The sequence below is a fragment of the Helobdella robusta genome (genome assembly GCF_000326865.2).
Source record: "Helobdella robusta unplaced genomic scaffold HELROscaffold_31, whole genome shotgun sequence".
Classification (NCBI taxonomy): domain Eukaryota; kingdom Metazoa; phylum Annelida; class Clitellata; order Rhynchobdellida; family Glossiphoniidae; genus Helobdella; species Helobdella robusta.
This window is the reverse complement of record NW_008704544.1, coordinates 1,280,623-1,344,820: the sequence shown is the minus strand read 5'-3', so window position 1 is coordinate 1,344,820 and position 64,198 is coordinate 1,280,623. Positions and strand designations below refer to the sequence as shown.

Sequence of the window (64,198 nt, the reverse complement as noted above, 5' to 3'; positions counted from 1 at the left end):
ACTTCGCTAATTAATAAAAACTTGTCTATAGAATGATGAGAGGTGGGCTGTGGTGGGCGTCAGCACGTTTCAGATGGTGGTCTCATGATGATCGTTCCGATGACAAATCGAAGATAATGTTAAAGGTAAATTTGTTTTTGTCTCATTGTACCTTTGAAAGTACTCGAATTTGAACAAAGATTGAGTGTTATCTCAAAAAGATAAGTTGCCTATTTTTTCCAATTGCTTGTTTTTTATTTTAGTGAATTTTTTTTCAATTTTTCAGTATCCGGTCAAATTCATTCCATCGATGCGTGTCAGATGATGGTCGGTGCAATGGAGGTTCGTCGGTATGAAGTTTCTGGAGAGTGCGTGCCCGCACATTTACATACACACACATCAATACAACACATACATACACAACATCCATTCACTCGGTGTCGTTGTTGCTATGTTTCTCTTCAACTTTATATTTTCTTTACCGTGAACCGGACTTTAATTTAATTCATAGGTAAGTTAGGGACTGAGATGAGTTAAACAATTGTAGGTAGGCTGGGGCTTAACATTAGTTAAAAAGCTTCAAGTAAAATAAAAACGCTAAAATATGTTAAATAAAATACTTGAAACATCTAAAACGAGAAATACAAATTTGTAGGTAAGTGAGTTGAGTCAATGTTTATAAGTAAGCTAGGGCCCTGAGAGTAATTTTATTATAGGTAGGTGACTGGCTATTATTCTTGCGACTTCTTACTAGTTTTGTGTGATGTGTTTGTTTTCGCTTCACAACACCACACCAACAAAACAAACTACATTTCATTCTCGTCGTCGCCTTAAATTGTACCTTTTTGAACAATCTTTTTAATAATGTCTATTTATTTATTCATTAAATGTTGACTGGTTTCTAGTTTTTTTTTTTAAATTGGTTATATAATTTTTGGATATTTCTTGATTTACTTTGTATATATGCATGTATAAATTCTTTCTGTTTAGTATGTTGATTTAGTCATTATGATATGTTGTGAACTGATATTACTAAATGTTCATGTTACGTGGTTTATTATCCTTCGAGAACTTCTAAGGAGTGTGTATGATAATAATAATAATGGATAATAATTATTTTTATTGTTCGATATTTTGTTATATTTGTTTATTTAAAATACGAATTTTTAAAAAAAATTGACATTTTAAAATTTTAATTAACCGTCACTTTTCATTTTTGAATGAATTCAAATAAAAGCAACTACTGTGTTTTTCTTTCTTTACTAAAATCTCGAAATTGTTTGTAGATCTATACGGTTAACTGTTTGTTCGAGTTTGAACAGGCCTTGCAAATTTTTTTTATTAATTTTTGTTTTTATTTTTGTTTATTTAGTTCATTCAATTTAGTTGATTGATTGATCGGTTGATTGATCGGTTGGTTGATTGATTGACTGACAGACTGACTGACTGACTGACTGACTGGCTGGCTGGCTGGCTGGCTGACTGACTGACTGACTGACCGACCGACTGACTGATTGTTTGATTGATTTATCTCATAGTATTGTATGCATGAGAAAAAATCCGATTAAGCCAACCTACGGCTTCAGTAAGCCACTGTTTTTCACCTGACAAAAGCAATTTCTATATTTATACTGACAAAAATAATTGTGATATGAATATATTGATTTATTTAAAGCATTATATGTACAAAAAAGTGCTATCGTAAGAGTTCTATGAAACCCTGTAAGCCACTGCTGTAAGCCAACGTATGATTTCAGCAGCCAGTTTCTTATGAGCACCAGCAGAGTGTAAAATATTCATTAAATATAATGAAGATAGTTGTTCAAATAACAATTTTGATTTATTTAGGCCGTTTATTTCATAAGCAAACCAGTTTTTTACATGATCGAATAGTGTGAAAAAAAAGGGTGACTATAGTTCAATCCTACTAAGCCAACCTTCGGCTTCAGTAAGCTACCGGATTTCACCGGACCAAAAGCAATTTTTATATTCAAATTAACAAAAATAATTTAATAATACATAATTCTATTAATCATTATTAAAATTAAATAGAATTACTACAATGTTTTAAGCATATTAAATCAAGTAAATATTTCATTTAGCTTGCTCGTTAAAATCCATGCAATTTCGTAAGCCAACGATCCAAGCACGACGAATTGATCGATTAGTCTTGTTATTCTAGTTATGTGGTTTGGAGCAAGTGGAGACATTACTGAAAATAATTAAAAGTTGAAAAAATTGAGGTTCTTTGCATATCCCTGCTTCAACCCATAAGAAGGTGTTGTATGCTGGTAAATAGGCCTCCCTTGCTTAGAATAGATATAAATAAAGATATTTCATACAAAATTTGTATGAAATACAATACAAAATCAATCCCAATACAAAAATATTACAATATCTTCATGTATTGTATAACTCTGTAATTAATCTACCTATCGATAAATACAACGCATAAATCACTGAAATCCTTGCTACCCATCAGAGTATTCGACCCAAATTTCAATAAAAACTTGTGATAAAATAAAACTATCTAGAAGAAACTTTCACAAAATGTAATCAATAATAACTCAGTCTTAAACATTCATTTTATTTTGCTCATGATGCTTCGATGGGCTTTTGAAAACATCTCGGATGACACCTGTAACATCTTTCAAATCAGTCGGTAACAAGTTCCAAACAGACCTTGGCAGACAAAACCAAAAACCTCTAGAACCCAAAATGAGGTCACCGCGCTTTGTTGACCTCAACCGAACTCGATCGGGCACATCAGGCACTGACTCTATCCTATCTTTTAAATATGCAAGTGTGTTTTTAAGTGTACGTGTTTGTGTGTTGTGTGAGTGTGTTGTGTATGTGCGTGTTAATTATTTTAAATAGTTTCTTAACGAAATGACGATTTACCTAACACCGTTACATTTTACGATGGCATCATTACTCTAAACTTAGCTCATATGATATAATATAATACAACACAAATACGCGCGTACATATTACATTCATAATGACTAATTTATATGTTTTGCTGGTGAAACATCATATTCATAGCTAGTGTAACATGTTAGAATAGGTGTTCTCTACATTATATGTATATATATATATATATATATATGTATATATATATATATAATTGTTATTTATAAGTGGTATAGTTCTAACCTTTCTGTAAAAAAGGAAGTTAATTTTAAAGAAACACACACACACACACACACACACATATAGACAATCAAAGTAGTTACCACAAACACACACACACACTCACACACACGCATGCTATATGAAGTCTTTTGAAGAAAAATTATTTCCTCTGATGTTGTACCAGATTATTATTAATTAACTTGTGACTAGCTGGTAGGAGAATTTATGTGAGATAATTCATTAATTCATTAACTAATCAGTTAGTTGATTAATTTGACAATTAATTGAATTGTTTGTTAATTAATTAACAATTCGTGGTAAGTAAGCGGTTCTAGCAATTTCATTTAAATTTTTTTTAATATATGTGCTTTCAGATAATGAAAATGGATGCAGGCGATTTGAGACAAAACCTTATTCGGAAAAAGAAAAATCGGACCAACGACAAAGGTAACAACGACCTACAAATAAATAGTGTGGACGATAATAACGGAGAATACATAAACAAAGATATTTTAACAAAAAGTAGAAGGCATGGAAACAAAAATGACATCACCAACAACAGCAACATCAACAAAAATATCAACTCAGCTTCCAATGTATTTTCCCTAAAAGCACCAAAGGCAGCCCCACGTTTTAAACTTCCATTAAGAAAAATCATAAGTGATTCTGAACATGAGATAGATTACAACAACTACAACAACGACAACAACAACAACGACGACAACAACGACGACGACATCACCAACAACGACGTAATCAACAGCAGCATCAGCGTCGAGTATTTTAACAACAACAATTACTACAGCTGTAATGATGATAGCAAGCATCATGATGATGATCATGATGATGACGACGACGACGACGATGATGATGATGGCGGTAAATTTTGTGCTGGTAACAACGATAATGATGGTAAGGTTTTGGTTGGTAGTGATAATGATAATGATGATGTTGATGATGACGTCAAATGCGTTTGCGACTGTTTCAAAGGCGGTCAAATAAACTGGAAAAATGCTGGTGATGATGATGATGATGACCCAACAGCAAATAATAATAATAATCAGCAACCAAGTGATCACGACACGAATGGCAACAACAACAACAACAACAACAATGAAATCAAACAACCTTCTGATAACGATGACGACATGGATGGTGACGACGACGACGACGATGATAATGGTGATGATCCTTATCGAAATTCCACTAAAACGTCAGTTAACATTAGCTCAGATGATAATGAACCTGGCAAGCAGGTAAGCACGACTGCATGTGATTCAACTGCTGCTAATGAAATTAACGCTGTAGTTAAAGGTAATAATGAAGTCTATTCTATTATAAGTTATTTATTTGAGCAAGCATCCATCACAACTGCAGCTACCACTTCTACTACTACTACCACTGCTACTACTACTGCTGCTGCTGATGCTGCTGCTACTACTCCTACTACCACTACTACTACAGCGACAACAGAAGCAACAACAGTGACGTCATCAACGGATAAAAACGAAAAGGCGACAACAAATAAACTCGTGACAGCAGCAAAACCAGCCGCAACAACGAAACCTACTCCACCAACGAAAATAAAAACACCACCAACACCATCGGCGAAACCACGATTACCATCTACTAAACTGTCAGCTGCAACAAAAAAGTTGCCGAAAATATCAGCAAAACCGTCAACAGCGACAAAAACAACAACAATAGCAACAACAAAAACGGCAACAACAAAAACGGCAACAACAACAACCGCAACAACAACAACAACGGCAACAACAACCGCAACAACAAAGAAAATGTTTCATTTAGAATCAACGACACTGACCACAATAGAAGCGGCGTCACACGCGACAAAGTCTCTACCAGTAGCTCCACCACTACCAAAGAAACCAACAACACCGCAAACAACGACAAAGTTACTAGCAGAACTAACATTAAGAATGCAGTCATCATCAACATCAACAACAACAACAACAACGGTACAAACGCAAAAGACATTACCAAAGATCATAAAACAACTTCCCGCTACTATTCCATTACTGTCTTCTTTCCAACAAACAATAACAATTGCATCAGCAGCAGCAGCTGCTGCAACAACAACTACTACATCAGCAATGACGTCATCATCTACAACAACAACAGCATTAATTCTTCCGGCATTACCGCCATCATATTTAAAACCATCAACAACAACAACAACAATAACATCTGCGACTTTAACCAGAAAAGATTTGAAACAACCACAAAAAATTGCACTAATTACAACAAATACAAATGATATGGTAACAACAACAACAACTACTACTACGTCAACAACAACAATTACATCAACAACAACATCATCAACAACCACAATGACGTCAACAACAAAAAAAATTCTACCACCTGTTCCGCCACCACATTTGAAACCATCTCTAAAAACAACAACAACAATGACTCTCACAGCAACTGCAACAACACTGTCAACTACAACAACAACATTAACAACAACAATTTATCAAACCGAAAATAAAATATGGGATGGAAATATACTGCCATCAACGACAACAGAAGAAACTAATTTTATGACAACATCACCATCAACAACAACAGTAACAATATTAAAGATCCTAAAACAACCTCCCGCTGCTCCATCATCGTCTTCTTTCCAACCAACAACAACAACATTAGCAACAATATCATCATCAACAACAACAACAACATCAACAACAACAACAAAATGTATACCACCAACTCCACCACCATCATATTTAAAACATTTTATAACAAGAACATTAACAACATCTGAATCAGCCACAACAGCAACGACGACGACAGAGAAGCTACCATTACAGCCACCACTACCACCACCACCAAAAACAGCAACAGCACCACCACCACCACCAACAACAACAACAACAACCACAAGTCCTGAGATCAAAGAGCGCAACTTCTTGAAACATCAATTGAAATACATAGCGATGCAGATAATAAACTCTAACGGAACTTTAACAAAAAAAACATTAACAACGGCAACAACAACGACATCATCAACAACATCAACAACAACAACATCATCATCAACAACAACAACAACATCAACAACATCAACAACAACATCAACAACAACATCAACAACAACAACAAAACAAATTCCACCAAACCCTCCACCGATACATTTAAAACCATCTCTGATGGCATCAACAACAACAACAACATCCACAACAACAACTACAGTTTACGATAGAGAAAAAGCAAATTTAAACCCTCATCATAAGCTGCTATTACTACCTACAACAGCCGCATCGTCATCATTATCATCAGCAGCAGCTGCAACATCATTATCAGCAGAGGCTACGTCATCATTACCGTGGACGTCATCAAATATTTATGATCTTTCGATGAATTATAACAACTCATATGACGACATAACGGAAGAAGAGTTAGAGTTATATGAAAATATGGAGGGAGCCATTTATGAAGATTTAATAATAACAACACCAACATCACCACCACCAACAACAACAAAACCAAAGAACAATAATATTATGGAAGGATATCTGGACTGTTCTCGAATCGATGTTTCTGACAAAGTAGTTGGGTTCGTGTGTTAAGTTGTTGTTGTTGTTGTTTTTCTTCTTCTTCTTATTATTATTATTATTTCAATCTTCTTATTATTTTTTTTTGCTGTACGTATGTGTATATATACGTACGTGCGTACGTGTGTGTATGTATACGTACGTACGTGAGTGTGTGTTTGCGTGCTTATGTGTATGTATATAAGTGTGTGTGTGTCTATGTATTGTACGAACGTGTGTACACAAGTGAACAACGTATAAATTATACACTGCCAACATCATTTACGTATGAGACGTCGGATTCACCTAATTGAAAGAGGTCAATTAATGGATAGATTAACATTAACATTAACCAGCAGTTGACAGCAAATAATATTAAGAATAATAATAAAATAATAATATTAATAGAGTAATAAGAAGAAGGAGGCTGAATAATAGTAATAATAATAATAATAATTAATTAAATGTAAAACTTTTGGAAATTACCTCATCAAATCAAAGCTATTTATAACCGTGTAATCTGTGTGTGTAAATATGACGTGCTGTATGTTATCATTATTTGATGCACACACACACACACACAAACACATACAAACAAACACACACACACACATACAAACAAACACAAACAAACACACACACCCACACATGTAAATGTTACAAATAAAAAATTAAACCATTGAATTTCCTTAACGTTTAAATCATACAATACAAAAAAAATACAATAAAATACCATACAATACAATACAATACATTCTCTATATTTAAACAATGCATGTATAAGCCCATGAAAAATTATACTAATTATAACTGATATTATATCTAACTAATATACCCCATACACAATATATACAATACAATACCATACTATATGATGTAATACAGTACAAACAATATCTGGGAATATATTATTTTATATAGATATGCCTTTACATTCACACAACAACCATCACATAGAAAAAATGATATTTTATAGAAAAAAAATACAAACATACACAAATACATACAAACGCACACAAACATATATACAAACAAATACAAATAAATACAATCACACACAAACATATATACAAACAAATACAAACATACAGTGACAATGCCAATAAACGTTTGTACCTGTTCGCCAGCCAAGGTATTCTTAGCTTCTTCAACGAGAGAGTTAATTTTGACGTAAGTGAAGCTACTTTTAGTAGTATAAGTAGTTGTAGTAGTAGTAGTAGTAGTAGTAGTAGTAGTAGTAGTAGTGGTAGTAGTGGTGGTAGCAATGGTAATGGTAATCATTATTAATATTTCGTATCGATGTTACGTAATTTTTATTAATAATAATTCTAATAATATAATAATAATAATAATGATAATGATAATAATCACGACAATACTGTTGATAACAACAATTTTGATGACGACGATGATGACGACGACGACGATGGTGGTAACTTCATCAACAGAGTGGTTGCAAGCCCTGCCTGCCAATTGAGACAGTCTTCCTGAAAGATGCGCTGATCAAAAGAAGCAACACAAGCAACACTGGTTTTAAGGTTGTTGTTGTTGTTATTATTATTATTATTATTATTATTATTACCATCATCATTATTATTGTAATTATTAGTAGTAGTAGTAGTAGTAGTGGTAGTTGTAGCAGTAGTAGTGACAGTTATCTTGCTAGAAAAGATAGAAAAAATGTACAATAATAATTAAAGTAGTAGTAGTAATATTAGTAGTAGTAGTGGTAGTGTAGAAGTAGCAGTAGTAGTAGTAGTAGTAATAGCAGCAGCAGCAGCAGTAGTAGTAGTAGTGGTGGTGGTGGTGGTGTTGGTGGTGGTGGTGGTGGTAGTAGTAGTAGTAGTAGCAGTGGTAGTAGTAGTAGTAGTAGTAGTACTTGAAGTGAACAAAATGTAAAGTAAACATAGGGCGTTGAATGGGGCGTTTTATAAATAAACTAATCGTCAGTTATCTGTCTTGTTAAGATAGAGATAATGTTTGCTGTTGTTACTACAACAACTACTACTACTGCTACTGCTGCTTCTGCTGCTGCTACTACTACTACTGCTACTGCTACTACACTTACTACTACTACTAATACTATGATAATAATAACGACAGAACAAAAATAATAATAATAATAAATAATAATATAATAATAACCCCTTCCAGATATTATGTCGGAATGGAGTCTGTTACACGTTTAGTGGTAGATGCGGTGAGGATGTATCAGCTTGGATCAAGTTTTTAACTAAGACCATACAAAATTTGGTTGGTCGGTTTGGTTACATACAAACGTGTTTTTGTATGTGTTTTTGTATGTGTCTGTATGTTGTTGTACCCTGCTATGCTGTTGTACACTGCTTTCTTGTTGTACAACACTGCTATCGATGGAAAAGATGAGTGAAGAAGCTAATGATAATGATGACGATTGTGATAATAGTAATGACGTTGAAAATGACGAAGATGATGTTGATTTCAACGATAATGACTAAAAGAATGAAAAAAATGAACATGACATAACTAATCCATTTATACCGACTCAACACACGCACGCACACACACACACATGTACACACATACACGTACACATACACACGCGTACACACGTACACACGCACACACATACACACGTACGTATACACAGGACTCGAAGAAGCTCGTTACTACACCTACCTTAAATGCTAAATCTGAGAAATTGAAACAGTTTATAGGTTCGTTGGACGAATTTTTTTAGCATTTGCGCCATCTTTGCCATCCTCACTCTTGTTATCGTCTTTCGGTTCCTCGTCATCATCTTCAACATCCTCACCACCATCATCTTCATCACCACCATCATCGTCTTCCTCACCACCACCATCATCTTCATCAGATTCACCGGTGGCAATGACATTACAATTGAAGAAAACAAAATTAATGGCGATTCTTAACAAACGCTCAACAAAGAATGAACTGAGTCAGAAGGGAATTTACAAAGGTAGCTACACACACACACACACACACACACACACACCCCACCACACACACCCCACCACACACACACACCACACACACCACAAACACACACCACAATGCCACACCAAACACACATCACACATACACACACATGATGTATGTGGCATCTCAGACATTGCACGTGATCAACAAGGATATCTTTGCGTTCGAAACTAGTCCCTGCAGCAGCCGGTTCAGGCGTTTTAACCATTACACCATCTTGTCATCTGTTATGCAATATATACAAATCTATAGGATATCATAAACAACCATAGATGCAGCGTTTGGAGCCAGTTTAGAAACGTATTGCATGCAGAAGAACTGTATTGGGCCACCGTTGTTCCTCAGACTTTGCATCCAAGAAATCGAAAAACGAGGTTTGAATGAATATTTGTGGATTTATGGATTTAGATTTGTATGTGTGTGTTTATGTTTATGTGTATGTGTGCGATTGTGTATGTGTGTTTTTGACAAAAAGGTATTAGTGCGAAAGAGAGAGAGAGAGAAAGAGAAAGAGAGAGAGAGAGAGAGAGAGAGAGAGAGAGAGAGAGAGAGAGAGAGTGATTCATTCATATGAATTTGTGATACGAATAAAACACTTCTTGAATTTCAAATCGCTTTATAATTTAGAAATTTTATTTTAAAACCTTAAAGATTTTTTTTTTATTTTTGAAATTTTTGTCAAAGGCCTGAAGGAAGACGGCTTATACAGGAAGGGCGGAAGTATATCTGAAATTCAAGCCGTCAGAGTCCAAATCAATCAAGGTAGATGGCTTGTTTTTATGTATATTTTTCATTAACTTCATCTAATTTCAAAAAAAAACATTTAGAAAATAATTCAACGTGAATTTATGGCCAGGAACTTTAACCACTACACCACCTTATTAAGACACACACACGCACACACTCACACTCACACACACACACACATACACTCGCACATACACTCACACACACGCACACTTTCCAAATGAACAGACGTCTTCAATTTCTCCAAAGTTCAAGACATCCACACGCTGACTAGCCTGGTAAAATTGTACTTCAGAGAATTATCATCCCCTTTAATACACCCACACCTCTTCATCCAGTTCTTCCAATCTGTCGGTATGTCCACGTGTTGATATGTCGGTATGTCCATGTGCATGTGTTGATATATTTGATTTTATTTATTTTATTATGTTTTTATTCATTTTATTTATTCATTTATAAATTTTATTTTTCATTATCGGTTTTTATGTATTATGATTAAACTCAAGAGTTTTTTATTCAATACTTTCCATAAATTTTCTATCGTATTATTAGTAATTTTATTATTTAATATTATTATTATTCAATATTGTTATAAATTGTTACTGACAAATTTATTTATTCATTATAGAATTAAATCATAATCATTTTTCAAATATTTCATTGTAGAATTAAATCATGATTATTTTTCAAATAATTCATTATAGAATTAAATCATAATCATTCTTCAAATAATTCATTATAGAATTAAATCATAATCATTTTTCAAATCTACGCAGGTCTCGGTGGCGAGCAAACCTGCTTGAATGCATTGCTGGCGTTGGTGAACGGACTGAATACTGTACACTATCACACATTACATTACCTAGTCGATCATCTCAAAAAGTTAGAGACTGATGACGATGACGATGTGGCGATGATGCTGACGAGTTGATGATAAATCTGATGATGATGAGTTGGGGTAACGATGATGATGGTGTGATGATTATGATGGTGATGAAGATGAATATGATAATTACGATGATGACGATGATAGTTCCTTTAATTGTAAATAATCATATCTCTTGTAATTAATAGATACGCTTAATTGCTTATGCTAATTACAACACCATTTAATATAATTAAATGTAACGGTAGAGCACAGGGCCTCCTTCTATGTTTTTATCTCGATCATTATTTCAAAATTTACGTCACCACTGTATCTATCGCCTTCATCATCTTCAACAGTTTCATCATCATCATCATCATCATTATAGTCATCATTTTCTTTATCATCGTTTTTATTATCATCTTATTCTTCTTCTTCATCATCTTCATTACCCCCACCATCATCACCATCGCTATTGTCAGAGTAGCCAAAGAGAGTGAATCGAATCGGATGACCAACTCGAATCTATCAATAGTATTCGGACCGACATTGGCCTGGATGGAAGCCGTTAAAGATGACGGTACCATCCTTGTGGTCAAACAAGCGAAATTGGTACAACTAATAATTGAGAAATCGGATTATTTATTTAAGAATTAGGTGAGGGTGATGGTGAATTTTTTGAGATATAAATATATAACATACACAGTATTGTATTCTATAGTATAGTATTGTATAGTGTAGTATAGAGTTTGATTTTGTGAAATGCTCTGTAATTTTGAGGAAATTCGGTTAAAGTTTGTCAAAAAGAAATGTGAAACTAGAATGCATTGTTGGTTTTCTTTATGTGCAAGTGTGTGTGTGTGTGTGTCTGTATGTGTGTGTGTGTGTGTGTGTGTGTGTGTGTGTGTGTGTGACTGTGTGTGTTTGTATAATATTAATTGAAAAATTCTTTAAAAAAATTTATCACAAGCGCACACGCACGTCTCATTATTAGAAAGTTATAATAAATAATATTTGACGCCTACAAACTTAATACAATAATAAAGATATATTTAACTTATTATTAATAATATTAACATGGTAAAATGGGTTAAATGTTATAGTCAAATTTTTTTAAAATGGTCCCAATAAGTTACGATTGTAACGTTAAAAAAAAATTTAAAATAAAAAAGACAAAAAAAATGGAAGCTTTAGTAAAAATTTCAAACTCTCCAAACAAATATGCTTGTTATTATGAAATGAATTGCAAGTTTTTATAAAAAAAAAGTCTTATGCTGTTTAGGAGAAAAACCAAAGTGAATGGTATTGCAACAACATTATGTTAGCAAGCGTGTGTTGTTAGAACAAATGAAAGCATCGTTACATATAATTTGATGTTCATATAGATTAAATAGTTATAATAAATTATGTTAATGAGTTTACCCGATATTGTAATTATCATTTTAATCTCCATGGTGTAAAAAATTCATGACCTCACGCAGACAGACACAGATTCACACACACACACAGACGGAGAGATAGAGAGAGACAGACAGACACACACACACGCAAACGTGTTCATTCAATATTGTCATGAAAGTTATTAAACACGCCAATTTATTTGAACAGTCCGATTTAAAATAATTGTGATTAAGGCATTAAATAAATAAATAAATAACTTGATCATACTCAATTAATAATGCACCTAACGTTCAGGCATCCTAATAAAATATCACCCAGTTAAATCCAATTAAATATTTTACCGCGATAACTCACCAATTTATGTTAATCTTATTGTATTCTTTTCCTCTCTCTCAATCTCTTCCCCTAAGTTTCGCGTCTATAATTTCTTCTTCATCATTTCACGTCACGCCAGCTTACTTACTGGAGCCTAATTTCTTGAAAGCGCCAAGAGCGGCCAGCGGCTGTAGCAGTCTCTTCTTGATGATTTTGGTGCGATCCACCAAAATTTGGTTGGTCGGATCGATGTTAAGATCCATGGCTTCTGATTCAGTGACCTGCTTGGCCTTCAAAAAACCTTTCACGAGGGCATCTCCAACGTAAATTTTCTCGTTGGTGACGTTGTCGTAGAAGTAGCCGTTGTCCTTGTCGATGAGGCCCTGACGGACCGCCTCGTCGAATGGCACTGTCTTCTTGTTCTTCCGGTCAACAACCGCACGAACGGCGTATCTGTTTGAAAGATTAAAATTTTAATGTTTAAAGATCATGCGTATTTTTGCTGACTATTTTAACCTTTTGATAATTTGCTCGGGTTCTTTCGCTTCTTCCAGATATTGAACAGCCAATAATTTTTTATTGATGGCTTCATTTAAACTTATCGTCTTCTTGCAAGCCGTATCGAAAAAAGTACTGCGTTCCAAGTCGATGATTTTCTTTTCCAAGGCCTCTGCCAGGTTCAAATCTTTCCCGGCTGATGTGTCACGTGCGAGCTGGATGGAGTAAGGTCTGGTGGTCTCCTTTAAAGATTTGATGGTGAGGATTCCGACCGATGATTTCTGCTCTTTCTCAATCTTCCTCGATGAAAATGTCACTTTGATGAGTCCCTGCGACATTGCCACCTTAGATTTCGAACAGGTTAGACGACGTTTACGGTAGGACCACATCGGGTCAAATGAGATTGAAATCAAATAAGAATAAATAAAGAAAAATAAACTGTTTTATTATTCTTTAAATTTAAAAATCTAAATTTAAAAAATGAAATTGAAATCAAATAATAATAAATAAAGAAAAATAAATAAACTATTTTACAATTCTTTAAATTTAAAAATCTTGCCAAAAAAATTCAAACAACCTGTATAGGAATGTCTTCTCCTTTTTTGGTATCTCTGTATACGCCGCTTGCTGGCACGATGATGCCTGTTCAAAATTTATGACATCAATCAACAAACTCAACGTACACATACACACACATTTATGCATACACTCACTCACACACACACATTCAGACACACAAACGTCAATAAAATTTAAACCCCGTTCATTGCCCTTCACCAGCCCACCTTTATAAATAGCATCATCCAATGATATCTCCTGCCCGTTCGCCGGATTGACCACAGATCTGATGGTGAACGTTTGTCGTTCTTCGACGTGTGCAGAGGTCACTTGTTCAGTGTCCGCCGAGTATTTCGTCGTCTCCGCGCCGAAATCTGCCGTCCGCTGATTGTCTCCCAATCCAGATGTCGGCAGTTTTGGTCTTTTGATCTGATTTGGTTTAAAATTAAATCAGACCACGTTGTCATCAAGAGTTTCAATTTGTTTTTGTAAAACGATAACAAATACTGAAAATCAGGATGTGATATAAGATAAAATTTGTAAAAATGGACAGAAAATAAAATGAACAGAGAGACAACAAATACATCTAACAACCAGTTGAGCGGCATCAGCAGCCAATGAGGTCGTCTGTTGTTTGGTGCAAGCGATTACCTCGGGTTCCAGCAGCTCAACTTGTTTGACGGTTTGTTCCAGTGCTCCAGCCTCTGTAGCGAACATGAGAAGAAGGTTGTCCAATTCGTCTTCGTGTCTGCTGCTGGCTGTCGACTTCACGACGTCCAGTTTTACCGAGTCGTCAATCTTCTCTCCGTCGATCGAATAATCCGAATCGCTGAACTTCACGTCGTCAACTTTCAAGGTGGTCAGCCACAAGCTGAATGATGGAGATGTTTGTTTGTTTGGTTGACTGGTTGTTTGGTTGGTTGTTTGGCTGGTTGTTGGGCTGGTTGTTTGGTTGGTTGGTTGTTTGGTTGGCTCTACTGTTGGTTGCGTTTATTTGTTTTTTTTTTATAAAATTGAAAGCGATGTTTTCTGAACATTTGTTGGCATTATTTAATTTCGATGGATAAGTAACTCTCATGATGGCACGTAATTGCTGTATTATAAATGTCCGCGCTATTAACTCAGTTCTGGCTGTGCTCACTCATTCAAAATTGTTGATAACGGATGGATCATTTTTTAAATCTTTTAACTAGTCAAAACTACAACAACCACACGGACAACAACTGCAATCACCACAACCACATCTACAACAACCACAACTGCAAACCAACCGACCGTGTAACTTGATCCAGTGGAATGTATTGCAGCTGTTGCCAATTTTCCAACAGCAGCATCAGCTCCGGGTAATTGTACACATCAAGACCAGTTTTATACAACTCCCAATCTTTTGATAATTCCTGTATACAATATGCATACGCGTCGGCATTTGATACGTCTTAAATACCGGTTCGTTTAATTATTTAATAAGGTGTTTTGTTGAATCTTCTATAACATTTTACATGGGTATGTCGTATTATTGAACTGATTTAGTTTAGTTTTTGTGTACCTTATTAAAAAAATTTATTAAGTACATCAGAGGTTTGTATGATGTTGGGATGGTTTCGAGTTTGTATATTATGTTTGTATATTATGTTTGTATACAATCTTTGTATGTTTGTTTGTATTGTATTTATCGCATGAGTGGATCGCGGATGTATTGAATTGATATTGACGCGAGGGCAAACACGGTGAGAAGGTTGTACCTTGTATATGTTGGCAACATCGCCGAACACTGGAGTACCGTTGATTAACGTGTCGATCTTTCTATTGGTGGCTGTTGTATTGAACAAAAGAACAAATGAATCAATGAATAAATAGAGGAATAGAGGAACAAACGAACGAATGAATGAACGAGCGAATGAATGAACGAACGAACGAACGAACGAACGAATTAATGAATGAGAGAATGGATGGATAAATAAACGAATAAATATATGTCTGATTGATAGGGCATCTCGCATGCACACATTGATACACCATTGTTATCCATATTGTACATGCATGCGCACGTACGCACCTATGCTTCCTCCAGTGCAATCACTATTCACCACCACATAAATATAATGTTATAGTAACATGGTATCTAATTTTTTTATTTCCAAATTATTTTCCAAAAATATTTCGAAACGTATGAATAATTTTGATTTTGACTAAATTTTTTTACACCGCACCACCTTTTCACCCAAAAACCCACCCACCTCCTGCGGTCTGCCCCAAGTCAGAATCCCCCTCCAACAACAGCCTCATAACTCCAAATCTTTCCTCCATGGTAGCGAATCCGTCGTGTTGGGACCAGAATTTCTTCAGAGTGTCCTGGACGAGCGTCAACATGAACAGGATGTTTTCCTTATCCCAACCCTCCAAGTTTTGCAGGATTGACGCCTGGAGTCGGTAGTTCGATTAGAATGAAGGTGCACATACACACACGTACATACACGCACACACACGCACACACACACGCACACACCTCGTCGTTGTTGTATTGCGCCTTGAAGATTTTCAATAGCAACTTGATAAACTTGGCACCATAATTTTTCAAGATGCTCGTCCAGTAAGCCAGCAGGATGAATCTCAACCTGTGTTGTTAATTGTGGGTTTTAAAGAGATTTTATTAAATGATTTTTTGTGGGATATATTTTTTTTAAATCCTCATCTAAATTTTTGTAAATGACTATGTTTTACTGAATTTCTTTCAAATTTCATCACACAAATCTCTCAAACAAGTACCAAATTAATTAAACGTCACACATAACGCAATTAAATTTGATAACTATAATTCAATCTTTGAACATTTCATTAAAAAGATAATAATAATGACAGTTTTAATAAACAAAACTAACTTATCAAGGGCCTGGACTGCGTTCTTATCGGGGCCCGGAACCAAGACGAAGAGGGCTGGTACGTAACCTTCGTCACCCCTTCCGTTGCTAATCTGTCAGGAGGGGGCAAGGTCAGGGTCATCAAAGTTAACGTTAGGTGAAAGTTTAAATTAAGATGTTTAATGAACGATTAAATTGATTTGACCAAATATTTCATGAAAAAAATGACCTTCCACTGATCATTAGCACCGCCTTCCAGCACCAATATATCTTCCTTTTCTCTCATTTTCACCTATTTATAGACATTTTTAAAAAACAATTAGCAATTAGCATTTAAACAAACTAAAAGAACATTTAATGAAAATAAAAATAACAAAAAAATGTTTTAAAATAAAATTTCGGAAAAAATGTACGAACGTTATCGTGATAGAATGTAGCCAAGGCAATTGCAGGGATAGCAGTGGCGTTCTGCTTGGTTCTCAAATCAACCGGTACCAAAGAAGAGCTCATCTTCAAGAGGCGGTCCAACTTACATTTCCACTGAGATAGGGTCCTGTGTACTGCCTGTTTGTTGTTTGAAAAAAAATTTGATTGAATTTGATTGGCTAGTTGGTTGGTCGGTTGGGTGGTTGGTCGGTCGGTCGGTTTGATTTGTTGTGATGAAATCCGTAACAATCCGTAACGAAGAAAATTGTTTTTTTTTTACTTGGAATTCGTTGAGAAAGTAGCCCAACGTCTCATCAGTTGGATCGCTGATGCACAAATTTTCAAAATTTGAAACTGTATCCTCGAGGTCGCTGTTCATCCATTTTTCACTTTCTTCAATTTCGTGGTAGAACTGGAGGAGCGAACAGACAAATGAATGATTGAATGAATGACTGAATGAACGAAGGAATAAATGAATGAATGAAAAAAGGCTAGACAGATAAAAAAATTGACGACCAACCATCGAGTTTTAAAAACTATCCAATATTAATTTTATATAATTTCAAAAAGAACAACAAAATTAGATAGATATTGACATACACAAATTATCACTTTGAAAAACTGAAAGGAACCTGATGGTACTCAGAGGCATTGGTGAGGTGCACTTGTAAACATCTAGCCATAGTGGATATCGTGTTCCATTCGTCTGTCAGTCCAAAAATACAGTTCTGAGAGAGATAATTTTTGTTTTAGTTTTGCCGACTCTGAAAACTAATTCATTCAATTTTTCATTCATTCTTTTTTCATTCATTCATTCCTCACTCGTTCATTCATTCGATTTATTCATCGATCCATCCAACCAACCTGGGATAACTGGCCGATGAATCCGGGCAGTTGGGAACCGGACGTAGCGCAAACATTTTCCTTCTTATCCTTAACCAACTTCACCGCAGTAGTGTCAATCAAACTCGAAAGATTCTAATAATTTATTTATAATTATTAATTATTATAAAATATTAATTATTTAAATTATTTAAAATTCGTCATCATCGTTGTCGTCATCATCATCATTTTCATCATCATCGTCGTCGTCTTCATCATCATAATTATCATAATTATATTATAATAAAAACAGCCATCCCCACCCAGCACGGCTGTTCAAGGGTGCCGACTGATAACAGCACATTCAGACAGTGGAGTTTTTTTGCACTGGCGGACTGTTAATTATTAAAATAAAATAAAATAATTATTTATAATTAGTATTTATAATAATTAATTCGATAATTTAATTATAAAATAATAAAAATAACAACAACAACAGTAATAATAATAATAATAAGAAGAAGAAGAAAAATTATTGTGAATGGTTGGATAAGATAGAACGGGATAAAATGGGATGAGATTGGATGATGTGGAATATAATGCGATGAGATGATGAATAAAATGTTGTGTTGTAATGAAGTAATGAGACCTTTAACGATTCAAGAGATTCTTTGTACTTTTTCTTGTCACCTTCAGACAACTAAAATTTAATAAATTAATTTATTTTTTGACATGAAATAACCAAAAAATGTCTTAAAATGACATTGAAGCACTAATGGCATTAATTAACTTCCAAAAATCGACAACAGGTCGACAACAGAAAAATAGGTCGACAACAGAAAAATAAGGAATACGCTTCATTGAAAATACGAAAATATCGGGATACGATACATTTTATCCGATCCCATAACAGTAGCTAAAACACGATGAAAAATCCCTCTAACCGCTTTTGAGTCTTCGTCACACTTAGCAAGCAAATCATCCACCTCTTTCTTCAAATTATTTTGCAGTTCAATGGATTTCTCGATGCCCTTGCTACATTGACCAGATGACCCAAACTGAATTTTGTCTCTCAACTCTTGGGCCCTGGAGAATAGGGCCGATGACGAACTCTTGTCGCTTGGTGGGGACATAATTTGGAAGTTTTGTTGGGGATTATTAATATCTGTTGGGTGAACAATAACAATAATAATATGAATAACAATAACTATAATAATAATAATAAATGTGTTAACCACACAATCAACTGACATTCAAACAAGATTCGTGAAAGAATTGAATGAATGATCAGAAGTTATTGCAAATCTATCTAAATCACACACACACACACACAAACACACACACACACACACACATAGTAGCTACGTGTTTAACGTTTTTTTATAATATATCTAATGTTGTTATAATTAATATAATATTATACATACAATATATTAATATCAATCTTTATATATAAACATATATATACACACGAATTTAAATTTCAAAGCTATCCATATACTAATAGCTATTGAATTGTGATAAGAATATAAGTGTTAAACTATTTATAGCCGGCATATATTTTAAATCCAGAATATAAAATTTGTATAAATTCTATAGCTAAGTACAGCACAACAATAGAGCTAGTAAATTATGTATTTGTATACACTAATGCATAAGACATATGTGTATGTATGTATGTGTGTGTGTTTTTGTTTGTATACGTGTGTGTGTTTGTATGTGTGTATATGAATGTATTTTTGTTTGTTTGTATTTATGTGTTGTATATATTAAATAATGAAAAACGCTTACTACGATTGTCTGCCTACAAAAGCCAAGAGATCTAACAGATGAATGAATAGGTATATATATATAGTTTAGATGTATATATATATATATATATATGTATGTATATTATTTTGTATGTGTGAGTGTTTGTATGTGTGAGTGTGTTATATACATGTGTAAAGCTAGTTATCTTGTTATCAATATATGCCATCACGAAATTCTATTTTGTGTTTTGTAGTGTATGTAAGTTTATGTTCGAATGATCAAATGTGAAGAATATGTATGTGTGTGCATGTATGTTGTATGTGTGTGTGTGTATGCATGTGTATGTATGTATATATATATATATAGGAATATATATTTGTATGTATGCGTGTATGTTTGCATATGTGTGTCTTGTTAAAGGTGAACAAGATGTAGTAAAACTGGATGATGAGTGTATAACGCTATGCTAAGCTGTTTTGTATGGTTGTATGATGACTGTTTGCATGGTATATGCATCAATGATCATCACGATGTATTTCGTATAAATGTATGGTATTTGTATATATGTGTGTATGTATTTTTGTATATGTATGTAAATATGTATGTGTATGTATGAATGAGCAGATATGTGTGTATGGGTGCATATTTATATTATGTGTAGATGTATAGTTATAATATGTGTATGGATATGTACTTAGGATGGTTTACATTTCACACGCGCACACACGCATGCACACACGTACACATTGAACTGTTTTACATACAATTATACGTAATTTTTTTACTGTTATTTTTAAATCAACTAAGCAGCGACGGTTGATCAGATTAGAGGTGATTTATAAATTTTTACATTCGAATTTTCGCTAACCAGATCATAATTTTTTGTGAGTTTTGAGATATTTATTAGACCATAATAAACTAATAATAGATATTATATCTATGAATATTAATTTTTAAAACTTAGCAAAGTCAAATCTATCGATCCGAAGTAAAGGAGGACACCTGTGATTTCTTGACAAAATTCAGAAGATGAGGATGGTCTCTACAATGAAAAATAACTTGAAACAACGTCCTTATCTCAATTTACAATTTTCATTATTATATTTGAATTTATTTGTATCTATTTGATAGTTATTTAATATTTGTTTGATATTTTCACTCTCTCTCTCTCACTAACACACACACTCACATTCTCTCTCTCACACTCACACGCGCGCGCACGCACACACATAGTAAAAAAATTTATGACGAAAAGACGAATCCTAAGTAATAGCATCAAAATGTTTTTTGAGTTATCTATAGGAAATACTGTGTAACAATTAACACGGTGAAAATAGCATTGTTGTTATTATCGTTAATTAAGCTGAAGGAATTTCATATCTGCGTTAATTTATTTGAGAAATTCATTTCGAATGGTAGGGTTAGAGTACTTTCCCTAGAGTTTGAAATCATGAAGAAGAGATGTGATCGAATGCGAGGTTCTGGTTTCAATGTTTGCCTCAAAGTTAAAACATTAAGACGTGCGGATATTATTACAAATTAATTTATTTAGGAATGTTTGACACAATTGATTGTTGAAAGAACCAAATGAAATACATCGAAAAAGAGGAGAAGATAAATTTGAATTAAATAAGCTATCACGATTATATTGAAACTGAAACACCGAAAAATAATAAAAGTGTACAAAATCAAGCGTTGAAATTTTAAAAATTAGAAAAAATAATTGAACACTATTAAACTGAATAAAATTATCAATCTGACGAGATTAAAATCAAAACTGCAGGCTGCACTCTTTTGAGAATGATATATCAAACTGAAAAAATTGAACGCTGTCTCCGGAAAATCCGTGAAGTATCCGTCGATTCCAAGCAGGAAAAAGTCCATCATCTCATTGCAAGGATCCTGGTGGTAGTCCCAAGGTAGAAACATAAACTCGTTCCGGAAGGTGTATGTGTGGATGCGTAGGTTCGAATCCCGGCAGCGCTTGATCAAATCGGAGGAACGGCCGGTGATCGTCTTATTGGCATCATCCACTTGGACGAAATGTCTTTTATCGGGTCCAATGCCGTATGCGTACTTTGATATGCTGGAGAATGTATGTTATCTCGATTCTAACTGCCACTCAATCAGTCAAACAGAAACTTAGCATCGAAAACTTCAACGACAACGAACGATGAATCCACCGACCGACAAAGTTTTCAGACATGTCATAAACACAAATTTAGATATTTTACCAGCCATCAACACTTGAAATCGGAAAACTGGGAACGACACCCACCTTTTCAAACGTTCCTGGCTGGTGTCAGCTGGATAGTCCATCAAGTAGACGAGAGGAAGTGGGGATATGCTGCTGACGTACATCAAACTATCCTCGTAAAACGATTGCACGAAACAAGGACTCCTTTTGCTGCTGTATCCTTCCTTGTGTAAAATTTCAATGACGATGTCTTCGAATTTTTTCTTAGCTTTCTCTAGCATCGGAACGTTAGTGTTGAAGAAGGTGGCATCCTTCAATTCAACATGCAATCCAATCGGTCGTTTGGAACTCTTGGCAACCTGGAAAGTTTAACATAGGTGGATTCAGCAGCGAGAAAAACACAACGTGACAAAAAGCGGAAAGAAACAATCCTGAACCAACACCAATCATCTCCTCCAACGTTGATATTTTGAACTTCCCATTGTAATCCTGGTTTCTAAACGTTCGTTTTTCAACTTTCCCCAGCGTTTTCAATTCTTCCAACGTGAAATCAATTGAGAAATAATCTCTGATGGTGATGTTGCTGCCAGGAATGAAGTATTGAGAAGATCTGTCAGGCGCAAATTTGGAAGCCACGTCGGTTGATTCGTTCATCCAACATTCGTGCAGACACACAACCACCAAATCTTTCGTCAGCGCGGCGTCGCACTCGATGACGTCAGCGCCGTACTCCACCGCCATCTCGTAAGCTTCGACCGTGTGTTCCGGAACGGCCCCACTGAACCCTCTGTGGGCGATAATGAGTGGTTTGTTGGTAGTCACGTGATCCAGTTCGTGGTCGTACGTCCATTTCACGCCGGCGTCTGTTAAGCGACTGTTAAACAGTTAAATGGACACAAATCAGGCCTACTCGGTGAAAAATTTTCAAAGTTGATTTTTAAAATATCTGTTGACATTTTAAATCTATTGAAATCAGACAAAACTGAACTTACTTGAAGTTGAAGGGACTGAAATCGACACTAGTGACCGGAGGAACATAATTGGACAATTGGTGTGACGCGATCAAACACATGAACAACACAAATGGAAGCGTAAGAACCGCCATCACACTAGTTCTGCTAATCCTGAATGTGAAGAAACGAAAATATTTTCTACCGCCACTCCTCCTATTTGTAGATGTGTGCAACTGGGGGCTTGTTGTATCACTCACTGGTTTCTGCACTTTGATACTGCGTGTTAGTTCGTCGGCGCTTGTAGCGACATCTTGTCGGTTGTTGTAGTTTGATCTCATTTTAATGGCCATCTTAAGTACCATTAAACAATTCGAAAGCCAACAGTTTGATTTCGCTTGCTTGCTGCCAACTTTAAAAAATAATTCAACTGAATTTAAGACGAGTTAAATAAAAAATAATGCTAGGCACTTCTTATGGTTGTATTTGTTTGCTGACGTTCATGAATACATTACATTTTTAATTTATTCATTTTTCATTTAAGGAAATGTACTGTCTTTATTTATAAATTAGTAATATAACATTCGAAGTAAATCAGCTGATCTGATCATAGAACATAAACAACATAGACAAACATCTCTTAGTTTATTTATTTTGCACTAGTGCTTTGTTTATTTCAAAATCTTAACGTCGTCCAACAACTTGAGTTGTGAAAAAACAACAGGATACTTAAACAAGATAAAAAAAATTTTTGGACTAATCACAAGTAAGATCCTAACAATTTATAATACGTTAGCCTCAGCATATTGTTTCGTTGAGAGACAAAAGTAAGTGCTCTAACGAAAAGCGGATTTAAAATCGAGTGCGTTCATTAACAAAGAGCATTAGACAGAGACACACACGTATACGGTCTATATAGAAGTGTCTATAAACACATTCAGTGTATATAGACACTACATTCAACGGTGAATACCTGACATACAAACTATACCCCTTTCATTTGGCATACCATGCCAGTTGATGAAAATGCATCAAGGTGTCTATGTGTCGCAAAAATTCGAGAATATTTTACAAGTTTAATATCATAATCGTGCCATCACACGTATGAAAAATCTAAATAAATTAGAAATTGAATCCTTCATCAATTGACCATCTTCTGATCCCAGCAACCCATGTTTCCAGGACAACAGCATCCAAACATTGATCCGGATTCGAAATGACGTCCCTATCGAGAACGACAAAATCCGCGTAAAATCCCGCTTTCAACTGCCCAAGCTTGTCCTCCATCATAGCGGTGAACGCACCTCCCTGCGTGTATATATCAACCGCCTGCTCAATGCTCAAACATTCCTCTGGCCTGCAAAAATAAAGAATAAAATATAAAATGAAATGAAATAAAATAAAATTTGTAATAATGAAGCCCCAACGAGAATCACAATTTACTCCAAACGATGTGTAGCATCCTTCGTTAAAAATGACAAATTAACCAAAACGTGACTTTTTGATATATGTACGCTGGTATAAAATGAACGTTTGAAATACGTAAAAAGATCAGTATAAATTATTAAACAAAATTTTTTCTGCAACAGATAACAAACATCCGACTTGAAAACAGAAGAATTTTTGAGATCCCTGTTCTCGCTGGTCCTGAAGACGGCGTCAAACATTCCCATCAGTGAACGTGGCTCTTCAATGGGAGCGTCCGAGCCGCCTGCTACACATATGCCTGCATGTTTCATTGATTGATTGATTGGTTGGTTAGTTGGTTGATTGATTGATTGATTGATCGATCGATAAATGAATGAATGAATGAGTGAGTAAATGAATGAACAAAATTTCAATCCAGCATTAACTTCTACTAAGACTACTCAACACGTAAAATAGCAATTAAATACTAACAATTTTATCGTAATACATTGCAGACATGACACAATTTCAGACCATCAAAACATTATTTTCATAAAAAATTCAATACAGGAAGTGAAAAAACCGTGATCCAGAATAGATTTCCAGGTGTAAGCGTATTGAAAAAGTTTCTCAGGAAGATACGAATCAATAGCATAGGTGTCAGTTACGACGAACTGCGGCTGAATACTCGCTATTACACCTTTTACTTTCATCCGCTCTATCAAGTCTTTTCTTAAAATCTATGAAAATTGTGATGAATGAATGACTGACTGGCAAGTAAAATAAGTTAATTCAAATTCAACCAACAGCTAATACCCACCCACGGAGCACGTAATTTGAAAATTAGTCAATAGTTTGAAAAATAAAAAATGAGCATCTATCACCTCACAATGAACAAAGATAGGCCTAGAAGTAGGATCTAGATCAATTCTATCAAAAATATTGAGGACCACATCAGCCGCCCTATCTCCAATGACGTGCACCTCCAATCTGTGACCTTCACCGACAACCTCCTTCATCATCTTCTCCTGTTCTTCCTGAATTGCCCGAGTGGAAAATTATTTACACATCCTCTACTTATTAACATCATCATCAACTTCACGTATATAAATCATTTTGTCAATTATTTTCAGTCAATTTAAAAAGTAATAGCCAATGCAATAAAATGATCATCGTTAGCAGAAAAATAAAAACCCACCAATCACAGCACCAAAAAAAGCCTGAAGTGTAAAACAAACAAGCCACCTCGGAAAAGAGTAGAACTCCCAGCCCATCCCCACTCCCAGCGCCATCTTCTGGATTGAAATCAGTGTACGGTAGACTCAGGGCAGCAGTCCTGGCACTCAAGCTCCCATCGACAAAAAACTTCACCTTGTTAAAATGCAACATAGAGCCTCTTTTTTCATTTGGGAAGTTTGGAAAATTAGTTGGATGATTCTTGGAAGTGATGAAGGCAGAGTAGAATATCCTCATTGGAAGTTTGTTTTCGTCGGCAAGCTGACAGAATTCAGTCCAGGTATTTTCCTCACACGTGTGTGCACTTGTTGTTCCATTCTTCAGCAGTTCACACATAGCAGCCATGATGGCGCTTGTTTTTGACCGGCTGGTAGTTGGAGGCAAGTTTTTTTGAAAGCGAATAAGAAGGGGAACTTCCAGGAGTAATCCGGTTGGCTTGTTGGGCTTACTGGGATGGCCGGATGGATACTTATCAATTCCTGGTTCTGAAGAATTCTCATCAATTCCTTTGTCGTTTCAAATTTTTAAACATTCTTGAAAATTTGATTTTATTGGGTAATTAGAGATAACTTGCACATCAGTAAACTAAGAATTATTTAAATACAAAAACATAGTAAATCATATGACAGACGAATAAAAAAATTTAGAAGAACAAAAATTTTTTACCAGCAATGTTGAGGGCCAGCTGGTTGACAACTGCAGCATGCCTGCAACTACTCAACATAATGACAGGCACATCGGGGCAGACCTCATCAATGTCCTCAGCTGTCGGAAACCTGCCCAAGTAATTTTTGTTCCACCCTGAACCTTCAATCCATTTCAGGTCGGGGCTTTTTGATCTATAGTCAGCTATCAACTTCTTGAATTCATCAAAACTTTTGCAGTTCTTAAGGTTGAGTTTGAGCAACGATTCACCATAAGATTCCAGATGGAGGTGGGAATCATGGAAGCCAGGAAGAATTAACTTATTCTAGGAAGTGCAGTGAGATGGAAAACAATTTTAGAAAACACTTTTGTAAAAAAAATAACCGAATAATTGAAACTTAAAATTTAGATAGCTTAATTTTTCATTAAAATAGCTAGTTTATGTGATGTTAATGTAAAATATGAACAATTACTTGATAATCAGTCTTCTGATCATCCTTGAATTCATCAACTGGAGCATCAACAGAGCCAACAGATTCAATGAAACCTGTCACTTTACTGAAGACCATCCAAGTGTTGTACTGTCGTTGTGGAGGTGTTGAATATATCTGGGCATTGTAGGCCAGATGGAAATCGACTTTGGCATCATTTCTTGAGGTCATTTTGCTTCAATATTATATTTTAGAGCCAAAAAATATAAATCATTAAAAATTTTCCAATCAAATTCAATAAAATTATTAAAAATATTACTGTATAAAACCAAGAAACGACTATAAGCTAAATGTTCACTTGAGAACCAGACAGCTGAGCAAAGGTCTGTGTGCTGTTTACTGATACTTTTATAAATTTATAATACATTGCTTTCTAGGTTAATTAGAGTACCTCTATCATTTATAAAAAAATTATTTATTCTTATCACAAACAAGTGATCTTTGCGACCTCGCTGTTGCATAATGAATGTGATTAGATTCATGAAGAGGATAAAGGCTATCTATGTACTCAGCTCTGCAATAGGCTTTTGATGAAGTTTGTGAATCATTTCACTTCAGAATTTATCAAATCGAACAGTCAATCGACCATGACTTGTTAATTTTCTTATTACTCGTTCAATCATATCCCATTAAAATGACAATTCCTAAGCTGTCAATTTTTGTATCTAACATTTACACGATTAAGTTTAACGACCTCTTCGTACATTCACGCTTATAATTGAAAGTCAAAGTTTACTTTTAAAAATAAATTTAAAAGTATAATCTCAAAGTTGTTTTCGTTAAATTAAAACCAATAAAACCGATGCACGTTCGCAGCCGTAAAAATTTAATAAACATTTTTACCATAATTTTATTTAAATAATTACATTTCACTCGATAAAAGTCTGAATAAACGACACCAGTTTATGAACAATCTTTGGCTAACGAAATGCACGTTATTTTATTTTTATAATTTTATATGTTTGTACTAGGCTATTATTAATTCTTCACGTTAGTATGGCATAGTTAGGGCTTATAATATATATATATATATATATATATATATATATATATATAGCATACACGCACTATATATAATAATATATTTAATATATCATATATAATATTACATAAAATATATTACAGTGTATACATGTGTATATGTACTTATATATAAACATATTTAAATTTTAAAGGGATGTGTGTATATGTGATATGTTATTTAAATGTAGTATTGAGGGGTGCCTGTTTAGTGTCAGTCTTTAATATGCATATGTCAATAATATATTTCCACTATGAATGGTATTTTTATTTTATTTTATTTATTTTCATTATAAAACAGTTCATTTTTAATTTTTATGTATATTTAATTTTATTTTAATTGAATCTATTTGGTTGTTGAGTTAAATGTTAATTATATTAATTAAATCCTGCTTATCTTATGTGTCAGTCTTAATTACATATTAATAACCAATAATGTATTATATGTAATAATTAAGAATATATATATATATTTATATTTTCTATCATATATATATATATATATATATATATATATATATATATTATTTTATTATTTTTATATGTGATATGTATATGATTCTCTATCTATCTATCCTAAAAAAACAAAAGCCTGGAGTATGTTTACTGTTTACTATTTGGTTACATACATACATACATACATACATACACATGCATACATATACATACATACATACATACATACATACATACATACATACATACATACATACATACATACATACATACATATGTACATACCTACATACATGTTATATGTATGTACATACGTACTTGTCATATACATAGATACAAAGATTTTTTTGTGTTTTTTTTTGAACGTTTTAAATTTTGCTCCTGCTATCAAAAGTCATTTCGTTTTTTCATGTCCTGATAGTAAACTGAACAGCTGATAAAATAACTTTATAAAATAATTCAATAATAATAATGTTGATGACAATTAACCATATATAATATAAGGCTTAATTAATGAACTACAAATAATTTTGTAGTAGTAAAGTAAAAATTTGCCTGATAAGTTTTTATGGTAAGTCACTGCTAGAGTTTATAGTTAGTTATTATTATTTAATATATTTTATTTTATTCATGTTTAAACGTTGAAATTTTCACTGATAATTTCATATTCTCCATGGAATTGAAGTTTTTAACATTTAAAGTTTAAACTGTCAAAAAGGTTTTCATTCATACTAAAATTCGTCATATAAGCCCATATATTATATAGATATACAATACACTCAATTTTCTTACCTACATACGTCATCCTATATATTTTTTTTCTATCAAATATATCTAGATATGGTATCTATATTACTATTATTATGCCTATTATATCCCCTTCGTTTAAATTTAAAAAGGTACTTTAATTATTACATTTAAAAATGTTTCTTTGATTAATTATGTAATAATTAACAATATAATAATTAACAATATAATAATTAATAATGCAATTATTAATAATTTGTTGAAGAATTTTATTTCAGATACATATCAATCAAGAGTTTAGTTTTTTTTAGTGAGATTTTAATTTAAAATGTCAGTACGTCAGCATCTTCTTCATCATCGGCCAAGAGAGATTCTTATAAGTTTTCCCAATAAACTGACTACTGCTATTGCCAGTACCAATACTACTGCTGCTACTTTTAATGTAAATCTCTTGAGAATCAAGTCACTACTGGAGACATTCTGTGATTAACTCACGTTAATTTACTGCTAGATTTGTTTTAGGAGAAATAATATTTAAGAACAATTGAAATAAAAAAAGGTGTTTTTTTTCTGGATTTTCAATTCATGCCTAAGTATGAAACCTGATGGTGGTTAGTTGTTCATTTATTTTTTTCCTCCACTTATTCATTCATTCATTTATTCGTTCACCCATTCATTCATTCATTCATTCATCAATCCATTTACTCATACATTCATCAATCACTCATTCATTTTTTCCTCTCCAAGAATTAATTTAGTTGGTTTCTTATAATTTATTTTAATTAATGCTTGTCAGATAAGATTTTTGTATATGTCAGCTATATATATATATCAGTTATCAATTTTTTTTATTTTTGTATAGATTTTTATTTAAAATTTAGTTAAATTTAATGGCTTCATTTATTTACTAATCACAATCACTGTAATGTAAACAGTTTCCATTGTCAACAAATTTATCTGACATTATAAATTGAACTAAGGAACTTGAGGAATTATTCAACTTCAGGTTGAACATTATGATGTCACTCATCTTTTACACCACCACATGCCTATTTCCTCTCTCTCTTTCTCTCTCTCTCTCTCTCTCTCTCTTTCCTTCTCTCTCTTTTTCTCACACACACACGCGCGCACACATGTGCATATACATACTCATATATTTTTATATATTTATTTAAATGTAAGTTCATTTACATGTCATTATTAACACCAAGGTGGGTACTTAGACTTTAGATGACAAATAAAACAATAAAGCACCACACACACACGCACACGTATCTTTACAGGGGCCACAAATGATTACAATGTTGAAAAAGGACAATTATTATTAATTCAAAATGCAAATTATATATTATATATAATAAGGAGTTCTGCTGCTTTCATTAGCGTTAATTTACTGACACACAACACATACACACAACACATACACACAACACATGCATTCACACACATACACACACACACAAACACGTACACAAACACACTGACATAAAATTTGCATAGTTGTTTTTTTAAAAATAGAATTAGCCACACCTGTAGCTAAGCTAGGTGGATGAATGTAACGAATAACAGTAATAAAGTTTTCAATTTTGGTAACAACAAAAATAATAATACTAAATTATTTTTACCACTACTACTACTACTACTACTACTACTACTACTACTACTACTACTACTACTACTACTACTATTACTACTACTACTACTACTGTTGATGATAGGGATGATGATAATAATGTTGGTTGATAATGATTATGTGTTGTATGATAATCAATGTTGTATGTCTGTTTAACTTGGTTGGTTTATGTTTATTAAGGTGTAAAAGTGTTTATTTTTGTTGATATTTGATCAGTAGCATTTTGTCTGCCTGCCGAGGTAGTTGTACTTCTACGCAAGTACAACGCGTTCTCTTTGTTCACACGCACGCACATTCACACGTACACACACACACGTTCACACCACACACACGTTCATACCACACACACGCACACACACACACACAATTTTTAATAATCTACTTTACTTGGATCAGATCATTATGTTAATTAAAATGTCCTTGCTGTTTGTTTAAAAAATTGATGCCAGTGAACAGCTGGACGAATGGATGTTGTATTTATGAGGCGCAAGCATATTGGATTTATCATTGTTGGATTGGATGGTTGACTGGTTGGTTTGATGGTTGGTTGGATAGATGGTTGGTTGGATAGATGGTTGGTTGGATAGATGGTTGGTTAGTTGGTCGATCAGTTGATAATCGAGTTTGCTTTTTTTTTATTTTGTTTCTGTGATCTGCAAATAAGCACAAACTGTCAGTTCAACCATTTTCATAGGCAGGAAAAAACAACAGCAACTGCACAGTGCACTGTAAGTCGCAAAACAACAACAATTTCATCAACACGCAAATGTTTTTATGATTGTGGTGACGTAATTATTATTGATATAACGCCGTTTTATTTATTTACGTCTTTTCATTATTACTGATGCTATTACCTATTTATTCCATCATTTGACCATTCGTTCGTTCATTCATTCATTCATTCATTCATTCATTCATCATTCTTTCATTTATTCGTTTAGTTTTTGTTTGTTTTTTATCATTTATCTGTTATTTTCTGCGAATAATTTTAATCTGATGTACGTACTTGCTTGCATTATTACTTTTTTATTTCTCTCTCTCTCTCTCTCTCTCTCTCTCTCTCTCTCTCTCTCTCTCTCTTTCCCTCTCCCTCTCCCTCTCTCTGGTTAGTTAGGTGCTACTTATTTCTTTATGACAATCTTCATTTTATAGAGATAGTGCGCGCCATTATATGTGCATTTGCCTTGTTGTGTGTGCGTGCGTATGTGTATAATGTGTGTATGTGTTATTGTGTTTATGTGTGCGTGTGCGTGTTTGCGTCGGTGCATCTATTTAAGAGCTCTCTGGGTGTCAAACACACCGTTCGATCCTTCAGTATCTTTCCTATCGTCGTTATCATAATTTATTAATTTATTTTTGGAAATTTGTATACATTATCGTGTTGATAAACAAACAACGTTGAGAAATGCCGACCTCTCATTGGTCGCTATTTTCAAACTTGAGACCTTACAGCAGCTGATTATCAGCTGTTTTGCTCGTCAGCTGTTCAATTCGAAGTGGGTCACCACGTGAAAGCATTTTCATTGGTTGATAATTAGGTCAACGGCTGTTTTCTTGTTTTTCCTGCACTTAATTTCGCTTCTCTTATTTTGGGAGTTAACTAATTTATGGAGTTTTTTTTGTGTTTTGTAAATAAGTAGGAGCGGGGAAGACATACATTTGTGTTGCTTCGTTTATATTTATTCATTTTTTTAATGCGTTTGTTGGTGTCCGAGATTTAGAATTTAGGCTTCCAATATATACGTGGCTGGGACACGCGCAAACAATGGTCGTGACCTCCTCAATTACCACTGCTATGCTATTAATTAAACGAACGAAGAAATAAATACATTAGGTTTGAGTGTGCGTGTGTATCAATTGATTGTGACGCAAATCTACATTGCGAATTCGAATGTGCGTGATGCTGGTATGAGATTCATACACTCAGTAATAATGAAGTTATCTTGCGTCATACATAGCATACCATATATGGTATGGTGGCTGTTTGTTGTTGTTCGTGGAGTGCGTTCGCTCTCGTGAATTGAACGAACAGAGGAGGCAGTCAAACTGAACGCACAGCAACCTTGATACTATTTACTTTAACATTCAACTTTATCCTCTCGCATAAATATATTAATATCGGTCTGTGTGCGTGTGTGTGTGCGTGCGTGTGTTTGTGTGTGTGTGTGTGTGTTGTAAATAAATGTAAATAAAAGATTGCTTATTAATATCCGTATTTGTTCGAACTTTCATAGACATTCATGCATATATGTGTATATAATACAAATACAAATATAGAACATACATTCATTCATGTAATACATACATACATACATACTTACTCTGTTTCTCCAGTTTCTCTACCATGGCCAAGGTTGATGTTGCCTTGTGTGTTGTGCGTGCTTCTCTCTCTATACGTGCGTACGTATGTGTGCGTGTAAAAATGCAACGTACATAACATAGCGTACATACAACAGACTGCAAGTGTATGCGTGTGAATTGTGCATACATGCATGTATACATCACTGCACAATCTCTGTTTACTGTGCACATAAATAATTACAGTACCGTTTCTGCCCTAAGTTATGCGTGTATACGTGTTCTCTGAACAAACCTCGTTATTATTATCGTGGTATTTTTTCTTCATTTTCAATTGTGTATTTTTGTGTACGTGTGTATGTGTAGTGCTTTAGTGATTTGGTACCTTTGGATGAATTTTATTTTTTCTCCACGATCAGATAATTTTCCGCCTGGAAGATGATTGCCATGGTTTGCCATGACTGGCTGGCTGATTGGCTGTCCACGCGAGACCACCAACTTGCATGAAATATTTTCCATCTCTTCATTTCTTTTTTGAAAACAGTTTCGTTTTGGTTTATAAACCATCATTCATTCATTCATTCATTCATTCATTCATTCATTCATTCATTCATTCATTCATTCATTCATTCATTCATTCATTCATTCATTCATCCATCCATCCATTCATTCATTCATTCACTAATTTTATTTGATTGACATGTAATTAACTAAACTAAGGGACAGACCAACAACTTTACTGTATCCTAGTGCCTTGAAAACAAATTTTATAGTCTAGGTATGTCTTTAACTACACATGCACAATGCATACTGACGTTTGTATATTTGTATTTGTATTTGAGGAAAGTGCATAGTAATGTTCAAGTCTTCTGTATTAGCAGTATTGAATTTTTTTATTGAATGGCTCATTATGTTTTGTAGGTACATGTAGAAATATGTGCGTACATATGTGTGTGCGCGTGTATATGTATGTATGTATGTATGTATGTATGTATGTATGTATGTATGTACGTACGTATGTATGTATGTATGCATGTATGTATGTATGTATGTATGTACGTATGTATGTATGTATGTATCTGGAATGTTTGATGTATGGGTACATTTTGTATGCCCAACAACATGTGTGTTTGTACATTCAGCATATATTTTAATGATGAGCATATGTTCAATGCATTATTTCTGCAACCAAGCAACAAATATGTTATATCATAAACGAATATATATGATTAATCTTTATATGAAGAACTGCAAAAATAGCCATAGAAAAATGATTTGATCACCACATTTCATTGAGTTAGAAGACATTATTTTCTTGTGGACTTATTATACATTTTTTACAATATTATTTCTAATATTAAAAAAAAGTCTCTTTAATCTTGCCAGCATGCTATTTCTATTTTAGAATTTGAAAGAAAAATTGTTTCATTACTATGACTTTGATACTATGTGAATGATTAAATGTACAAGTTTAATAAATTATTATTTTTTCTTTCATTCATTCATTCATTCATTCATTCATTCATTCATTCATTCCATTCATTCCATTCATTCTTTCATTCATTCGTTCGATTCACTCACTCGTTCTATACATCAAGTGCACTAACTTTTGCTTATGAAATTGAAAAATTTTTTATAATTGCCCTTTAATGGCGCTAATGTTAAATGAACTTAATCATTTTTTGGAATTGTTTGTATTTCGAAAAGATTTCACTGAAAAATTGACAAACTGTATTTGCAAATGTCAAATCAATTGTTTGATTTTATTCAAATGTTTCAATGGAAATCATTTAAACATTTAATTTAACTGAAATCATTTTCATTCGTTCATTTGTTGGTTTGTTTGTATGAATGGTTGTTTGAGTGTGTGGGTATCTATGTATGTGTAGGTTTATATGTATGCATGTGTATATCTTTGTATCCCTGTATCAATCAAATAATTCCTTTGTCTATCTAAAATTTCATGTTTCATCTACAAAATCATCCAATCGAAAATATCCAATCAAAACCATCCAATCGAAACCATCCAATCAGAAATAGCAATGGCGAGTGATGCAGTGGTCAGCATAGAGCCCATTGATTTCTTCCTGCAAATTGGTCACCTCATTTTGGAGAGCCGGGTACCATCGAAGGATGACAGGAGAGGAAGGAAGGATGGACCTCACTGCCCACGAGATGTTGGCGTTCCCTCTTCCCACACTTGTGATACTAATGACCAACAGGTTTCTTTTCTCGTTTACTAGTTTATTTGTTTCTTTGTCTCTTTGTATGCCGGTCTGTCTGCCTGTTTGTGTGTGTGTCTGTCTGTCTTTTTGTTTGTCTTTTTGTTTGTTTGTTTGTTATTGGTAGCTTGACCAATAAATCAGCTGCATTCAACCAACCAACTGACCAACCATTCAACCAACCAACTGACCAATCAGTGCATGCGATCGAGTCAGGTCAGCAAGCAGATACAGGCCCTCTTTCGAAACAACGTGCCCCTCTGCATCGAGGTCCTCCTCCTACCTGACTGCCGGCACGGCCAGCAGAAGTCACTCAGTATCGACGTGGCCCCACCTTACGAAGATGACGCGTACGTTCTGCTCGAGCAGTGGACCATACAGGCCATACTGAAAAAGTTTCTTTGTTTTTCTGATTTATTTCTTTTTGTTTTTATTTGACTTTTTTTTTAAATCATTTTTTATTACCAATGAATGATTGAACGAAAATGTATTTTCCTTGTTAATTCTCGCTTTGCATTGGTGAACGTTGAATTAAGCGGTCCGTTTCTAACTTGATAATGAAATGACCTATTTATAAATGAAAAATAATTAAGGTCGACTGAGAATTATGTGACTCCAAAGAATCTTTTCCAGGCACTTCGTTCCTACCTGCACTTCTCACAACTTAGTTCGTGGCTGTCATCAACCCAAGGACAGCGACCCGCGTGCATTGGATACAGGTCTGCACAAAATTTTCTGACCGCTAATCACTTTTTTGTTCTTATTTTTTTTTCTGTATTTTTTGTTCTATTTAAGCATGTCCTGTTGTTAATTTTACGAATTAAGGTTAATTCTAATGTTGTACGAGTTGTCGTATCGTACACACACACACACACACACACACACACACACACACACACACACACACACACACTATTATTATAAAAAAAATTAAATAGCGCTCTTTTATAACACTCAGCAAAGCGTGAGTGTTATAAAAGAGCGCTATTTTGCGCTAATTTTGTTTGTGTTATACACAAACAAAATTATCCTTCAAAATCTGACGTTATAATAACATAATCATACATAGGAGACCTGTTATTTATTTCACACAACCATCCTTTTGACGTCATAATGACATCAAAATATTACCACAACATTGTCATTTTATATATAATATACAATTGTGTGTGCGTGCGTGCGTGTATGTCTGCCTGTTTGTCGTTTCAATGTAGCAGTCGTTTAAATGTTTAGAATGTATTAGACGAGAATTTATATCAGCTAAAAAATTTTCCATAAAATTTTTTATTTAAGTATAAACGTTGTATAATAATGTAATTGTGATATAACCAATGCCAGGGTGTCACCGCCGGCAGAATTCTGTACGACCACATTCACTCAAGATCCTCAGCTCCATGTCTTCCCAGTGGGATCGATTAATAAGATGACGGGATTTAAAGTACGTACTGTTTGGTGGATTTCATGGTTTTTGAAGGGTGAATGGTCATTTCATTTGTTTCTTGCATTGTTTTTTGCCACAAAAGCTGTATGTGCAGTACATTTGTACAGAAAAATTGTACAAAATTTAGGCACGTTTGTATGTCATGTCAGTGCAAGCAAGCCTTGCATTTGGGATCCAAAATTGTTTTTGTCATAATTTTGTAGGTTTGGTTGGCCTACCTGTCACGAATGCCTGACATTCCAGACCCAATATGTTTGGAGATGACAGATGGAGTACCGTGCCCTGCCTATTTCAACAACAAAGGCAACAGAAACAACTCGAACAAGGGCCCGTCCAACAACGCGAGAGACACTGCTGTCAATCGCAGAAGAAACACTCGATCCAAATCTCCTATGCCCAGGTTTGAAGCCATCTTCCAGAACGTCACCGGCTCACCGAAACTCATCAGCAAATCATTTGTTCCCAACTCATCTTCATCCTCGATTCCGTCTTGCCTCACGAAGACGACAGCAAACAACATCAACAACTCTTATGAATACTGCAACGAACTGAAGAGAAATGTTCATTGCGAAGCCAATGCCACCTCTAAGAGACTTTCCCACCAACACATGCTAGATTGCATTCCTGAGATCTCCATGGTTCCTATATTAACCTGTGCAACAGCAGCAGGGATCGCATCTGCAACGGCCTCCGCTGCAACGGCCTCAAAATTGTGTTTCGACGACTTCAGCAGTTTTGCTAAAGTTTACGGTGAGAAGAGTCGTCAGATGAAATGCTGCGGTGACGTTGACTCGTTCAACGAGTTCAGAGAGCAGCAGAACATTTGTTGCGACGGTGATGTTCTCCTGAACTATGTTCCTGTATGCAATGCTGGCGCTGGTGTTCTCGCTGGCAAGGCTTACAATGAGTATGCTCATTACGATGATGATCACAAAAACGACGATGACGACGATGACGATGAGTTATGTGATGGAGAGGTGGTGCATGCGAGTAGATCACCTCTGTCATATTTGAGGTTCGACTTCTAATTTCATCGTTCAATGAAATAATTCGCTCCGATGTCAGTTTTTTGTTGAATTTATTTTTAAAATTAATTATTTCAGCTGTGATGTTTTTCGCCAAAACCGCAAAGACCAGCTTCCGTCTGCATTGAAACATCATCATCTTCAGCAACATCAACATTATCAACATGAACAACATCATTATCATGAACAAGAGAACCAAAATTCTGACCAGGAATTCCGCCAGAGAAAATTGTTCTCATCATCTCCATCATCATTATTGACAGTGTCATTATCGAGTTACCATCCTCCAGAACTACCATCAAAAGTAGCACCAATGAAAGCAACTGCAGCTGCAGAACGTCACCACCACAGCTATCGTCAGCAACAGCAACAACGTTCTCGTTCTAAAAATAACCCCACAAACTTCGCCCACACATTTCTAAGGGACCAATACCTGACTGACAGTGATCATGGTTCCTCTCCTGACCTTGACATTTACCTTAATGAAAATTTGGCCAACTTAGTTGAACCGATGAAACCAGAGGAAATGAATTGCAGACTTTTGAAAATGTGTGAAGGGAAAGGCAGCAGTAGCAGCGGCTGTAGCAACATCAACTTCAACAAAACCTCTGCAAAGAAAAAAGTTACAGAAAGTATTCCAATTAACAGTCTAGTAACCAGCATTAACAGCAGCAGCAGCAACTACAACAGCTACAACTTGAAAAGTGGCGCAATAGCTTCTGATTTCAGCAATTATCCACTCATTAACGACAGGGTGCATTTGAAGGAGACAGCTAACAAATTTTCAGACATTGAAAACAATTTGAAAAGCATTGACAAGAGTTCTTGCAGCAAATCATTGTGCGTATTTGATGATATCTTGGATGATGATGGTGATAATGATGAGTTTGATGATCACGATGTTGAGATGCAACAACAACACCAGCAACTGCAGCAGCAACAAAAAAAGCAATCCGGACAACAGAAAGCAAACAGCTTGGAGGAGGAGATGCTACCTACTATGCAAATCAATGTAGCTCAACGTGAATATTTCAAGCATAATTTTCAAAAGGATTCTCTGAAGTATGAAAATGTTGACGATGGTAGTAACAGCAACTGCCAAACAGGTAAGGATAAATATTCACCATCTTCAACACATGCTACTGACAGAATCCGACCAGCATCAACAATAACAGCATCGTCAACTCCAGCCATTAAGGCATTGCAGACGGAGCATAATAAAACATCTGGGTCTACTTTAATATCACCAGCGACAACATCCGCAACATCTGCAACAACAACAAAAGTCACAACAACAACATATGCAACAAAAACAACGGCTAGATCAACGACGAAAACAACAAAATCAAAAAGTTGTGCATGCTTCCTGATAGACTCACTGCAGACGGACTTCAAATGTTCCTGCTGCAACAACGTTGTCGGCAATATCAGCAACAACAACAAATGTTGCAGCTTTCACTTAGAAGATGTTGACTGCTGTCATTTTGCATCAGGCAACAAATCTTCCAACATTTCTGAAAATGACGTCAGAGCTGACGTCATTCGCAAGCCTATATTTTCTGTAGGCGAGGATGATGAATATAACGATAACGACAATGTCAACAGTACCAACAACAGCAACAACAACAATTTTGTTGAAGACAATAATATCAACAATAACTGTAACAACAATAAAAACAAAAATGTTGATGCGACTGCCACTTCTGCTGCTGTCGGCTCGAATGCAGCTTCAGCGCTGGCCACTGTTACCAATACCCATCCAAGTGTTGTTAAAAATAGCAACCACAACAATAATAAAAATAATAGTAATAATAATTTTGTAGGTGCCTGCAAATTAAACAGTCTTAGCAATGTAATAAATTTGCAACATGAAATATTCATAGAAACACAACAACAACAACACTTTATATTACAAAATAAACAACAACAGCAGCAGCAGCAACAACAACAACAACAACTGTCATCATCACCATCACTAAAAAATTATGCCAACCAAACATATGCCAACAAAGAAATCACAGCCACCTCAATATCATCAGATCCTCTTGGCACAGTTAACTCTAAAGCAATAGAAACTTCAGCAATAAAAACGTCGTCGTCATCTTCATTATCATCGTCTTCATCGTCCTCGTTATCGTTTTCTTCATCATCGTCATCTTTGTCATCAGAGCGATGCACAGCTACTCCAGCCAGTTTGAAACTACCATCACCACCGTCATCATTATCAATACTGATATCGTCGTCGTCGTCATCATCAGCAGCAGCAGCAACTACAACATCACCACCATCATCGTCATTGAAATCATCATCACCAATAATGACTCCATTATCTGCCATTCCTCATTACTTAAAATCAAAGACGCCACAGGATTCTTCTAGAAAACCATGTCACCTACTTAGCTATCTTTTCAGAAAAGATCAACCGCAACAACAGCTGCAACAGCAACCGCAACAACACGCAACTAACAGCAACAACAGCACCACTAGTCAGACATCTCCTGATGATGTCACAAGCCACAACAAACACTATCCAATCAACAAGACCACCACCACTACCACAACAACAGCAATCATCAATACAACAACAACAACCGTCAATACAACAACAAAAATGCCCCAAACAAACGGCAACAACTCACCAACAAGTTCCACTCCAACGAACAACAACAACTCGACAAATTGTACGCCCACCAACAGCACCCCCAGTACCCCCAAAAAACTTCTAGCTAGGGTGCCAACGGAAAGTGAGAAGAAAAACTTTAACGGCAGGATGCAGCATAGTACCAGCATGCTCTTCAATGCCAACACCAGATTACCCATGCAATCTAGTCCGGTGGGGTTTTCCGTTATTATTATTATTGTTATATATTTAGATTATATTATATATATTTATATTATTATATTATTTAGATTAAATAGGATTTTATAATTATTTCATTATTAATATTTGGTATTTGGAGTTAGAAAATAAAAGGATGTTCCCATTATTATTATTATTATCTTTCTTCATTATTATTATTATTATTGCTTATTATTATTACTTGTTATTATTGTCGTTGTTGTTGTTACTGTTGTTGCTTTACAGGTGCCGGCAAAAAGGCTCTCGTCAGATAGTTTTGACTATGACAGCAGTTTAAATTCAGTACAAGCCATTAAGAAGTTAGTCCTGATTAGTTTGTTGATTATTTGATGGATTAAATGAATGAATAAATTAATGAATGAATCAATCAATCAGTCAATCAATCAACGAACGGACGAATGGAACGCGTATGAATGATATAATTTCAACTGGTTGTAACGTTTCGAATTCATACTTTATCATTGCTGCCTATCCCTGTATCAACGAAACAGTTCCCTATCATGCAACAACCTCAACAACAACGGCAGCAACGACAGCAGCTGCAACGGCGACATACAGGACCACAAGCAGGTCTCCTTGAAACGAACCTGCAGTACGAGTGCGCCTGCTTCTAGCAACTGCTTACTTGGAAGTTTTGAAGTCTGTCGTCGCTTTGTTTCATTGTGTTTTCTCTATTGTTCTTCTTTAATTTTGTATATAATTGTTTATGCCTGTGTGTGTGTTGTGTGGTGTGTGTAAGTGAGTAAGTGTGTGTTTGTTTAAGTTTGTATTAATATGCCTAAGCCAATCTTCTATATCCTATACTGCTATGCGGCCATTGGACGAACAAGCTTATTGCTAAACTTTGCTCGAATACTTCCTAACAATATTGCATACGATGTTGATTGTATATTCGCATACGTTTGTGTGTGTGTGTGTGTGTGTGTGTGTGTGTGTGTGTGTGTGTGTGTGTGTGTGTGTGTGTGTGTGTGTGTGTGTGTGTGTGTGTGTGTGTACACATGTATATACGAGCTTGTTTGTATAACCAATAGTACATACTTTTATACTTTTATTGTTAGTGAGTTTCGCCATCGCCTTTTTGTACATATTTATTTATGGACGTTTTAATAGGTTCATTTGGATCAATTTATTATATTTACGCGTTTCTACATTTTTAGCATGATTTCATGTGAATCAGTTCAGTTGTCGTTTCAATAATGAAAAATTATTATTATTATTAATTATTATTATTATTATTATTGCTATTTTTGTTTTTAATAATTAAAATAATTAGACAGTTAATGGGAAAATAGAATTGGTAGTAATGGAATTTGCGGTAATGTTAATAGTAGTACTAACGCCTGCGCTACTGCGGCTACTTTTGCTGCTGCTGCTGCTAATTCTACTGCTACTACTAAAAATAATAAAAATTACAATAATAATAAATAAATAATAATAACATAGAATAAATAACAATGAATAAATAATAAACCGCCAAACAGGAAAGCCTTATAAACGGTAGATTGGAGCCGGCGGGTGTGATTGACGGATTCACAGTCGAGATAGGGGCCAGTGGCTCATTTTGCCCACCTCACATTTTTCTTCCATGTCTCGCTTTCTTCTTCAGCCTCTCAGATGACAATGCCCCCTCTCCTTATTTGGTGAGATAGGGCTGTGTGGGTTAATTATAAATTATAATAATTTATGATGGATTTCTAGGCCCGTTGGTGATTGTGGCAAGTTTCTTTATGAAATTGGGATTTTAAATGGATGAATTTTCATTAATTCACTTGATGCTTATCATAAAACAGGGTCATATTGATTTGGAAAGTCATTCAAAGAAGGGATATAAGGTACCAAATAAAGGAACCATCCAAGTTGTTAGTGCCTTCTTTGTGCTAGTTCTTTAGTTTGCTCACTCATTCAATCACTCATTTGTACATTTAATCATTCATATATTATTCACTCACTCATTCATTCGTTCATCACTCACTCACTCACCCACTCATTCATTCATTCGTTCATCACCCACTCACTCATTCATTCATTCATCACTCACTCACTCATTCGTTCGTTCATCTTAACCCTCAGACATTATTCAACCCGAGCAAGTCCGTGGTGAAGATCTTTGTGATAAAGTACGACGTGAGTGACATGCCAGGCCACCACCAGACCATCCTCAGACACCGCATCGTCTACATGCCCAGTACTAACAGCAGCAGTGATGTCCCTGGCGCGCCTACCTACCTGCGATATCTCGTTCACTTGAGGTTCCGTATTTTGCGGGATTCTGACTTTGTTATATTCATCAAGCTTTTGATTTCGAGATCATAAAATTGATTTAAAACACGCACACTACGCATACACACACTCTTTTTTTCTCTATCTATCTCTCTCTCACACACACACTCATATGTACGCACACAGATTGGCCAGCCTGAAGCAGAACCACACGTACCTACACACAGACATCCGTATGATTTTTGCCAGGGATAAATTTGAATGGGACAACAGGATGGCTAACTATGAACTTCGATCCTTCACTGAAACTCCGGAAAATCCCAAATACTCCCCACGAAGATGAAACCGAAACTGAAACCGTTGTTGGACTATTTAAACTAGTGATGAACCAATATTTTTACATTTTATTTTATACATTCGTCATCACATAAACCCGTGCGTATGTATGCTGTAACGAGGTTAAATGCCTACTTTTCGCCAGCTGTCTAGAAGAAAAATTTAGAAAAACTGTTTATCAAATAAATGACTATGAATTTGTTATTTACTGATTTCGTTATGTGATTCCTGTCTTTATTTCATTTTATTTGGTCTCCAGACGCATTTTAAGACTGTAGTAGATATATATATATATATATATATATAGCTATATATAGTGTTGTATATGTACAATATATGTATTTTATGATATATATATTGTATAAGTGTCTATGTATATTATGTCTATATACATTATGTGTGTGTGTGTGTGTGTGTATATCATATACGTGTGTTTGCTTGATTGTTGTGTGTGTGTGTGTGTGTGTGCGTGTATTTGTTGTGTAGTTCCATAAAATAGAGATTTTACTTAATTAAGATTGTTTTTAAAAAAAAATTTTGCGATTTTAAATGTCCGAAATATAATAATAATAATAATAATTATTATTATTTAAATGCTTTCGTTGGTGTCGGATTTTCACTTGAAAATATTGATGTTAATGTTTATTATCATTATCATTATTTGTTTATCTTTTTTTAATTAAAGTTTTATTATTTTATAATAAAATTATTAATAATATTTAATTAAAAATTCCGATTTTTTTCTAGTGTGTGTGCAAATGTAGATATTTATGTATTTAATTCTGTATGTAAATATATCTGTCATGTTTTTTATATTAATTAATTAATTAATCATTTAATTTATTCAATTAATTAATTGATTAATTAATATTTATTTGATCTTTTTATATATCTTCCGGTTGTATATTTGTTTAATTTTTACTTAATTTTTAATGTTATTTAATGCAAATTTAAAATGGGATAGAGAAGTTTTTTTTTATGTTTAATTATTTAAGAAGTTATTTCATTATTTAAGAATTCTTTCTTTCATTTTTTTCCATTTTTAAAATTTTTAGAGAAAACAATTAAAATGCTTTGAATAAATCTTATATTTCTGATTTTTTTTTCTTGGTGTTATAAATTTCCCGAAACTGTTTTATGATGAGATAATAGATTTTTGTTTAAACATAATTAATCAAATTAATTAATTAATTAATTAAACAAACAAGGAGAACTGATGATATCTGAACTTTGCGTATTCGATACAGCGTAACGACATTTGGCGAATGATTCACGCGGTGACTGGTTACAGTTCGCCAGACTGCGCCCAAGCAGGGCTCCTAAGATCCATCATTTGTGGTGACTGGTAAATTACTTTCGAATTCAAACTTTGCTCGCTGTTCTTACTCCAGTAACTGTTGGCGGACTGGATGGATAGAGTTTGTGGATCGAGGAAGACTTGATCCCTCTGAATTTTTTCAACGTCCGCTTGTTCGTTACGCGTGCAATCGGGTTGCTGTGTGGCACTCGATGTCGTGCTAGTGGGATGCTTTTTGTCGGCGTTGTCTGCCTTTCTTGTTCTCTGTTTCTCGTTCATTATTAAAGTTTCTTTCTGGATTCGAACCGGCTGGATAAACAACCGCTGCTGAGAGTCAAATCCAAACTCTACCAAATCGTTGGCTAAAATAAAAGACGAGAGACTGGCATTTAAACGATGACCTCCTCTTTTGACCTTGATCGTCCAATCGGGGTCGACTGTCATGTCTACGAAGTGGGTCATCACTCGGGCCAGGCCCGTCAATGGAGATACTCGCAAATTCTTTCGTTCGCTAGTTACTATGACGTCAGCTGTTGATGTTTGATGAATTCTGATGGAGTTGATATGGATCTGCAGGTTCAACAAACAAACAAACAGGTCAGTTAATCAAACAAAACATATTTTGTAAATGTAAATTTTGAAAGAAAGCTGATCGATCGGTAAAACAAACCGTCGTAGCGCCGTTTCTTTGCATTCGGTAGCGAGCAGACTCAACGATTTGCATGCACTGAGGAACCAATTCGGCACCGTGTCGCGATGAGAACAGCAAACTTCGACTCATATCTTTCGTTATGTCGCTGAAACTTGGTTTGGCTACCAGACTCATGTGGCCACCACTCGTCACGCAATATCCGGCTGCCATTGTACTGAAACTGCCACCGAAAACGATGTATTCAGTCCTGGCCTTGGCCTGGCGATTTCCGTATGCGAGTATCTCAAAAGTTGTGTGGTCCTGATATATTTTTGCCGCGTAATGAAAGATGCAGGAAGCATTGCCGCGGCTGTTTGTTGCGACGACAGACTTGTGCGCGCTGTTCACCACTCGGATCGCTCGATCGACTGTCATTTCTACCGCCACATGGTTCCTTAGCAGCACCTTCAAAAAATAAACTTTTTTTGTAATAATAATCACATTTTTTTTGTAGGACGATAACATGTAAAAATGTAATGCATGTAGGAGATTGCCACATTAGCATTAACATCATATATCTAAATAAATAAATCTCTTAGAGATACTTCAATTATTCCGCAAGGCGAAACATAGATTGTGGGGAAGAATTCAGCTGTCACGTGTGGTGCAAAAATGGTGGTGGTGGTGGTGAATGTGGTGGTGGTGCTGCTGCTGTTCGGATCTGAAATGAATTTTAATCAACTTCATCTGCACGCGATTATCAAAATTTCATTTAACAATTTGTTCGATTACATCAGAAAATATCTCATTTATTTAAAAATTTTATTTTCATAATTTCAATTAGAATGAAATTTTGAAAATTGTGATAGGGAAGCACTTCTAACCGGTCTGTTGCTGAAGCACTCCACAAAATGTTTCACCGTTCGTTTTGAGGTTTTTTTGAAAGCCATCGAACATGAGAGTTGAATCAGGCAAGGCAGTTGTTTGTTGAATAAGTGGTGGAATAGTTGGAAAGCTTGTGGTAGGAAGTAGGGAGGGAACGGACGGCGTTTGATCCGTGCCATGCAGCTGGAAAGATGGCAGCGTGTGGTGGTCTTGCAAAACAATCGGTGAATACTGAGCCAAGTTCTGCTGACTGGAGTACTGCATGAAAACGCTGGAAGGAGGATAGGCTGGCAGGGTTTGATAGACACTCTGACCAAGTGGTAAACTCTTATGATGTTGTTGGGGTTTTGCTTCAGGAAAGGAGCAGTAAGAAAATGGGATGCTAAACTGCTGCGTCTGATAATATTGACTTTCTGGGTTAGCAGCGACCAGATGGTTTCTCACTTGTCCTTGCATGTTTGGCGAATTTTCCCTTTGTGATGGGAAAGATTTCAATGCGTTCGATTCGTCATTCTTCTCGGTTTTCAATTTATTTTTAATTTTTTCACCATCTCCTGAATTTTCTTGCGACCAATTATTTGACTCCAAGATGTGCTTCCGAGGTGATTGAGCACCTGAATCCCCAATGTTACCGTGTGGCGACGCTCTCGAATCCTGCATTGAATTCAAATGTTCGATCTGTGTTTGACGCTCTGGTTGCTGGTTGTAAGATGAAATTAGTTGCTGCTCTGTTAGTCGATTGTTCTGGAAGCGGTTGCTCCAGCAATTTTCAGCTTCATTTGTTGAGAAAATAGTATACGGAAGGCATGGAATACTTGAATTTTGAGTCTCCATTTCTTTAAGTTGTTTTCCAGGTAAGTTGTGCTGCATGCCAACGTTCGAGGAATATTGGCTTCGTGACGTATGCTGTGGAGATGTTACTAAAAGTACGGTATCCGAATTAGACGGACTAGTGATGCTTAACTGGTTTTGACTGATGTTTGCGATGGCGTCTAAGTCATCGTCGCTATTGTCTTCACAACATTGTTGCTGCTGCTGCTGCTGATGTTGTTGTTGGTGTTGTATGGAATCTTTAAAATCCAGTGTTGATGTGGTGGTTGTGGTTTTGTGTTGCAAAACTTGCGGTTGAGGTTCCACTACTTCCTCGTTATGAATTGAACTTTCTGGTCCAGGATTCTTTTTAATATCCTAATTTTTAATGGAAACGTTAAGCACAAAACAATTCATATTAATTTAAAATTTTTATTAAAAAATGATGTGATCACTTTTCTAATTAATGATTTCTGCTTCATTTTTTTATGGAACTCCAAATAAAATCGTATTTTTTGCTTGCTCCTAACTTACTCCAATTTATGTAATTTTTAAAAAAATTATTCCATCACACTAATTCATTGGAAAGTTATTCGTTTCACTCTAGATTCAAATTTGAGTGTTCACGACGATTCATTATAAGCGATCAGTTAGTCATCGGCTGTTACATGGCACAGTTACGGGCGGTTTTTTATTTTTTGTTATTTTAATATTTAGAAGATAATTTGAAACAAATTTGTTTGGTATTAATATTATTATCTGTTGTTGTTGTTGTTGTTGTTGTTATTTTATTTCTCGTTCATGATGTTCAATGAACGTCACACAACGATAATAAATACAAATACATTAAAACCTTCATATAGGTAAAAAATCATTTTACAATTTTGATCTAGATATCAGGATATTAAAAATCAAAAAAATAAAACCAATATTTTACTACTACTAACAAATAACTGAAGTTTATATACGAATATATATATATATTTATTTATTTAAAAATCTCATTTCAATTATCGACAAGCGCATTGTGAACAGCAGTTTTGATTGGTTGATCGCAGGTGATGAGGATCGAATGCAAGCATTGCCATCGGGTCAGGATCGGATCCAAGCATTGCCGTCAGCGGAGGCCCACCTATCAATCCTGGAATGCACGTTCCAACGGATGGCCGGTCTGACACCACCCTGGAAGTTTAGCGATCTGTTATTGGAAAAAGGTGGGAGCATGAAATCCCTTGCACTGTTCGTATCCGAGTTGCTACTTCTATTACCAAAACCCCAAAAATCGAATCCAAAATTATTAGGTGAAAAACGGTTCGATCGGACTAGCGAAAAATCATAAATATTCGGAAAACCGTTACTTGAACCGTCGGTAAAATTATTTTCAGGTAATAAATTATTCATGTTGGACTCGTTGCTGACCACATCAGCGTACGCGGGTGGTCTTTCAATGTAAGGAGGGGGTGGAGTCAAATCGTCATCGGCTGGAGGTGATTGGTTGGTCGTGTCGTCCGTTATTTGATGACTGTTTCCGTTGTTGTTGCTGTTGTTGCTGCTGCTGCTGTTGTTGTTGTTTAGTTGGTTTACGTTGGCAACGCTGTGTTGGTAGGTTGAGGAGGTGGATTCTTCGTATGAAGGTGGTGGCGAAGGTATGCAGTTCCTCCGGTTGACGCCTGAGTAAAACCTAAAAATAGCGGAGTACAAGTTGATTCTAACTCTAAAGTTATTGTTTTGTAATCTGCGGTCGTAGTAGTACCAATTGTCGCCCTGTGTACTGCTGCTGTTTGAAGTCACGCCACTTATGATACTTGAAATCGTACTGTCAGGGTTCGAAAACCTCCTCCGCCTCCCTGATGAAGATGAGGACGACGACGACGATGATAATCTGTTAGATGTTGGAATTCTGCAGGGTTGTTCTGACGTCTGTTCGATCATTCCACGTGAGTTCGAAATCTGAAAGTTGGATGATGCCTCAATCGAGTCAACATTTACATCACGTCTTGAGTGTACGGTCGGCAGAGGTTGAGATGGGATCGGTTGGATGGATTGATCCTGAACACCAAACAACCTATTGAAACAGCGAGGGATCATCCTGTTTGTTGCATCATGAAATCTACCGACACGTTCATCTCTGAGATTGTTCAACAAACCACCACCATCATCACCAGGTTCATCTACTTGCACATCCTCGTTGTCATCCTCGCCGTCATACAACTGGCCAGGACCACTGTGGCGAACAGATAGCGGTAGATAGATGGAGTGATTGTCTCCACAGCCTTCAGAAGATACTTTCAAATTAGGAACACTGCCGTATCTTGTTCTGCAGTTGAAGGAACCTGGGAGCTTTGGAATGTTGCATGAAAAATATTTTCCTATGACATTGTTGTTGAGTTTGTTAGTGGTTACCGGTACGTTGCTGCTGAAGCTGAAACTGCTGCTGCTGCTGTTTTCGACGTTGTTGTTGTTGATGTTGTTATTGATGTTGATGTTGTTGTTGCAGTTGTTAGTGTTGTCATTGTTGTTGATGTTATGATGGTTGTTGCACGTTGACCGAGCCACACTTCTTTGATGACTCTGCCTGGCTGGTGAGTCATTTTCATTTTTCATGACGACTATTCGTGACAAGAGGCGCGATAATTTTATATCAAAATGAAAAAATGTTTTTTTTTGAACAAAATCACTGTCTTCTCGCCAACATTTATTTATTTTCAAAACTCAATAAATTTACTTTTTAATTAAAGAAAGCAGGTAAAAAACGCCCTGCTAGTCATATGTTATTTGTTTACAGATTTATTTAAATTAGCTCACCTGTATGGAATGCCAAAACGTGTTTGCTAATTAATAAAAATCTCATGAAAATCGAACACAAGCATCTTTTAGCAGTTTTTGTATTAAAAAATAGTTACATGTATTTTAAATAGTATACATACAATTAATCGTAACGTAATTTAATTCTAATTAGCTTCTACTGACACAAAGGCTACATTTTATACAAAATTCACTTCGAGTCGAAAGATATCGAATTTATACTTTTAGGGCCGGATTTTTAAAAAAGCAAAAAAACACATTGAATAACAAGATTGAACACTTTTATAATAAATAGAAACATAACAAAATTAAAATCCTTAGGTCTAAAATTACTAAATAGACAGTTTCCTAAAAAAAAGTCGCTTAAAAAGAATAAATAACAATTTAAACATTTAAAAAACTTATTTTGTACAAAGATCAATAGTAGGAGAGAGGAAAAATATGATCTGAAATATCCTATAGAAAAATTCATCATCACCATCCTCATCTTCATCTTCTTCATCATCTTAATCTTAATCATTGCAATCATCATCGCCAGCGTAATCATCGTTGTCATCATCACAAAATACGTCAAAACACGGGTAATTTGATCATATCACATGATAATAACGCGATACCACGTGATGACGATGACAACATCAGATGACGTCACTGTGATATCACATTACGTCACATGACACTACATACGCCACTCTTCTCCATGATTCGTTGTTTGACGAGCTGTTGGGCTGCCCTTCTTTTAATCCCTTGAAAAACGAAAAATTTATCTAACACAAACATAAATAGAAATGAATTTGAATAAGTATGTCGCAGTATTGATTGATTGAATGATTAGATGATTGATTGATTGATTGATTGAATGAATGATTGAATAAATGAATGATTGATTAATTGGTTAATAAAGGCTTGACTGGAACCTTCAATCCAGATCTGTCGGTTAAACTGACCACCGGAAAACATGACACTGAAAAGGATTTGTTAATTAAGCTATCAATGTTGTTATCAATGTATATGTGTGGTTAACAGTTATCAGAAAAGTAGACCAACTCGTCTAGACCAGGTCTCAACTCGGCCTCATAGACACCGTAGACCGGCTTGTGATCCGACTGCATGAACGTACCGACAGAATCGTAGTGCAAGCAAGAGATGGTACTTTTCTTCTTACATCGGTATAATATTCGATCCTGGATCGAGATCGTTAATTAAATTGAACGATGTTGTAGTGGTGCTAATGTGTTGAAATGTTATTGGTAATAGTTTTAGAAATGTGTTACAACCGTGTAACTCGGTACTCGATTTTTATTCGATGTATCGTAGTTGTCGGTTCCAATGTCAAATTTGTACGTCGGTAGGAACTTTATGCGAGCTTCGCTGAAATCTTTGAATGCCAATTCTGAAATCAAATGAAAGGTATGGTAATGTACTAATTAACTATTTCCCCAATGATAAAATAACTTATAGTCTAAACTTCTATTTCACAGTTTAGTATCTATTTAGAATATGTACAATAAAAAAATCAAGTCAAGTTTGACATATTTTAAAATAAATTCCATCAAAAGATTACAGAAATTGCGAGAAAAATCTTTTAACAAAAACATGTAGAAAAGCAGGTTAACGCACGTTCACTCACGATCCTCTTCAACTCATCCATCTCGAGCAACTTTTCAATCTGATCCAGCCCTAATTCTCCGGACATCATGGCCCCACCTATTTTCGATCTTTCAATCTCCATCCTACTGTTCAAATCTCCCATCCAGAACACGTGATCAAATAGGGATGTGCTGTCGACCGGTTCATTGTTTTTAACTTGTTTTTGTCCGACAGTTTTTGGAAAGTACAAATTGGTAACTATCTTTTTATAATCTTCAACTCTATCTTCATGCTTGCCTTCGTGGGCTGTTCAACATTTAACTATTAGAATATATCATTTTTTAATTTAAGTGCTATTTCGATTGGTGCTAATCAAAGGGCACATGGCGATCTCTATCTATACTTGGGAGATGTTAAATGATAGTGTAATAACTAAAGCGTCTGGCGCCGCTGTTGCAGTGACCAAGTTCGGACGCACGCGTGTCACATGCAATGCGTGTGTGAGACATTGGTTCACTCGTATTTATATGCACAATGTATTTTTGCTGTTGGAACCTCCGAGATGTACTGGAAAGAGATTGAAAAACAAATTTTTCAACCACACAGCACACCCCACAAACTCACAAACACACACACACACAAATATACGCACGCACGCGCGCACACCTTTGAAATGCGAGTTAATGAAAACCATCGGTGAACCAAATAGAATGAATGAAACAGCCACGGCTCCTTTGGTTTTTATTGACGACGGACCCATTCTCGTTGTCACAGTACTTTCTTCTGGGGCTGATGAAACGTTTTATTAATTAATTAATTAGTTAATCATTCAATTAAACAAACTTAACTATTGTTTGATTGATTCATTCATTCATCGATTGATTGATCAATCGATACAATTACCTACCAGATAGAAACCAGATCAGATCTCGTCTGATGAACACGACGATATTCAGTGTACCGTGGGCTGCCTGGCAGTACATCACGAAGTGCGGTCCGAGGGTCTCTTGCAATTTTATTGACCATTCTTGCCTGCAGTAATTATTCTTTGTTTGTGTGGGTCTTGAATTACACGTCTTCCAAAATTAAATCGAAATTCGTTCACTTTTTTTTTTTAATATAAAATTGAATTGATTTATTATTATATATATCTTTTATTATGATACCTCTATTATTAGGATATCTTTAATTAAGATATCTATTAAGCACTTACTATGTGAATAAACATGTGAAATGAGATGAGTACACTAGGTAAGGTTAAATATCATACCGACCTATCAAACGCAGTTTCTTGCGTAGATATGACGTACATGTCAAAGAGGATTTCACTAATTTTGGGGAGCAGTAAGTTGTCAACGTTAACTGGAATCGTCTTCGTTTCAGCCACGTTCCACGTGCATACGTGGATTCTTATCCTCTTGTTTGGGAAATAACGGATCAATTCTTCCGATCCGAGCAATCCCGTATTCGTGCTACCTACTAAATAACTTCTGCAATGTTCAAATGTGGATATGTTTGTGAATATTAACGAAAAAAAAACTAAATTAAAATGTCCTGGTGTATTCCATTTTTTATACATTCTACACGATCTAATCAATTTTTTTACTTACCAGTTTTCTTAGATGGTAAAATTGCGTTTTTAATCATGTTACCACAGCTTAAATATTATACAAACGAAGTAAAAAAGAAACCGCCGCGAAGTAAGTTAAAGAGAAACACAGACCTGTTTCTTATCTTTTCTGTGGGAACGGCCGTCAGAACGGATGACGAGAAACTTAATTTGTGATTTTGACTCAACGGCGGATCATCTCCGTGGAACGAGAATGAATTGTGAAAATTTTTACTCCGAGAGTTTGCGAGAACATCTTCTCCAGGTGGCGTACGCAGTGAATTGCGAGCCGGAGCAAAACTTTCCGATTTCGTCATGCTTGGTATGGACCCTTTGAATTGGCCCTGTCTTCTGTCGGAATGTAACGTGTAATCAGGCGATAAGAGAGTGCGCCTGTCTCTTGCCGATTGAAAAATGACGTCATCGTCGTAATTCATACGCGTGGTGTTATTTCCGAATAAGTTGCCCTTGTTTGCGATGTCTAAGTGAAAAATTTTGTTTTATTTGATCCTAAATTGAATAAAAAGCGTAAAAATTTTCTAACCTGTCGTTGATTTGCTGTGGAGTGATTTGGAATTTTTTAAATCTTTAGGAGAAGATTCAACAAAATGCTTTGTGAATTTTGTCTCTCTGTGACCGTCATCGAAGTTTCTACCTTTTTAAATGTTCATGAAAATCAAGTAATTAATAAAATTAATAAATAAATTAACATAAATATTTATAGTACGTACCCAAATTTTCAATTGATAATTTTTCCAACGAGCTATTGAAATTATTTTTAATGGACGAATTTTTTCTGGAGCTTCTATATTCTTTCTCCATTTCATCATCAAACAAACTGTTGTTGTTGTTGTTGTTATTGTAATTTGATGTGTTTTGATAAGACCTGCCTGCAACATTTCTATCAGATGGATTTCTTGAAAGGCCATTTTGATAACCTAATTCATTACCATTATTGAAACTGGAGCGTGATAACGAGGCTTTACCCAGAGAACTATTTCTCTCAAATGAATCTGATTTTCTATCGTCATTTTTCCAGTTTGGCCTGCCATTTTCTTGACCATTTATCTCGTAATTGTGTAAATGTTTTTCATCAAAATCGTCATTTTGCTCATAAAGTGGTCTGGTTTTATTGATATTTGTGGCTAATTTGTTGACGATTGATCGCTTTTTAGGACGCTTCTTGTTATTATTAGTAGCCACCGATGAATCTTGATCGTCAAAATCATCACTCTCCATTGCTTGATTTTATTTATTTAATTTTTCAAATCCGATTAATTAAAGAAAATTTAATTCAATAAAAGAGCATGAAATCAGTTGGAAACTATATGTATCGAAAGAAAAACAACTCAATATTCTCTTCCTACTTTCGCTTTAACAACACAAACAATGGTGTTGTTTCTAAGGGCAGTTGCTAATGACAATATTTATGTGTTGTTATTCATATTTATAGTTTTCGGTTGTTATCGAATTTACTTTTAAGCAGCTTTCTAAATAGATAGATTAAATGCCGGTAAAGTTTATTTAAATTTAGTGAAAATATGGCGAGTGATGAAAGTTTTATTTCGGAAATTCAGCAGATAATGTTAGTGTTTGTTTTTTTTTATTTAATTAATTGTGAAATATAAAATGCGTCATTTTATTTATCATGCCCAGCTTTCCCTACTTGAACTCTATTGAATTGAAATTGAACAGATTGATCATTGATTGATCATTGATGGATTGTCAATTTTTTAATTAATTTATTTATTTAATCGTCAGTTTGATTTTTTAGTTTAATTTAAATTTGTTTGTTTAATTCAAGAAGTAATTTATTCAGTCATTAAAGTTAATTAATAGCAGATTCATAACTAATGTCAACTCAAATCATTTTATTATTATTTTATCTACCAGGTATAGTTTTGGAGATTGTTCGAAACCTCTTTTGGTATCAGTGAAACTTATCAGTGATGTCGTACTGAACGAAATCATCAAAATTGTGAGTCGATAAAACAAATTATCATCTTTTCAACTTTTTTTATTAATCATTTATTAAAATTTGAATTATTATTCCAGCATACCTTTTATTATTAACATTAAAAATGTAAATTATTAACCATATGATGATTTTAAATTAAAAGATATACCAGCTAGAAGAGGTATGTGTGTTGCGAGAGAGTAAAATGGTTGGCATCGAAGAAATTCTCTTCTTATACAGAAAAAATTATGTAAGTTTTGTGTGTGCACATCACTATTTATTAATTATCTTTGATTTATTTTTAATTTTTAAACATATTTTGATATTTAATTAGATAAATTTAAAATATTTTTCAGAAAAAATTAAAGCAGGTAATTGAGTTTCTGAGATTCAAAGATTTAAAGGCCCAGTGCATGAAGGGCACTAATGGTGCTACTGGCGGAAAAGATGGAATTAAAATGGATGACGATGATATAATGGGTTCGTGGTTTTTTTTTTTAATTTATGTTCACTTTTCATTCACTTCCTAATTCAAATTATATTTAGATTAAAAAGTACATATATGTATATATTATAATGTATACTAAACAAGTTAATGTAATTAATAATAGTTTGTCTATTGTTTTTTATTATAAAAGACAGCACAAGTACATCATCTAAGCGACTGAAGATCTGCTCCGATTTTCTAAATACCATGGACCCAACTGGTCATTATTATCTTTATTATTGCTTTCATTATTATTGTTATAATCATAATAATTATAATAATAATTTCTATAATTAAAATAATTATTATTATTGTTCTCCAGGTTCTTTAGCCTTGCTCATAGACATGAATGACGATGATGCCAGATTAGAAAGATACAATGTGGATATTTTTTTTTTCTATAATAATATAATAATAATATGATAATAATAATATAATAATAATGTAATATTGTTATAATAATGATAATAATTTTCTAAGAAATTTGAAAGGCTTACACGAGGAATGAGTTCGACTGAGTACAACGCATTCACACAGGCCAGAAGAATTAGTTTCTCTAGTAAACAACTTTATCACGTTACAACCTAAAATAAATATTTGTTTTATCACAAATTATTATTTATAATTAGATATCATTAAATACTAAAAACAAATAAAATGATATTTTTTCTCCTTCCTCGAGGTTCAACAGCTGGCATAGCAAAGTTCAAAAACTGGATTCTTCCACATTGTTGTGAGACTCAAGTTGAGCTGAGCAGTCAAACGTGGAATATTCTTGCTTACTTTGCTAGGGATATGGTTGGAGAGGTGTAGGAATTTTTTTTATTCTTTCATTCATTTGTTTATTCATTCATTCGTTCATTCATTCGTTCATTCATTTAGCTATTTCCTCATTTGTCTAATCATTTACTCATTTTAAATTGGTCAATTTATTTTTTTTTATTGTATAAAACTTTCGAATATTTTCAACATAATCTTATAAAAATCATTTTTCTAAAGCTCGTCGAATGCTCACTGGCAGTAAGGAAAGGATTTGAAAAATCTTCTCATAGAAAGTTAAGGAAGAAACACAGGAGATATAAACAGCAGCTGCAAAAACAACTGCTCGCCAACAACACACCACACAGTGGGCAATTATTGCAGGTTCTTATTCGATTCATTCATTCACTCATTCATTCACTCACTCATTTATGTATTCATTCATTCATTCATTCCTTACTATTTATTTAATTATTTATTTATACTATAATAATTATTATTTAACAAAAAATTATTACCACAGAGTGAATATATTGCACAAGGCAGCACATCTGAACTGCCAACTTCATTAGTTTCTCCATCCTTCGGCCCATCACTGGAGTCAAAACAAAACTACTTGACGGCCAATGCGGACACTGATTTCTCAGTAGGTGCCGATCTTAAACATTACCAAGCTATCACAGTGTCTGAGATTAGAGAAGCTATACGACGGCTCTGCCTGTTGAATCAGCCTCTTACTTGGAATTTGGTTGGTTGAATTTTGTTTAAACTTTTTGTTTCATTGGTTCGTTTGCTTATTCGTTCATTCATTCATTCATTTTTTAACATATTTTTATTTAAACTGAAATAATTGTTAATTTTCAGAAATGTGTGCCGATTCATATCAGCAAAAGACGTTTATTGTAGAGTAGTTTTTATCCAGTTGTGTCTTTTTTTCATTTTTCGAATTTCAGTTCTTTCTTCTGATTTGTTTTTAAACATTTCTCGGTTTATTATGTAAAAATAAAGAGAATTGTAAGGCAAAATATTTACAGAAATAAAATATATACATTTAAAAATGAAAATAAAACCTATTTGATGTTAGTTTGATGGAAAAATGAAGGTAGTAGAAGCAATATCATCAATATTTGTTCGCGTTTGGAATACTCGTCTGACAAAGACATATTTTAGGTTGTATACGTGGCGGTATTAATACTTTTTTTATGGAAATTAAAACGTTCTTACGTCACATGCGAATATGTACATTGTGTGGTTTACTTGAATTTGAAGATGTCTGCCCATGATGTTGAATATCGTTGAGTAACGCGTTTTATTAGCGTGTCATTAAAATACGGTGGGTTTTTTTGGGTAAAATTAACATTGTCCTGAGTAACAACGAAGATGAAGACGTCTCTAACGTCATCATCGACCTTTCTTACCGAGACCTTTTTTCTTCATAGGTATACCATCGTCGTCATTGACGTAACTTCCCTTGCCGAAGAATCCACGGCGTTTTTTCGAAGCGTCGCGTCGTGGTTTCCTCTTGGGTTTGGTGTCAACTTCGTCGCCTTCGTCCTCTTCCTCGCGCTCTCCTGACGTACAGCATAAATGGCGCTTTCTTGAGGTGCCGTGCAGTTCAGCCCGTTCCGACTTTTTGTTCGCCGTTTTGATTACGTTTTTGTTTCGGAAGTTGGTGAAGAGGGCATACACAAAGTCCGAAGCCGTGATCGTGTCGGCGTTTATGGCTAACAATTTGACGACGAACACTCCATCTCGGTTCAAGTAGTCTACAAATTGTTTGACCTGTGGCGGGTGGCGATGAGTTCAATTATTCATTTAATTGTTACAATACACAAACGGCCAACATGGTGAAGTAATTGTGCACCTGAAATGTTCTGTTACATCATTTTCTTTTAAAAATCACCCTACTTTTAACATGAGTAACGGCAAGGTTTATTGTTCAACTGAATCTAATGAGTGTTCAGCATTAAAAAATAGTTGGATTGTTAACAGTTGACGAACCTGTTTTCTGAATGTTCCTTCATCGTCGTCGTCGTCATCATCGCTTTCATTATCATCATCAGTATCATCATCCAAACCCTGATCATTTGAGGCCACGGCAGCGTATTTGAGGTGTCGGTAGGTGTAGGTGAAGAGTTTGGAACGCGGGTACATCCTTTTAAGCCAGGAGAGCAGGGAAAGGGCGGTGACGAGGATCATGATGAGGAACCAGAACCAGAGCATCAGGAAGATTTTCTCGTTAAAGTGGTTGATGGGAAGGACGCACTGGATCTTATAGTCGTGGATGTTCACCACTCTTCTTATCTGATTCCACATTCAATTCGAAGTTATTTAAATTATATATTTATTACGAAACTAAAATTATTGTTACTTAATTGTATTCATATTTCCTTATTAACAAATTGAATTTCTTAACACGGCTTAAAACTACTCCAAAATTGTTAAATAAACTGGACGTAGGCTGGCACGAACTTTTAAATCGCACATGGTCATCCGAGGAAACTGGCGGCTGCCGACGGCTCCGTACTGATCATTCATGGAAGTCTTTATGATTTCAACCCCGAATGAATAATAATCGCTTCCAAACAGAAGGTTCAAACAAATAAATTGACAGATGGCGTTTAACAGGAAGAGGAACTTGACGAAGAGGTAAAAACTGAAGAGGTAGCAACCGTGAAAGCACGAGCAACAAGCGAAAAGCTGCTTGAAACTTATCGTTGGTTCATGGTAGTAGTTCTTCTTGGCTTCCGCCAAATATCTAATTCCAGAAAATAAAATTAAGTATTTTATTTCATACGTATCCAATTTCATCGTAAAAAAACACAAATTATTGAGTTGTTTTTTTCGTTTCAAACGTAAACCGGCACTAAGTAAATGCTAAATTCGGCGAAACAAATTTCTCACCTATCCATCTGACTGATCATATAGCTGACCGTCTTGTCTCGAACTTCTGCGGTCTCTGTGGCTAAGAAACTCTCTCCGGCAACCACAATGCTGTTGAGATCGAGTCCTGATTTTCCACTGCAATTTTTCCACAAAACGTGTGGGACGTAGAAGAAAAATGCCTGAACGAGAAGGATTAGCGGAACCCATTGGTAGTACGTCACTCTCTACTCGGGTGTGATGGTTTAAGGTTAGGGTTATTTTGATTTTGAATGCACATCTTACAAAATTACAATAGTAAGAATAGACTATTGCGATTCATTTTTTTTTTATAAAACAGTAGACAAAAATTTACAAAACGTTACTATCAACCTACATTTTGATCCTTGATTTTATCGAAGTCCTTATTCTGATGGTCATTGGAGAAGGAATAGGTGTTCCTAATCCAGCAGTAACTATTGGCATAGTCAGGTTGGGTACTGTCAAATTCGCCAGGACTGAAACAGTAGATTGGATCGCCGACGAAAGTTTTCGTGGTGACGATGATGGCGAAGAAGATCAGCATGACGACAGTGACGTTGCGATTCAAGCGATCGACGCGGTCGTCATCGCCTCGCCTCGAGGTTATCAACTTTGACATACCAAAAAAATCGAGAATGGCGTCCATTTTAGATGTTTATTTTTTCTTCTTAGTGTGTCAAATTTTGGTTGAAAAACTGAAAAATTTGATAACATATATATTACATAATATATTAAAATTAATTTGTATCAATTAGTTACTTAATAATAATTAGTTATTCCTGGATCATAGTAGACAAATTACACTAAAATGAAGTTGCTTTTACAAAGTTTAATTAAATTTGTTAAATAAACCTAAAAATAGTCCTTTTTTTGAGTAAAAATTCGAAATCGAGTTGGCCAATGTTACTAATTGAACTGCCAAAGTATTTAAATTAGTATAAAGTATTAATTAAAAAGATTAAACAGTAAAATGTTATTTAGAAACTTGGTAGACCATCAAACTCTTGTTACATACGCTTACATTGAATCAGGTACAAAAAAAATCGATTTATTTACTACTACCATGGTTTAATTAACGTATAATATACCCGCCTTCGAAATCGTCATCATTACGTCATCTTCATTCATAAATAATATTGTGATCGTAATTTTTTTAAGTAAGCATATTTAATCTGAAGTCTTAAATGAACAGTTTTTTTATTTTAAAATCGTAATTCAGAAAAGATCAAACGAACCGTCAATCCTATGTTATGCGTGATATAAATATCCCTTTCTTACTTCACCTACTTAATTAACTGATTAATTAATCAATTAAGTGGCCCATTAATTAATTAGACAGCTAATCAGTCAGTTATTTATAAGATAAATAAAAACTGGTATTGTTCATCATAAGTAAGACTCTTACCTAAGATAAGACAAGAGAGTCTTATGGTTTATCTATTAAGAATTAATTTGTTAAACAGAAAAAGATTTTTTTAAATGAAAGTTCGGCGTGTTAAAATAAATTAATATATTATTATAAAATATAATCAATATTATTACTAATATTACAATCAAATACCTATAAGCCAAAATTTGCTACATCAATACTATACTGTATCAATGAACATAGTAACCATTGTTATTGTAGAAAAAACACTTATCGGTACAAATGAATAAATTAATTGATCCTTTCTTCTTTTGTACATAATTACTCAAGTATGTGTTTGTGTGTGTGTGTATGTGTGTGTGTATGTGTGTGTGTGAGTTTGTTGAAATAAGCTAAACAATGACACGCACAACACAATTAGATTCTATTGATAGACTACATATTTCATATTCAACATTCGTTATTATGCTAATATCCCAACCGACAGAGCTAACAATATTGAGTACTTATATATATACTCACACATATACACACACAAATACATTCGCGCACACACACATAAATGCATGCAGAAAAACACATACACACACATACTTATGTGCATTATAATATTCATGATGTCATTTGGTTATGAATAGGAAGTATGGTGTATATGTATGTATCAGGCTAGCATCTTAGTACACTGTGTAAAGTAGCTACGTCAACAGCTTGTAGTGATCCTGCTGAATAATAAATAAGTGATTCGTGGCGTTTTTTGTAGTAGTAGTAGTAGTCGTACTAGTAGTTGTAGTAACAGCTGCAGTTGAGTAGTAGCAGCAGCATTAGTTGTTGTAGTAGTAGTAGTTGTGGTAGTTATAGTTGTAGTAGTAGTAGTAGTAGTAGTAGTAGTGTAGTAGTAGTAGTAGTAGTAGTAGTAGTAGTAGTAGTAGTAGAAGCAGCAGTAGTGGTAGAGTAGTCGTAGTAGTGGTGTTTGTGTTGATATTCAAATTCTTTATTTTCTTTCATTCATTCATCTTCATTAAGATGCGATTTTGCGTGTGTGTGTGTGTGTGTGTGTGCGTGCGTGCGTGTGTGTGTGTGTGCGTGCGATTTTTCAAGGTTTCTGTGTGATTCATTTATTCTTGACTTTTGCTCCTTTCATTATTTAACTTTCCTTAAAAATTATATTCCTTTTACAAAATTTATTTCACTTTATTATTTTTTCAACATTATTATGTGTTCACGTATTTATTTAACTAATTATTTAAATTTAGAAAAAAATTTACTAGAAAAAATGACATAAATTATAAAAAATGGTTGATTCTATTATATTGGGAAGGTAAAAACCGATTGCGTTAACTTCGGGGCATAGCGTCTCAGCGGGACAACACATTTAACACATTACATAAGAAGACTATCATTGTTATACACTATTAGCGTATGTATTAATGTGTATTGTGTGCATTAGTGGGTATTAGGTATTTTGTGTATGTGTCCGTATTGTATATTTATGTATCATTGTTGTGTATCATTTATATACAGTGTACCTTACGAAAGGATTATTTGCGTGTTGATGAGTCATTTGTTTCTCCTAATGACGACTGACGTTTGTATGTATGTGTGTGTGTGTATCTGTGTGTGTATGTATGTGTGTATGTATGTGTGTGTGTGTGTTAGCTTAACACGTTATCCTGCAGTTAATCACCGGATTATTTGGTTCTTATGCAAATTAATGCCATCACTTCATATCAACAGCTCCTGTTTAATGATGGAAATTGTCCATTTATTACCCTGACGTCATTTCGTTTTGGGTTTATTTTGGTATGTGTTATTTTTATTTTGACATGTAATTTTTTTCTTTGTTTTGATTATTACGTCACCGTGAATGACGCAAGCTTTTGTTGTCTTTCCTTTTTTTTCATTTCTGCATATTTTTCTATTCATAACTTTTTTGGCCGAAACGATTTGGAAGATGTATTGAATGTATAATGACAAAATAAAATCAATACAATATCGACGCTATCGGATATTCATTCGTCGAGCCGATAAACCGGTTCCAGTCAAGACATTAATGTCATCTCTCCCAGGGTTATGTCAAACTTTCCTACTTTGCTGGCCAATTCAGAATCTACATTTTTTATTATTCCCTCTTGTTGAATGAATGTATAACATGTAACACACACACACACACATACATACACACACATACACTATGAGAAAGAGATAAATAGAGAGAGAGAGAGAGAGAGAGAGAGAGAGAGGAGAGAGTGAAAGAGAAAGAGAAAGAGACACTATTATTCAGCAGACACACACAGGCAGACAAACATCATACAACACATGAAGATAAAAAAATTGCTCGTATATCCCACGTGTGAATTTTTCATTTTCATCTTAAATAGATTTTATCGAGAAATGTTTCTAGTTTCTTTAAAATTAATTTTTATTAAATAAACATTTTTCATCCAAACAAAATTTTTTACACAGGCAAACATGACAAATTTCACACATGGTTGCCGGCATTGGCTACAGAAAATTAGAAAACTTGAAATTCGAATTTAGTTTTCGTTAGAAAATATTTCAAAATAGAATATTTTATTCTAGTTCACTGGCTTTGGGCAGGAAAAAGCTTTGAATTTCATTTAAGAAAAAAAATTTATACCCCCCACGGGAATGCTTTCCATTCAGATGAAACTCGTTTTTATGTGAATTTTTTTATTATCCTCATTTTTTACGCCCACAAACTTTTTATTATTCTTATTTTTATAAAATTTTCTTATTAAAACCCAAAAGACATGTACACAAACACACACACATGATTTTTTTCCAAAATTGGATTTCAAATACTTTAAATGAATAAGAATGTCATTCATGTTTTTGCTGCTTTGAATAATAATAATAAATACAAATACATGAGCATCAAGTCTGTCAAGTACACATGCACTGACATAAAAAGTACTTTGATGTTTACATATCTCGATGCCACAACTTTCATGTTTATTTGAAATATGATGTATGCATCAGGGTGCGTTTTATTTTTAGAATTATAAAAACTTATAGATGAATAATTAAAGAAATGCAGAGAAAATCATTTAATGGATGGATGGTGGATGGATCGATGGATGGATAATGAATGAACGCAGGACGACTGGATGAATGGGTAGATGGATATCTGGATGAGTTAATGGATGGATGGATAGTCAGATGAGTATATCAATAGATACATGGATATTTAACACCTAAATGATAAATGGAGGAAAAGGCTGTTTTCTATGGATGAAAAAAATAACACAATACAAACTCAACCACAATTTACAAACACAAAAGGTGTGTACAAAAAAAAAATAAGTTTCAATTCTGGAAGAATTTTTCCATTGAAAAAAAAGGAGAAACTGACAAGAAATGGGGAATGAAAGGCGAGATGCCATCAATCACTCAATCACACACACTATACACACATACACACATGTACACACGCACACACACGCACAAACACACCTAAACACATCAATCATCTTATCGCCTCGGAATATTTCTATAAGGAACTCCCGTCAATTATTCTGTTGCCATTCCTCTGACTTACTTTATTTCCGAAATTTTTTTTTGTGTCTGATTTATACTAGACACAACCCTAAGTTGACACACACACACACACACACACACACACATACACACACACACACACACACATACACCACACACATACGCAGCACACACGTACGCACACACACACATACGCACACACACATATATATATATACTATACAGTCACACACACATGCATACATACACATACATAAACGTACATTCAACCACATCATTAATTGCATGAATCAAATTTATATATAGGCAAGCTCATATGGAATTTCAAATTGCTAAGCTGTTAAAATTAAACGCCCAAACACGCATTTTTGCACAATATTTTAAAAATTAAATAGATTTAAGTGTTTTTCTGATTTTTTTTATTATTTTTTTTCTACGTTACCTGGCGAATTTGTGTTTTTGGAAGTATGGTGATATGATTTATATTCAACTCGGGCACT

The 64,198-nt window shown here is 34.6% G+C and overlaps 11 protein-coding genes across 11 annotated transcripts; 4 read left to right on the top strand and 7 right to left on the bottom strand.

Moving 5' to 3' along the window:
• Positions 1 to 3,497: 3,497 nt before the first annotated feature.
• HELRODRAFT_174924 (hypothetical protein) lies at positions 3,498 to 5,392 on the top strand (the record flags this gene model as incomplete). The annotated part of the gene is made up of 2 exons (XM_009022357.1): positions 3,498 to 4,750; positions 4,822 to 5,392. The coding sequence occupies 2 exons, from the start codon at positions 3,498 to 3,500 to the stop codon at positions 5,390 to 5,392; spliced, it is 1,824 nt and encodes a 607-aa protein (XP_009020605.1).
• Positions 5,393 to 6,554: 1,162 nt separating this feature from the next.
• HELRODRAFT_174923 (hypothetical protein) lies at positions 6,555 to 11,919 on the top strand (the record flags this gene model as incomplete). Its single annotated transcript, XM_009022356.1, has 10 exons — positions 6,555 to 6,694; positions 7,763 to 7,841; positions 8,120 to 8,209; positions 8,826 to 8,928; positions 9,526 to 9,630; positions 9,923 to 10,024; positions 10,335 to 10,412; positions 10,626 to 10,751; positions 11,174 to 11,279; positions 11,745 to 11,919. The coding sequence occupies 10 exons, from the start codon at positions 6,555 to 6,557 to the stop codon at positions 11,917 to 11,919; spliced, it is 1,104 nt and encodes a 367-aa protein (XP_009020604.1).
• On the bottom strand, positions 11,890 to 19,273 carry HELRODRAFT_192313 (hypothetical protein; the record flags this gene model as incomplete). Its single annotated transcript, XM_009022355.1, has 19 exons — positions 11,890 to 12,190; positions 12,252 to 13,431; positions 13,495 to 13,820; positions 14,054 to 14,118; positions 14,262 to 14,463; positions 14,629 to 14,905; positions 15,310 to 15,431; positions 15,777 to 15,847; positions 16,272 to 16,386; positions 16,541 to 16,649; positions 16,914 to 17,005; positions 17,122 to 17,184; positions 17,310 to 17,456; positions 17,599 to 17,730; positions 17,951 to 18,046; positions 18,183 to 18,296; positions 18,464 to 18,535; positions 18,790 to 18,840; positions 19,085 to 19,273. The coding sequence occupies 18 exons, from the start codon at positions 19,271 to 19,273 to the stop codon at positions 13,119 to 13,121; spliced, it is 2,556 nt and encodes an 851-aa protein (XP_009020603.1). The 3' UTR covers positions 11,890 to 12,190; positions 12,252 to 13,118.
• A 2,187-nt stretch (positions 19,274 to 21,460) lies between these two features.
• Positions 21,461 to 23,398, bottom strand: HELRODRAFT_192312 (hypothetical protein). Its single transcript, XM_009022354.1, has 4 exons — positions 23,082 to 23,398; positions 22,531 to 22,952; positions 22,171 to 22,448; positions 21,461 to 21,978 (listed from the first exon to the last, which is right to left on the bottom strand). Exons 1-4 carry the CDS (start codon positions 23,125 to 23,127, stop codon positions 21,603 to 21,605), a joined length of 1,122 nt encoding a protein of 373 aa, XP_009020602.1. The 5' UTR covers positions 23,128 to 23,398; the 3' UTR covers positions 21,461 to 21,602.
• Positions 23,399 to 23,682: 284 nt separating this feature from the next.
• On the bottom strand, positions 23,683 to 27,519 carry HELRODRAFT_192311 (hypothetical protein). Its single transcript, XM_009022353.1, has 8 exons — positions 27,117 to 27,519; positions 26,801 to 27,001; positions 26,349 to 26,652; positions 25,692 to 26,188; positions 25,331 to 25,483; positions 25,030 to 25,186; positions 24,645 to 24,765; positions 23,683 to 24,396 (listed from the first exon to the last, which is right to left on the bottom strand). The coding sequence occupies exons 2-8, from the start codon at positions 26,987 to 26,989 to the stop codon at positions 24,162 to 24,164; spliced, it is 1,656 nt and encodes a 551-aa protein (XP_009020601.1). The 5' UTR covers positions 26,990 to 27,001; positions 27,117 to 27,519; the 3' UTR covers positions 23,683 to 24,161.
• Positions 27,520 to 41,069: 13,550 nt separating this feature from the next.
• HELRODRAFT_82130 (hypothetical protein) lies at positions 41,070 to 43,083 on the top strand (the record flags this gene model as incomplete). The annotated part of the gene is made up of 5 exons (XM_009022352.1): positions 41,070 to 41,159; positions 42,002 to 42,160; positions 42,311 to 42,379; positions 42,591 to 42,769; positions 42,927 to 43,083. Coding segments are annotated over 5 exons (654 nt in total), but the record flags the coding sequence as incomplete, so codon positions are not given.
• A 1,278-nt stretch (positions 43,084 to 44,361) lies between these two features.
• HELRODRAFT_174918 (hypothetical protein) lies at positions 44,362 to 47,181 on the bottom strand (the record flags this gene model as incomplete). The annotated part of the gene is made up of 5 exons (XM_009022351.1): positions 44,362 to 44,943; positions 45,044 to 45,469; positions 45,610 to 45,656; positions 45,889 to 47,077; positions 47,155 to 47,181. The coding sequence occupies 5 exons, from the start codon at positions 47,179 to 47,181 to the stop codon at positions 44,362 to 44,364; spliced, it is 2,271 nt and encodes a 756-aa protein (XP_009020599.1).
• A 253-nt stretch (positions 47,182 to 47,434) lies between these two features.
• HELRODRAFT_192309 (hypothetical protein) lies at positions 47,435 to 49,477 on the bottom strand. Its single transcript, XM_009022350.1, has one exon. It carries the CDS (start codon positions 49,301 to 49,303, stop codon positions 47,792 to 47,794), a length of 1,512 nt encoding a protein of 503 aa, XP_009020598.1. The 5' UTR covers positions 49,304 to 49,477; the 3' UTR covers positions 47,435 to 47,791.
• Positions 49,478 to 50,335: 858 nt separating this feature from the next.
• Positions 50,336 to 52,673, bottom strand: HELRODRAFT_82107 (hypothetical protein; the record flags this gene model as incomplete). Its single annotated transcript, XM_009022349.1, has 7 exons — positions 50,336 to 50,468; positions 50,552 to 50,688; positions 50,782 to 50,897; positions 51,125 to 51,400; positions 51,761 to 51,883; positions 52,002 to 52,126; positions 52,369 to 52,673. 7 exons carry the CDS (start codon positions 52,671 to 52,673, stop codon positions 50,336 to 50,338), a joined length of 1,215 nt encoding a protein of 404 aa, XP_009020597.1.
• A 1,571-nt stretch (positions 52,674 to 54,244) lies between these two features.
• HELRODRAFT_174915 (hypothetical protein) lies at positions 54,245 to 56,663 on the top strand (the record flags this gene model as incomplete). The annotated part of the gene is made up of 7 exons (XM_009022348.1): positions 54,245 to 54,288; positions 54,597 to 54,681; positions 54,824 to 54,910; positions 55,017 to 55,140; positions 55,830 to 55,954; positions 56,147 to 56,290; positions 56,430 to 56,663. The coding sequence occupies 7 exons, from the start codon at positions 54,245 to 54,247 to the stop codon at positions 56,661 to 56,663; spliced, it is 843 nt and encodes a 280-aa protein (XP_009020596.1).
• Positions 56,664 to 56,872: 209 nt separating this feature from the next.
• On the bottom strand, positions 56,873 to 60,650 carry HELRODRAFT_100634 (hypothetical protein). Its single transcript, XM_009022347.1, has 6 exons — positions 60,046 to 60,650; positions 59,166 to 59,505; positions 58,811 to 59,016; positions 58,379 to 58,664; positions 57,908 to 58,210; positions 56,873 to 57,688 (listed from the first exon to the last, which is right to left on the bottom strand). The coding sequence occupies exons 2-6, from the start codon at positions 59,454 to 59,456 to the stop codon at positions 57,308 to 57,310; spliced, it is 1,467 nt and encodes a 488-aa protein (XP_009020595.1). The 5' UTR covers positions 59,457 to 59,505; positions 60,046 to 60,650; the 3' UTR covers positions 56,873 to 57,307.
• Positions 60,651 to 64,198: the final 3,548 nt, after the last annotated feature.

What these genes read in the sequence shown, in the direction of transcription:
- HELRODRAFT_100634 (XM_009022347.1), bottom strand. Translation starts at nt 59,456, where the DNA reads ATGGACGCCATTCTCGATTTTTTTGGTATGTCAAAGTTGATAACCTCG. An exon ending in ATGATCAGTCAGATGGATAG is followed by an intron (nt 58,665 to 58,810) that starts GTGAGAAATTTG and finishes TTCTGGAATTAG; the next exon opens with ATATTTGGCGGAAGCCAAGA. An exon ending in AAGGAACATTCAGAAAACAG is followed by an intron (nt 57,689 to 57,907) that starts GTTCGTCAACTG and finishes CACCCGCCACAG; the next exon opens with GTCAAACAATTTGTAGACTA.
- HELRODRAFT_192312 (XM_009022354.1), bottom strand. Translation starts at nt 23,127, where the DNA reads ATGTTCCTCCGGTCACTAGTGTCGATTTCAGTCCCTTCAACTTCAA. An exon ending in TTCAGTCCCTTCAACTTCAA is followed by an intron (nt 22,953 to 23,081) that starts GTAAGTTCAGTT and finishes GTCGCTTAACAG; the next exon opens with ACGCCGGCGTGAAATGGACG. An exon ending in AGCCAGGAACGTTTGAAAAG is followed by an intron (nt 21,979 to 22,170) that starts GTGGGTGTCGTT and finishes TACATTCTCCAG; the next exon opens with CATATCAAAGTACGCATACG.
- HELRODRAFT_192311 (XM_009022353.1), bottom strand. Translation starts at nt 26,989, where the DNA reads ATGACCTCAAGAAATGATGCCAAAGTCGATTTCCATCTGGCCTACAAT. An exon ending in GCTGGCCCTCAACATTGCTG is followed by an intron (nt 26,189 to 26,348) that starts GTAAAAAATTTT and finishes GAAACGACAAAG; the next exon opens with GAATTGATGAGAATTCTTCA. An exon ending in GAGTTCTACTCTTTTCCGAG is followed by an intron (nt 25,484 to 25,691) that starts GTGGCTTGTTTG and finishes CGGGCAATTCAG; the next exon opens with GAAGAACAGGAGAAGATGAT.
- HELRODRAFT_192309 (XM_009022350.1), bottom strand. Translation starts at nt 49,303, where the DNA reads ATGAAAAATGAAAATGACTCACCAGCCAGGCAGAGTCATCAAAGAAGT.